The following is a 72089-nucleotide window of genomic DNA, read 5'->3' on the forward strand; positions in this document are numbered from 1 at the left end:
AATATATATATCGCAGGGAGCAGCAATTAGCCAGCCTGATGCCTAATATAGGGCTTACGCTGCTTTGTTTAAGAGTTTTTTTTCTCTTTCCTTCCTTTTTCTTAATTTCTCTGCAGGTGATTTATGTGGAAAGACAAAGGCATTGCTCTTCAAAAAAACCCCAAAAAACCAATAGTCCCCTCCAAACTATTTGACAGTGTCTGAGGGGTGGGTGTGGCTTAGCACAGTGCAGCATTTGTTTATATATTAATGTAAGCTTCTCTTTTAAATAGATGTTCCATAGTGCTGCTCTCTAAACTGTAGAAGCAAGCAAAAAACCTATACCAGGCATCCTCTAGACTTCACCTACAGTATTTTAGATCACTACTAACTGAAATGAAGGGTGCCAGATAATGTTCTCTTTCATGACTGTTAAAGTCAAAAGCAGTATTTTTGTCTCACAATCATTTCAGTGGAACAATTCATAACCAGCAGTAATCCAGGTATCTGCCTATGGACACTCACCATCACTTCCAATGTTCATATATTCAAACCAATAGTCAAGATATAGCTGCAAGCCACCAAAAAAGAAGCTTTAACCAGAAAATGGGTGACTGGCCTTGCCTTCTAATCACATTCTTATCACAACCCTTTCTGCAGAGAAGTTCCCATATGAAAGGGCAAAAGGTCAAAGCAGACACTAAGGTCACAAAGAAAATCAATGTATGAGACCAGAATACAGCAGGGGGCACTAAGTACTTGCAGCCCTTCAATCCTGGAAGGGAAATCCCAAATGAAAGACTCAAAAGTATAGAACTTTAGTGCTTTAGCGCCAGGTCTGAGCATGAGAGCTTGCAATTGTGGTACATACAGAGCAGGGTACTAATCCAAAACAAAAAAAATGTCCACTAAAACTAAGAAAACATTAGTTTTCATGTTCAAGGGCCATGTTTTCTTCTCCTGAGGGGCAAAAAAATTCCTGCAGAAAAAGAAAACAAGAAGAAAAGCAACCATCAAAATCAAAATCATCATACTAGGTTTGGTGTGATTAGGGTTTGGTGCAATCTCCCATCACTTCTGTGACACACATAATCACAAATACATCATGAAGTCAGAATATAAAAGTCCCAAAATCTGGAGGACATGAACATGGAAGATGATATTTTTGCCCATCTCTCTTTTTGTTCTGCATCCCGTGTACTAGGTCTCACTGAAAGGGTTTTCTTGAGGCACAGTCAAGGCTGCCACAATGCTTCTCATGCAGAGAGACTCACAAGGTCATATGGACAGCTGTGAGAAAATAATGCAGACATGGACACAGTTACACCTATCATGACTTTTCTGGAATCTAGCCTGCTCTGCTGGCTTATCCATTTTGTGCTGCTCCCTGTTTCCTGACAAGAGGAAAGTGTTTTACAAGGTGAAAACCAGCATTGCTTTACTGACAAAATGGTGAGATCTACACAGTTCAAAGTTACATTCAGTATGCAGATAGTATGATATTTTCTGGTTTTAGACTACAAAAGGGTCTCAATTGTACCTGTGGGACACTTAGCTGTAGTTTTCAGCTTTAGTCGTCATTGTCTCCTGATCTATTTGGGAATTTTAAGGAAAAAAACAAAGAGACTACATCATTTTTTCAACATTCTTATCAGAGACTCCTGGCACAAAGGGTATAATTGTTTGACCTATAACCTGTTCTCAAGAAAAAATATTCAATGCTGATTTTAAAACTTTGCTTGACAGAAAATGCATGACTGCCCTAAACAAGCTGCTTAATTATTCTCATCTCAAAATAAGCACTTCTCAGTACACTAAAATTCCTTCTAAAACAGTGCCACTCCCAAAGCAGTGCAATGTTAAATGGCCATTTTATCCGACCTGTTGAATAATTTGCCTGAAAGTGTCCTTTCTGCATTATGGCTCAGAGTTTGAGAAATATATCACAGCTATTTCACAAACATAGATTACATTAAATTATAACTCTTTTTTCTTAAAAAACTCTACAGCTTCAGCTTCACTCCAAGCTGTTAGATAATGATCTTATCTCGGACACAAACATGCTGGAATAAACTAGTCAGAGAAGAGTTTGTTTGAACTGCTCCTTCTTCCTCTAGGCTAAGATATATACACATAACATGGAAAGTTCTAGCAATTCTAATAGGGAGTCTTTCCCTTCCATCCCCACCTACAGGCTCACCAGGGAATTTACAAGTCATCCTAAAAGTATGTCTTCCTGGGTTAAAAGCATCCCAGCAGAGGCAAGTTAATAACTGAGACCTTGATCATTCTATTCAGAGGCCTACAATGGCATCAGGCAGGGTTCTGAACTGTGTTAGGGTTTTCTTGAATATAATTAATACACTTTTCACAAATTTTAAATATTGGTTTAGTTAGTCCCTTATTTTGCTTAGTTCTTCATTCACAGAAGCTACAGCTGTACTGCGACAAGAGGCTAAGCGCTCAGTGCTTTTGGCAGATCCCATTAATTAACTGTGGAGACTTTTTTTAATCCAGAATTCTCTCCCTGCCTCTGCTGCCATCCTGGTCTTGCTCTTGTGAAAGCATTGCCGACATTTAATTAAGTTGATACAGCAAAGACAGCTTCCATTGCTCTCCTAGGAAGCTCCAGCTCCCAGACAGAAGTTTGGTTACTTGGATGGAAAACCTAATTGGTTACCTCAGTTAGATAAGCAGTTGAGTATACATAAAGGTACCTTTTTTGTCTAAAAAATATAATTCTAATTTTAAAACAACAAACAAGCAAATAAACAGACTTTTTAGAAAGTTTGAGCTATTTCCATTTGAAAAAAAAAAACATCTAATGAAAACAAACCCACAGCCATAGTATCAGACTATTTTCTATTCAGTGATTATCAGATTTCAGGGTACAAGATGAAAGTTGATGCAAGTTGCATGCATTAACCAGATGTAACCAGAGATGCTGCTGTCACAGACTCACCACCACACCTCCTTTCTTGAAATGAGCAAATACTAATTCCCCACATTTACACAGTTAATTTAGGGTTTCACCTTTCCAAAAGCAGACTAGGAACAACCTGGGTTGGTCTTTTTTTGTTATTACTGTTTTGTTGTTGTTGCTGTTGTTTTTCATGTAGCTAACAGTTATTCGAACCTGCTGAGTGTGAATCAGCTTCAGTCCTGAGCTCTTTTTGTTCTCTATTGTCATTTGGAGGTACATAGAGAAGGCAGCTGGGATTGACTTTGGAAAAGATAATAAAATGTGTCATGACACTCCTCCACAGAAAAGTTTGTATTTTGCAGGAGCAAGGTCTCAGAGTATCATACCTGGGAGGACTGGGACAGGAATCTCTTCGTTTTTGGCAGATATTTTGTTTTGTGAGATATTCATGATAAGGGGGAGAGAGATAAACTCGTGAACTCCCTTTTCTCCCCCCCATTATTGGGGACACTTCTTTGTTGAAGTGCACATATGTATAGATAGGATGGATTGCAAAGTTACTGTCAAACAAAAGCTACAAGGTACACAAATAATCAGAATGCAGCCATTAAATCATAGATTTATAAAATCATTTAGTCTGGAAAAGCCTTCTCAGACCTCAAGTCCAACTGTTTATCCATGACTAAGCCATGTCCCTAAGCATCTCAGCTACTGGTCTTCTAAATAACTCCAGGCATGGTGACTCCACCACTTCCCTGGGAAGCCTGTTCCAGTGTTTGACATCTCTGGACAAATGAGGAAATTATTTCTAATATCCCGTCTAAACCTGTCCTGATGCAACTTGAGGAAGAAGGGGGAGAGCACGCCTTCCTTACAGATCCTTTTGCAAGTATTTCACTAAACCGGTGGTGCCAGGAAGAGGAGCAGCAACTGCCACTCTTGCGCATGGTGTTGTCACTGCATTGTTCAGTGTCACCTGAGGATGCTCCAGCAAATTAATGGTTCCCAAAATAAAGCTGCAGTGACCTAGTGCTGGCTCAGATCTTGGCCTGTTGTGGAAGGAAGAGCATTATCACCATCTCCATTTATTCACCACAGGCGAGTCACTCTGCCTGGCTTCTTCTTTCAACCATGGCTAGGAAGTGCAAAGCTGAACACCTGCCACCTCCACGCATGGCTGCATTTCACCATGTGCTGCTACACACCCAGGGGTGCAGGATGCCAGAAGGTCAGCTCTGAAAAATAGCCTGAAATAGTTTAAATAAGCTATGTCACCTTAAATCTTTTGTGAGTACTTACCTTAATTTCAATTGAAACACCCTCATTTTTACATCTCAAATGTCTTTTTTTCTATTTTTATGATTTTTCATCTTTGATCCTGGAATCTAACTCAGATGGAAGAATACTCATGAAAAGAGGTGAAAAGAACTGTACTTAAATTGTCAAACCACAAAAAAACCAAAAAAGTTATAATTTTTCATCTTTGGTCCTGGAATCTAACTCAGATGGAAGAAGACTCATGAAAAGAGGGGAAAAGAACTGTACTTAAATTGTCAAACCACACAAAAAACAAAAAAGTTACAGGAAACTAAATTTTCTTATACAAAGTTTGCAGCCTTACCCAAGTAGGAATGTTAGGGTAGTTCTGGAATAAGCTTCTGTATGCCTGAGACTTATCTGAACACAATGTGAATGCTAAACTACATGCAGTTTGCCCATCAGTAGATGAGAATGATCTAAAAGAGAATAATACAAAGCATAATTAAGAAACAAAAAGTTTTTGTTAATCAGTTTGCCTTCCCCTCACCCCAGGTTACATTTTCCCTAGCTGTTAATTAAGCTCTGCTGAAGTTACTAATCTTGATGAACTTTTGGTAGTATGGAAGCATAATGTTACTGCTTATGGGTTTTTATGTATACTCTCTGAATACACTCAGACAAGCTCATTCCTTCTGATCCTTTTCTGCTTCTTGTTTGGATGCACACACATCACTGGAAATTAATTATGCTGGAAGACAGCAAAGTATTGGGCTGAAGTACATTGGTTTGGAACCTTATATAGGATGTCAACAAATCAGATTTACACGCAGCAAAACATGCCTAGAGCAATATTTTAATATACTTCTTTTTTCTAAAGTTCACAAATGGTATGTTTTCCATTTTTTAATTAATAAATTATCAGGGATGCTCATGCAAGTCAGAGAGTAAATAGTATTGCCTAAAACTAGACAGAGAGTTGATTAGACAGAGCTCCTATTTCTCATGCAAGTCTGTCAGATGAGGTACCTGTTCCAAGGAGCCTGCCCCCATTAACACACTTAGAAATTGTGCTGGGGCACACACACAGCAGAGCTGAACTGCACAGATTACGCAACCCTGCAGTGTATTTTTAAAAGCTGGTGTGGAGCAGAAACTGGGGGGTTTTTGCTGGTTCAGTCCCTCTTCCTTAGGATACCAATTTGTGCCTGAGACTTCTGTGTGACACCAGAGAAAGATCAACAAAACAGGTGCCTTAAAAGCAATCAAAGTTGTATAATTTAAGCTGTGTTCTGACCCAGTTCTCGGAGATAAGGTGTTATTACACTAAACCCCGGTGCCAGCCTAATTTCAGAAAATTCCCATCTCCTCTATTTTTAGCTTACATGTATTTAGAAAGATGAAGTTATTTTAAATTAAATACATTTAAAATATATAAATAGAGCAAAAAAGGTGATGCACCCAGAATAGCTTTATTATACTTTCAAAGTTACATTTTCATTTTAATGAAAAAATAACATTAAATAGACAGTAACATTTGCCTATTGGTAGATGAGAACAATATAACCACAACATTCAGTGGTAGTAAAAGGAGATTTCATCCTTGGCTGTCTAATGTGATGTTTATTCTGACATCCTCAACAAATAAGAGAGACCACTGTAGAAGATCGTGAGATGTTTACAGATGCAGTAGTCTGGAAAGTCAAATCACTGTCACCTGTCCAGTACTAGACTTTTTTTCTTTTTGATGTGAAAGATCGTGAGGAGGACTCCGTATTATAAGTAGACAAGAAATAAAGCAGTCATGCAATTTTTTCATGTTCCCATGAAATCATGCTACAGAGACTAAAGAAATTCATCCATTGTGGTACTCAGCTCTCTAATCCAATCTAGTGAAATTATCTCTAAGTTATAAAATTATCAAAATTTGTATCAATTATACACCCATTTTTTTAATGACCTTAAGGGAACCTGATTTTCATGAAAGATTGAACAACTAATTTTGGAACAACTGAAACTAAATAGGTAGTTTGTCTTAGAAGCAGTTGATGGAATAGGTTTGAAGGCCAATAGGGGTGTTTTGGTTTCTAGCTGTTTTAGCAGAAGACCCAACAGTGGTATTCTCAGGTGACAGGAGGATCATTGTATGGAAAATAAACATCAAAGTCAGAAGCATATTCCATTAATTAGAAACATGGAAAAGATGCAAGCATTTTGAATGGAAGGGATCTGAAAATCTGGACCTACATGACATTTTTGCCTAACAAACGTAATTTAATTTTTGTACTAGTAATAGTATTAATTATGTATCTAACTATACTGAGAAAAATATAATTTTTATACAGTTTATAAATGTTGATTTATCTTAAAAATAAAAGAAATGGAAATTTTGATCAAGATGTTGAATGCATTAATTCAAGATGTCTCTTGTAACTGCTGATAATATTTTATGTACATACTCATGAAAATGTTATAGATACCTAAAAAATAAATATATTAAATACAAATAGAATTTATTATGGAAGGTAATTTTAAATATTTGATGATATAGTTAAGTATTGTTAATGTTCTTTATTTTCAGATTAAAAATTCATAGGGATTTCCATCCTTTTCATCTTTATTAGACAATGTCAAAGTCATAATTATTTGTTTCATATATTATAAACATTTCATGAATAAAACTATTTAAAATAATAATAAAAAACATTTTCCTTTAATTTTAATGACTGGAGTGTATTATATTATATTGTATGCAGTTACAATGCACATTCAGCTATTATTTCTCCTGCATTTTCTTTGCTTGAGAAAAACAGAGGCCTTGCATTTTTAAAAAGCTAAAATTTAGCAAAAAGCTAAATATTACTGAATTTTCTAAAAATGAAAAAGGAAAGGAGTTCATATCGAGTTCTTTGAGTTCATATCTGGAAAAATTCTGGTTTTCCCTGGGATAATTTTACTTTTTTAGTATCAAGGTACTTTGGGAAAGTGCTCCAAGAGCACTTTGAAAGCCTTACTTGAGGAAATAATCTGCTACTTAAGGAACATGGTGATTGAGAGGGCCCTCGCTGCCCAGATAAGCCTTTGCTGTTCAAGGCTTGAAGAGTTTTACACATAGTATCAATGCCATTTGCATCCTAAAATCTGTCAGGAGAGGAGTGGGAACAATTTGTTGAGGCTGAAGAAAAAGCATGTCAGAAATAAGGCAGTGTCCTGCCATGTCCAGACCGTCCCTTTCTGGAATTTCTGCCAGTGACATAAATTAATGCTAACCAGGGGCTGGGGGCAGGAGGTGACCTACCTGTGTCCTCCCTTCCCATTGAATTGCAGTTGAGAAATTTAAAATGCACTGTGAGGTACCCTCTATCCCTAATTTTCCTCATTCTTTACAAAAACATAAATGTTATACTGTATTTATTTATATTATATATAATTTATTTTTTCTATTTTGATTAAAAGCTACAACACACATATTCCCTAAGCTGAACACTGCCACTTTCTTCAGGTAAGAGCTGATATGCAAAAAAAACTGTTATTCATCAAAAACTTTAAAAGTTTTTCCTCCCTTCCCCAAATGGTGCATCAGCTTCTCCTGTTTCTCATTTGGCATCTATCTTAATTTTAATATCTTTTTTTATACCAAAGATTCCTTGGGAGCTCGGAAGGCAGTCCTGCCTTGCTTAGTCTGGTAGCTCTGGCAAATATTTAGGCAAACACAATTGAAAAGCTCTGCACCATCATGAAAATTAACTGCTAGGTATAAGCTTTCACAGCTTTTGACAGAAAAGTGAACATTTTCCTCCTTGGGTGACCCTAGAAGAAGCTGGATGTGGAGGACAATCACACTGCCACAAACAAGAGGAGATTGAATGAATCTTTATTTCAGTCCCATGTTAGTGTCTAGAAAAGGGAAGCAAAAGGGCTTCCTTCCAGAGACGTTGAAACAAGTTGCAAATTAATGGAAAGTTTGGAAGTAATTTTCAAGACAAGATCTAGTTGAGGTAAATATCTCCAAGGAAAGCAAAGCATGAATAAGAGTTAAAGCAAGGGGAGAAAACAAAACAGTGAAAAACAATATATGAGCTTCAATTTAAAAGTGACTTTTAAAAATATTTTTCTTGCTTTTATGGCTTTTTTTTTTCTTTGGGGTCGTTTTATTATTTTTTATTCATATATTCACTTTTGGACTAGGAAAGAAAGGTAAGGATAGGAAATTGGAAAAGACAAAAGTACATAAGAATAAGAAAAGAGGAAGGAGGAATAGAATATCGTTTTGTGTTTCAGAAAAGCAGAAAAATCAAAAATAATACTTCACAATTTCAAGTAAAATTATAATATTTTTTTTAAATCCTTTTCCTCTCAAAAGATTTTCAACGATTGTAAAAATTTATTTTTCCATGATTAAGAACAGAGTCCTTTTAGATTTTTCTTGTTATAGCAGAAAGGCCTTAACTATAAAAATATTTCTTCTAAATCATTCTGTCTTCCTTCTTTGCCAAAATCAGAGCTCAAGTTTTATATTCTCAGAACTTGGTTTCATTCAAACAGTGCACATGTATGCTTCACTGACTTTGGACAAGTCATTTTGGATAGGAGTCATCTTCTCTAGCTTAGATTTTGAAGTGTACAGCAAGGCATCTAGACTTTATTCCTTTCCACAAAAAAAGTCTTCATAGGATAACTAGTCTCATCCAAAAATCAGTGTATGAAAGATGCTGGCTGAATTCTTTCCTACAACTTTAAAGAGAGCCTAGGGTGATTTTCCAAAGCTTAAGTGGCTATAGTTTAGTTAGGCAAGATGATTCCCATCCATAATTTCTCTCACTTTCCCCCTCTGTTCAAAAAAGAGATACCTAGCTTTATTAAAGTTTGCAGAGCAGGTTGCATTTGCTGGACAAAGGTGTTATATAAATGCAAAGTATGACAGACAGACTGATTGAAAAAGATAATACTGAAACTCTTTGGCATGCTAAAGTAGTATGGATGTCAGATAATATGATCTGAAAAGTTCCAAATACAGAAGTCAAAGAGGTCCAGGCTGAGTTGAGCCACATGAAGAGTTCCCATCAAAGGGGCAGCAGGTTTAGTTATAGCATCATCGCAACTCAAAGGAATTCCAAACATTTGCTCATTTTTGTTATTACACTTAATTTTCTGGAGTTACAGAGGAAAACGTTATGAAAAAAATGAGTTTTACTGCTTATGCATTCCTGAACTCATCATTATCCAAAATTTTAGAAAATGCACAGAATTTCTTTCTGTGGACAAAGTATATAATTGTTCTTCTGATATTTTATCAGATTGGTTGTATGAAGGGAATGGCAATTTCAGCTGTGAAATGTAAATTTGACTTATGGTGCTGATGGTGCCTATAGGAAAATTAAATATACGTTGTACAATACCATATGTAATTCACAATTGTGTATATAAAATGATTGATGCAGTAAAAGGTCAGCAAACACAGACACATCATGCTATAAAAATACTATTAAAGTGATTAAAAAGAGAGTCAGTAGGAAAAAAAAAAGAAGAAATACCCAGGAAAACTAGTCAAACACAAGGCCTAAAAGTTTTGTGGGATGAATGTGTATTTCTGGAGACAACACTGCTCAAACAGAGCAAATTTCCATAAGGCAAAGGGACACACTGCAAGGAGACAAGCATTTATGCTGTTCCTTATAACTGTTTTATGCCAAAAATGAAATTATATCTGCATGTGCCACAACAAGACTTCTAAGTCTATTTTCTCTCCCATGTCCTGAACCACAAATTGTAGTTGGATCTACAGATTGGACAAAATCATCTGACTTTGCAATACATCTAGAGGCCAATATACAGCAATAGGGTGATTCTTCATACATACATTGGGCACAAAGAAATTAATAAATAATACACTTCAACTGAGGAAGCCTGCAAAAATGTTTAATTAAAGGTATACACTCATTTTCCAGCACTTTTAGTATTTGCCTTGATTTTTTTGGTGGTTAATTTTAATTTCTCTTGATATATTTGCACATGCTTTCAGAAAGCTTGAGGCTAAAACTTACACTAATTACTTCCTAGTGGCATCCACAAATGTACCTCTGTACCAGTTTTTTTCAGTGTTAAGCTAATGCAAATACCTCTCTGTAGTTACAATCACAGAGTGGATTGCACCCTCCACTAACATCTAGGAGGGATTTGCAAGTCATCCTCTTCACTAAATTCTGTGTTTGGGAACACATCAGGCTTCCAAATATTTTTTTTGTGGTCTCTGACTGGGGAAAATACCTTTTGGAAACAAAGAAAGGAGAATGATAAGCATTAAGTAGCTTGTGAAAAACAATGAATGACACACTTGCAGTCCATCTGCTTTTGAGCATGATGGAGGAATCTTGAGATCTGTAAAGTTTTTCTTGAATTAACTTTCTGTTGCCTGGATACTAATGTTAAATGTCTAGTATGAAACAGTAGATAAAGCAGAATCATTTCATGCATTTGCAAGTGTATACATAAGTTATTTTTAATTATTATTGCCTGCTCTGCTCTGTTACAAATCCCTTGTTATTTCCTGTATACTAAACAATGAAAACACCATACTGCTGTTAGGTTAAAGACGTGAAAGAAGATTTTTTTCATTTGGGCTGAAAAGTGAAAGGTTAGATCAGTCTCCAATGGTGAAAATCTAAATACATTGTAATGAAGGATAAAACGTCCTCTAGTTTCCATATGATGATATGACCCACCCTGACTGCACAAGGAGAGTCATGGAGGAGCACATTTAGAATAAACATAGGGACCAGTACAATAAAATGTTCATTTTCCTCTAAAGATATTATGAAAATTTCTTAGCCAGTCCATTCCAATCAGAGAAATAAGCACAGAATCACAGAATTATAGTATGGTTTTGGTTGGAAGGGACCTTAAAAATCATCTCCTTCCAAAATCACCTGCCATGGGCATGGGACACCTTTCACTGGACCTGGCTGCTCCAAGCCCCATCCAGCTTGTCTTGAACACTTTCAGTGATGGAACAACCACAACTTTTCTGGGCAGCCTGCTCCAGTGTTGCACCATCCTTACAGTAAAGAATTTCTTCCTTATAATTAATTCAAGTCTGTACTCTTTCAGTTTAAAGTCATTACTCCATGTCCTATCATTATATGTTCTTTTGAGAAGTTCCACTCCAGCTTTCCTGTAGGCCCCCTTTAGGCACTGAAAATGCTGCTGTATGATCTCTCCAGAGCCTTCTGTTCTCCAGAATGAACAACCCTATCTTCATGTTAGAGATGCTCCAGCCCTCTGATCATCTTGGCAATACCCCTCTAGACCTGCTGGAGCAGATCCACATTCTTCTGATGCTGGAAACCCCAGAGCTGGACACAGTGCTCCAGGTGGGGTCTCATGAGAGCAGAGAAGAGGGATGATATCACCTCCCTTGCCCTGCTGGCCATGGAGTTTTGGATGCAGCCCAGGACACAGTTGGCTCTGGACTGCATGCTGCTGGGCCTTGTCAAGCTTCTCATCAACCATCCCTCCCAAGTTTCTCCTCAAGGCTGCTCTCAACCCATTCTTCACCCAGCCTGTATTTTGTTTGGGATTGCCCCAACCCAGGTGCAAGACATAGCACTTGGCCTTTTTGAACTTCACAAGGTTCATAGAGGCCCACCCCATATCTGAATGGCATCCCTTCCCTCCAGCATGACAAACAGCACCACACAGCATGGTAACATTGGCCAGTTAGCAAACTGGTGCTAACTCAGTCCGGATGTCCATGTTGCTGACAAAGATGTTAAACAGTGTTGGTCCCAATAGTGACCCCTAAGGAATGTGATTCATCACTGATGTCCACTTGGACATCGAGCTGTTGACTGCAACTCTGAGTGTAACCATCCAATCAATTCTTTACTGGGGGGCTTGTGCATATTCCAAATGACTTCAGACATGTCAATAGTAAACAAAACGGCTCTCTACAATTTCAGCTGTTCATTATTATTACTCCTAGTCAATGATAAAAATAACCTTGCAGAAAAAGATGCGTACAGCTTCCACTTCACTCTGAAAAAGAATTTCCACTGTCTCACAAACTCTTAAAAAGTACATTAAAAAAAAAGGAAAATGGTGCTAGGAGGCAAGCACTTGATCAACTACAGAAGCAATGTCCATAGGTTTATACCACATTTATGCACATATACAAATCCTCCAAACATACAAGACAATATTTCTCTCTATTTTATAAAAGAACCCCAGCTCTTTACAAACCTGTATGGCTCACCACCACAGTGAAATATGTATATTTAATAGTAGCTGCACTGCATTAGTTTGGTCAGGAGATTTTACTAAGCTCCTGAGATCAAATTGAAGGACCTTATGCAGAGGATTATTGCAACTGACTGCAGCTACCATGATTTATGTCATCTGACTTTCTGTCCATGTTGTTCTCTAGGCTCAAATGTTTCTTACCCTGTATTAGCTTCAGACGTTTCTTTCATTCCTTCATTTTTAGGACACATTATTTTGACAATTTTCCATGCCATTGCAGATTACATTTGCCTGAAAAGATCACTACATTCTAGCACTGATTTTATATATGAGTTTTCAAATAACAGTCTTAGGAAAAGCATTCAATAAAAAGGACAGACTTTGGCTTTTTTTATGAATTACACGCATCACCTTTAACCTAAAAGAAATACTATCTGCTCGACAGAATTTTCAAGACCTTCAAAAAGGACTTTATGTTCATTTTGATACTACCTAGCACAGTGGCATTCAGTTTTAATTGGAGCTTCTGGTTGTAATCACACTAATAAAGTGATGATAAGAAGAGCTGTAGTACATAAATGGTCTAAAAACATTTTACAGTACAATATCTTGTGAAAAGCAGACATCTAAGTATAAGATAGTTTGCAACTATCCATACTCCATGGCCCTGTGACATTACGGACTACCGTCACTTCTAGGTGGAGAAATTTGTCATTTGTATGGTGAGCATTGTCAGTAAGCAGATTTTTCCACCCACCCATCTCCCTTGCTTTCTTTGTAGTGTTAGCCCCCATAAGCTGTTGGTGATGAATGAGACATGTTCTTGTAGAGTTCCCTGCAGCAACCATTGCCAAAGAGCAGCTGAGAGACTTATAATGATTCACTGGTGCACGATAGCTCTAATTTCCTCTTTCTGTTTTCAGTTTCTCAACATTTTCATTTTCTGATATTCCAGTGCCAGGACTGCTTTGTTCCTTTTTTCATAAGAAAACAGTCTTTGTTGTTTAATTGAGATAGGAGAACAGGACAAAATTTATTCAGTATGTTTCTTTAGACCATTGCATGTGTATTTATATGAATAGAAAAATGTGTGTACATGTGTGTGTATATGCATACATGCATATAAAGATATATATGTGTGTATCTAACTCTCTCTTTCACTCCATATAGTGTAGCAAATCCCAGCTTCTGCCACCCGCACTACTCTCCAAGAGAGACAAGCTTTAAAAACATCTCAGCTATCCAAATTTGCCTGAGGAGATTTTCTTACCTCTCTCCCATTCTCTCCTTCCCCCAAATAACCCAAATATATGCCTTCCTGCACTATCTTCAAGTGCAGTAGATCAGTGACAAAGTAAAACCTTTCTTTCCAAAGATTTCAGGTAAAGATTTTAGAAGTGTTTAACTCCATTAGGTATAATATACTTGAGAAAAGTAGAGATTTACCTTAGAAGTCTCTCATTCTCTGGTGCTGCCTTTTCTGATTATGTTTCCCCAAAGCACAGTTTAAGGTGTAGTTTAAGATTATTTGAAGTATAATGTATACTTTATACAGTACATAAAATTTTACTTACTTTTTCTTAAACTATATGTTCTGAGGGGTGTCAAGAGGGCAGAACTAAATCTCAAGACATTGTACAAGTGATTATCAACTGAGAGAGCCTCAAAAAGGTATTACTTCTTCCTATAATAAAAGATGTTGGATCTTTTTCCCTGGGTATAACAGCAAGTCCCTGCTTGCATCAAAAGAAACTTGTGTTGCTCTCTGCAAAATATCTTAACTCTAATACAATGATGATCTCTCTTGTTAATAATCCAACAAGCTTGCAGGCCAGACCTTTTACCCTTTAAGACAAGTAACACATGGTCACATGACCATATTTCAGAAATTGGTCTGATCTTCCAGCTCCCCTTTTAAAATAAAATTTACATCTCTGAAAAAGGCAGGCTTGTTCAAGCCCAGATCACGCAGGAAGTCTGTAACAAGCTGATCCCAGTTTAGTACACACTCAGGCAGACCATCCTGGCTATACAAGATACCACTCCTGCTTTTTCACAGACTTTGGAGGATGAGAGGGTGTCATTTCCATCCAAAATGCATGAAAATATCTACAAGAAAGTGAAAGAAGGAGAAACTAGTGAAATTTATCTCAAACACATTACAAGTAACTCACATAGGCATAGCCTCTATGAAATAAAAAATTAAATCCATATCATGCCACACTATATTTCATCCAATAATTTTGTGTTCTAATTATCAAACAAATCACAGATTTTGTGCTGGTCACACTTAATTTATGAACTGTATAGTACAACAGTTAATGGACTCAGTACTTAATTCCCCCTTGTATCTTCTCCAGTGATATTCAAGTATTTCAGCTGAGATTTTAATTGATTTTCACAGTAGCCACTCGTTAATAGGATAATTTGTCAATACAATAATAAAACAATTGTTCCTTCAGTTTATTAGATAAGAAAGTTAAGGCTTGTTTCATTAATTGCAGGCAGCTGTAGGGTTTTCAGGATGAAAGATATAAATCTCAATGGCACTGTGGAAAACTAGGTCAGAGGGCAGGGGAAAATTAGTTAAGCATGATGGACCAACAGTGACCTGTACAGGTGTTTGAGCTCACTTTCTAGTCATCACTTCCTCTGTTCTTATTTGGCTCTGGCAAAGCCCATAGGTCAACACATGTACTCTTATGCCTGGTTTGAATTAGAAGCCAGTCTAGAGCTGCTCACTCCCCATCTCCAGATAATGTTACCTATTAGAAGTAAAACATTTCACAGTGTCTTTATGTTGTCATGTATTTCCCAAGGAACATTGTTTACATCTGTAAGTGCCGCTTGATTCTTAAAATAGGAAACTTAAAATAGAATTCAAATTATCTACAAAAGTGGAAAAAGAGCATTACAAAGGAATAAGTGTTATTCATGAAGTCTAGAAGATTTCAGTGAAATAAAATATCTATTGAAAATCAGTCCAGTTGATACAAATGTGTTCATCAATCACATTGAGCATCCTCCCTTCCAACACTAACAATATAAGCATTTTTCCCTCTATCAAACTTTGAAAGTAGTATTTCCCATGTCCCTTGTTTTCAGCCTTGGATTTTTTTTTCTTTTTTTAAGAAAAACCTTTTGTCTTCATGTTAATTTTTATTAAAGTTAAAACTTAAAAGAGCACAAAGAGCTAGCTAAAAAAACTGTTACTTTTTATTGTAACAAATTAGCTTCAAGTTTCCTGAAAAGAGAAAAAACTCTGGTTTGACACCATGCATTCTGTATTATGTGAGCTTACTGTATTAATATGTCAGACTGAAAATGCTACAAAACTGTTGTCTGATCTTGATTGAAATCTTTCAGCTATACGAGACATAGCTCCAACAAGTAACTCAGCCTCCTACATAAGTAAAATAAAATAGTCACACTGCAGCAAGTAGGACAAGGGCAGTCTTAGTAAAATAGGGGTTTCTAAAGCATAAGTAGTAGAGGGTTTACTTACAGAAATGGTGCAGAAAGGGTAAGAAATAGCATCACTCATCTTCAGTGCTTCCTGGATAGAGTGTTAGGAGATCAGTCATCATAGTTATGTTCTGAGGTGTACTTTGCTGCCCTTTGATGCACCTCAAATACCAAATACCTGTGATCTTTACAAGCGTAAGCAAGTGTGTATATTCACCTATGCAGGCCTCCTGATCTGCAGGTACAGGTGAGCCTGACCATGGCTTTGCCTGCTAAATGTAGATTACTGACTGATGGATGTCTTTGTGCCTACATTTGCAGAGGCTTGGGAGCAGCCATTTTTGAAATATGATTTTTCTGGCTTATCATGGTATCCTTCCCTGTCTCCCTCCCACAGCTGACTTTGAGGCTTTACAGTCTGATTTTTATATATCTCATTTTGGGGCTTTCAAGTAGTGGGTGACACTGTTTGTTGGCTGTATTTCTAATTTTCTCCTTATCAAGTTGGGAATTTCAGAGTCAAATCTCTCATTTCATCAAAGACCATGAAAACCTGAAATAATTTTAGCACAATTTCACAAAATTTCTTTGTTTCAAATTCTCAGAATAAGGGCACAAGAACTGCAGAGGACAAACAAATAATTTAAAAAAAAAACCACAAAACAATTTATGTCATGCTTAAGAGTTCACATTTTAAGCAAGCAGGTTCATCTTAAAGAAAGCTTTCTTTGTCCAAGAAAAACAAGGTAGTTTAAAACCTAAATTCTGCTTCACATTTTTAAGAGAGGTTTGGTTACCTTGCTGCTTCATGACAATGAAGTTAAGTGCTCAGTTATTTGCTGGTGGGAGTTTCATTTTAACTTCCTCGGTTACAACATTGCTCATTCTTAACCTACCATAGAGAGCGGTTCATTCCAAACTCCACTGAACAATATTCCTATAAAGTTAATTTCTCAATTCAATCTCATTACTCTTCTAACATAAAAGACATTGGGGAAAATACAGTAATGTTCTTTGCTTGCTTGTTTGTAAATCAAAGTGCCATAGATACTTATTAACTCCTCCTTCCAAGGAAAAATCTTTTTCAACTGGGCACTGGTGATACATTTTTCTCACCACAGAAATGAACATGCTATTTTGCCATCAAACACTTACACCAGTATCACTAAATTAAATCTTTCCTTGGTCTTCTGTAAAGGAGGGATAGAGTAAGAAAATAAATAGAAAGGATATCCCTTTCATAATATGTTATAATTTAATGAAGATGTGCTCATGTCACACAATGCGCAAAGAAAATCTTATTTGCTAAAATTTTAAAATCAAATTTTAGTCACTTTTGCACACTAAATACAATAATAATTCAATGTAATAATAATTTAAAATGTGTGTATATATGGAAAAAGATGTGTCAAATATTGAGTCAGAACCCCCAACTGCCTTAAACCAACACAGGCATTTTTTCACTAGAACTAGATTAATTTATGTCAAATGAAGAGCTGAACATTGAGAACAGATATATTGATAATAGGAAATAACTTTTAGCTTCTGTTTCACTAAGAACAAAAAATTTCTGACAGCAAAATTAAATAAGTGTTTTCATGTGTCTTTAAATCTGTCTACAAATGTGGAAAAATATTTATGATGGTTGAAATAAATATTTTCTGAAGTCTTAGAAATCAGGTAATTTGCTTAATTTCTGAGTAAATCACATGTATTAAGGGTAAAATACAAATGCTGCTTATATCTTTTATAATTAAAATTATAATTGATTCTGGCATTTCTACAAATGTGGTTCTGTGAAATTGTATTAACACTGTGTTAGAAAACCTCCTGAAAAGCTTTTTTCTGTCACCCAGGAAAAAATGAAACAAAATTTCCAAGTATTTCTTGTAGAATTGCATGGTCTAAAAGTTTGTGCCTAGACTGTATAAAGGAGAAAAAAAAAGTATATATTCAGAGAGACAGTACACAGAAGTGAAAGCAGCTGAACTTCTTGCAAACCACCCTCAGTTGTGAAAAGAGAGAGAACAGCGGCTACCATGTGGCACAAAACCTAAATATATATTATTTTGTTCCTTTTCGTTAAGACTGCATAGGGCATAAGTTGTTTTCAAGCATGCCTCGGACTCCTACAGCTCCAGCTGTCATGTGTAATTAAACATTTGGCCTCCACAATTACTCTACAGTGTACATATGCCAGTATTTCAAGCCTGGAATATGCATTTCAAAGAAGAATAATTCCCTGGAAATCCTAAATTGACAGGAGCAAAGACAGCCTGAAGGAAAGTAGTCAGAGAAAACTGTAAGGTCGGGATCTAATGATTAAAAAAGAAACTTCAAGAAGAACTTCAACCCTTAACTAAACCAATGGGAAAAAGAACGACAGTTGGCAAGCAGATTTCTGCATAGGGATCCTGATTAGGGAGCCTCTTGGGTTAATTTAATATTATCAGTGTTGTTCACCTTGCTGTAGTATGCCTTACCATTAATACCATTTAAACAGATTTCTTTTTTCTTAAAGCATATTTGGCATCATTTATTTTCAATGAATACTGATCATGGCAATATTAAATTTGATGATTCATATTGAATCTGAGGTTGATTTATAGCAAAGGGAGTTGGTTTTTTGGTTGGTTTGCTTTTTTCTTTTTTTTCTTTTTTTTTCTTCCCCTGGTTCACAGGCTTGCATTTACTGCTGGTGCTGTTGTCCTAGGTAATGCTGAGTTTGCATTTCAGTTAGGAACCTGTTTTTTTAGAATTTTTTATGAGGATCATTTGAAAAGAAATAGCTACATACCCTATTTCTAATGTATTTCTAACGTAAAGAACAATGGATTTAGAGAAAACAAGATGCTTTCATACAGGGAAAAAAAAAAGAAGTTGGGATGCAATAAAAATTAAGTGAATAAATTTCTTGTGTACAAAATCATTTTCCTTTAGAATGTGCCTGGGGTCTAAGGATCTTTTTTTCCACCCTAGATCATCTGCTTAGTAACAGTTAAATATAAAGTAATATGAATCCAAGAGTGAGAGGGATGGAGAAAAAAATGGTGGAAAATGAGCATTCTTCTATTAAGACACGTGAAAATGCACTCATCTACTTAGCTTTCCAAAAGTTAGACATTTAAGCCTGAATTGGTTCAACATAGGTTCCCTTTTATACTGAACAGAGAAAAATAAGCATTTCCAGCGTGCAATACACTCAATTCATTCTACACTAAAATTATTATGCATCTTTGTAATTATAATGCATTATTCTTCAATAGTTATTCAGAAAGACATTATAAAAGACAGATGCATATGACTAGAGCAGACCTAGATATCTAAATTTGAAACATCTGCATTAATCTGGGTTGAATTCCTGCTTTATAATGAACATTTTTTTTTCTTGATTCTTAATATCCTTAATACCACTTGGCTTTAGATAAAGTAACAGGAGGGCAAGAGCACTTCCACCAGTTAAACTGTATCAGTGACAATGGAGAATTACCGCAAAAGGCTGCTATCAACCCTGCTAACCTGTTAGTACTGCAGGCATGCCAGCCTTTATTTCATTGCTGACTAAACTAAGGCATTTATCTTTAACTGTCTGTAACTTACTATCTTAATAAAAAATTAAAGTTCACATCATTGTAAGGTGCCATGGCATGACAGCAAGTTACAATGCCTGTCACTGTGAATGATGGAATGACAATAAATTCATGTGAACGTTCATGCACAAACACACATACAGGGAAACAATTTTTAAATGCAGCTTGGTATTAGGCTCTAGCCTGTCAGTGTTTTATACTGAAAAAGCATCTTTGGGAAAGGAGTAAGAGGACCACAATATGAGTGAATCATCAACTTATTTTCAGCCCTATTCAGGTTAAAGTACAAGTAAAGTCACACTAAACTATGTGTCACTTTTCTCATGATTTTTGGTTTCACTTCAAAATCCAGCTCTGCCAAGTCTGAAACTGTTGATAAGGAGTTGACTACAGCTTTTCCTCGTTAGAGTTGATCACCGAGGCACCAACTTGGTAAGTAGGAGCTATCGACTTCATTGACTTTAACTGCTAATTTCCATATTTCTTTTAATAGCTGCTAGTGTTGCAGACTATTCAGGAGAGGAGGCAGCTTACCTGCTAATTCTGGCAGTGGAAGTAGCTTTGGAGCACTGGCATGAGACTGGTCCTTCTGGTTAAAAACACAGATGAGGAACTCGGAGATAACTGATCTGTGTTGTGCTTCCCACTGCTCTTCCAAATTCCGCACCAGTCAAGCCTGGAAAGGTTCTTGCTCCTGCACTTCAGCTTTGTCCTCTGCATTTAAAATAAGCAAGCTAAATCCACAACTTGAGAGAAATTCGTAGTATTCAACTATTGGAAAAATTAATCACAATAGAACTTTAAAACACCAGTACAAAATTACTCCTTCTTAGAAGTCCCTGCCTGACTTTTCATTCCTTCATCCTGGGACAGAAGAATTCTGCTGTTTCAAAGGAATCTTTTGTTCATTTAAGTTGATCTAGATGTCTCAGAGGATATGGGCTTCAAAATCAAAGCCCAAACATTCATTTATTGACCACATGCTGCACATTAAGGGTGTGGTGTTAAAGCAGGAAAATAATTACCTCAGCTACCTGCCCCCCCTCAACCCCCCTTCCCTTTCCCTGGTTTTTCTTTTGTTTTCAAAAGCTATCTACCTTTTCCTTTCATTCTGAGAAGATGACTGTTGGAAGTTGGAAGGATGTTGAGAGGGAGAAAACAGAGAGAAAGAATGGGAAAAGAGAGGGTTTCACAGGGTTTAGGAAACTGTCAGCATAACAGAAAGGCAGTGACCATTATAACTCCAGTAAAGTTCCTGTAATTGAATAAACCTTGTGCTGCCTCAAGGCTGTGGATCAGGAAGTAAAATCTTATCTCTCATCAAGTCAATTGAAAAAATGTCATTGACTTTGGTGCACTCAGGATATCTAATGAAACTTAAGAGGGTTCTTTAATAGTTAAACATGCTGAATTCTGAAAAATAAAGGCATGTCTGGAAATTGACCCCCATATTCAGACCTGAGTGATTTTCTTTAATGAAAGTGGATGGTCTAGAATATTGTCTTTCCCATTACTACCTCATATTGTTGTTCTTTTTGCCTACTATATTATGATGCTCATTGCCTCTGTTATCAGCCAATGCTCTTATCCTCCAGTTGCCTGTCCAGACAAGCTCTGGAAGACCGTGCTGCTATTTTGATCAATATCCAAAAAAATGAAAAACAGTATGAAATGGAAGACACCATTTTTATCTCTCAATGGATGGTCCACTGCAATTCTTTAAACTTCTTGTTCCTAAGTTGGTCAAATGATCCATTCTGTCTCACCTTTTCTTTCCAGAAGTAATTATAAGTCTGAAAGTAACAGCATGCTGGAAAATTTTACATGACGAAAACCAGGTTGTAGTAAGTAGAATTTGTCTTTTGATCTTTAGTACCTTCTTCTTTTTACTGAAAAGTGAAGAACTTTTTTTCTTAATGAAAACTTGCAAATTTTGCACCCTGTGGGGATGTTTGCCCACTCATTTCTGAAATCAGTTGAAGTCTGGAGATTTGGAAGCACTTTTTTCTTTTTAATCTAAAATTTTATGTGCACTTTTTAAGTGAGGAATGACTGCCCATGTAGAAGTAGGACAGGAATGAGGGGCTCATAATGAGTTGAAAAATAAATGTAAATTGATAGCACAGTTTTCTTACCCCCAAGTATTCTTATTTTGTGGGGGATTAGCAGGGTTGTACACATAAAATACAGAATACCATTCTGTCCAGCCTACCCTAGTGAGGATGGAGTTCTGTGTCCCCTTTTGAACATCACACTTTAAGAAAGATAAATGGGAGAAACCCAGAGGAGAGCATGAAAAATGAGATAAGGTTTAGAAGACATGACCTGTGAGAAAAGGTTGAGGGAATTAATTTAGTCTAGGGAAAAAAAAAAAGAGACTGAGGCAGAACATGACAGCCATACTCTACCACATAAAAGATGGTTATAAAGATACTTTATCCCTTATTGTGGGAAAAAAGTAGAGCAAAAAGTCTTAATTTAAAAAAAAATCAGTCTAGATATTAGGAAAAAGCTTGTTATTGTGACAAAGTCCTAGAGAAAGCTGCCTGTGAAGTTACATTAATCCCTTCCTTTAGAAGTTTTTAAGTCAAGCTAGAAAAACACAAATTAGGAACATCCAAGGAAAACTTCACCCACTTTAAGGTGAACAAGATAACCCCTTGAACTTCTTTCCATCTCTAAATTTCACTGATTCAACACCTTCTTCAGACTTACCTAGACAATCATAAAATGGGAGCACAGTGCTAGCTGTTGACAAGGCTCTCTCTTGCTAGTCACACTTAGACCTTTGAAGCCCTTGTGTATGATGCGTTGGCTGGGTCATAATACTGTCAAAGATGTTGTCATCTTTGAGAAAGAGGCACAGCCTCTCTGCTTTGGGTGGAGGAGGTTTTGAACTTGATGAGCTTTAAGATCACTTCCAGACCAGACCTTTCTCTGATTCTATGATTTTGAAGACAAAATTGAGTCAGATGTTATTGATGCAATGTTATCTTCGTGGTCTGGAGAATTCTGAATCCGTTGTTCTGAAAGATGTGAATATTCTTACCTTTTATGCATCTCTCTGGACTCCATTGCTGCTCATGATGGAGTAGGGTGTGATTTATCTTGCCTGGCTGAAATCATTTAATGTCAAGGATGAGATTCAGTTAAGTGTAATGCTGGACAAATCCTCTGTACTGGGAATGAGCAATTTCAAATGCCTAAATTCAGCAAATTAAAGTCAGATTATAGTTATCTTCAGCCTAGTTAATTCATCCTGGAGAGTTTCTGGAGCAATTTGGCTGTCCAGATTACATGCCTACTTGAAGGTGAGCTGGCTGGCTCCCCATAATGTTCTGAATGGATTGACTTAGGTTTCAGTGGACCCTAAAAGTATCCTGGGCAATTAATTCATGCACAGGCATGTGTGTGGGGTACCTGAGGCACAGTGTATCTGTCTCATTTTGGAATTTTACTGTAGGATGAATTGAATTGGGCTAATTCAGATATCTAGCATGTTATTCATGCTCCATGTGGTGTGTACAGAAGGATGCAGGTATCAGTATTTATATCAGTCTGGCAACAGACACCTATGTTCAGGCAACTGAACTGGACCTGCAATTTCCTAAAAGTACCCGATTCCATCCATTGATTGTAATTGAAATTTTCTGTGTAGAAAATTCCAGTTCTCTAGACCAGGAAGCTAGCATTGCCTCAATAACATTTGATTCAATAAAGGAATTTATCTTCAAAATCATAGAAAAAGTAGAACTCTTATAAATTTCTTTACACCAACATATGTGAAGTTGGACAAAATTAACCCTCTCTACTATGTTTACACTGACAATATAAACAAGGCTTTCATGGTTAGGTAAGTGATTAGGAAGTACGAGAAGATGAACATTTTTTGAGAAATGACAAAGAAATTAAAGGGAGGCATACAAGTCAAAAAAAGAAGTAGAGAATTTGGAAAATGGAAAATGAGGGAAGAAAATAAAAAGGCCAGAAATGTGGTTGTCATCCAGAGGAACTCTTCTCCTTGTTGCTTTTTACTAAGATTAATAACACTGTACTAAAAAAAATATGTTGAAAATAACTTAATCGTAGCCACAAATAAAATATTTTTCCTAACTTCAACATCAATACAAATAGCATATAAAGCATATCTGTTTCAAAGCCCAGGTGCCTAATATAAAAATGGAATTAACCTCCCTCTCTCTCAAAGGAGTTTGACATCTCAAATGAGGTTTAAGAGGAATAGTGTGGGTTTGAAGGTAGAGTTCTCAAAAGGCATGATGCAGAGCATTAGTCAATAAAGACATCTTTCTCTGTATCACTCACAGGTGCATCCAATCTGCTTGAGCATCATGAGGTAGTGTGTGCTATTTTTTCCAATTTGCTTCAAAGCTGAAGAGTTTGGGATTTTCTTTCTTTGATTTCTAGGACTACTTTAACTCTTCACCCTTTGCCACCATCAGCTTCCTTCTTTCCAGAATGAGTCTGTAATTGAATCACACATATGTAATAAAAGTCCCATTTTAAAACTTAAAAACTTACTGCAGCGATGAAAACACTTTATTTATATAAGAATCTGTAGGACTAAATGTTTTCACTTATATAGTGTATGAACATTAACTAATAATTATGTTCAGCAGAAAATTGTCAGTCTTTCACAATAATAGTACAAATAATACAAGAGCTATGAAAGAATAGCAAGCAAAGTAATGATTTTGAAATTACAGCATAAAGTTGTAAGTTAAAATATGTGTCATTACAATCTTTGTATACTAAGGTATGACTGAAAATTAGTCATTTTGCATGTTGAAAAGAAAGAGTTGCAGCAGAGATTAGATGGGAATAAAATATTAGAATACTCATTAATTTGGCAGGTATAGAAGGTATATCAAAGGATGGCTATGAGGACAGTATAAAACTCAGTCAATGGTCAGTTCAGAAGTGAGCTTATGAAATATGTCAGGTCACCAGAATTTACTAGATGCCCATTTCAGCAGCCCAGCATTTCCTCAGCACTGACCAGGAGGATTAAGCATCTTTTGATTAAAACTAAGTAAATAAAAATAAAGCCAACATATTGAATTTAACTTCCCTCTTCCATCTCTCTGAAGTGACTGCCAAGAAGTAGCATGGTATCAACAGAGCAACACTACTGGTAGTTCCAGTAATGTAACTTTTTACATTCGGAACCAATTTGGAGCTGCCAAAATTGTTTTACATACTATAACAGCTGTAGTATGGCAGAGTAATAACAATGGCTTTCAGCCAATGAACTCACCTTTGTTTCAGCTGTTTGTGTGTAGATTAAAGTCTCTAAATTCAGCCACCACTTAAAATGTTCTATGTGCTAAGGTATACTCATCTGCTTGGCAGCTGTTTCCTCACCTAGGAAACAATTCCCTCCCACCATGGGCTCCTACTACGCATACATCTTCTACTCTGTTTGGAGCAGACAGTGTTCACAGATCATACCTCAGTTTTTAGAGTGAACTGTGTTCTCCAGTTCTAGAAGATCTTAATGAAAATCCTATCAGAAGAAATTTTCTTCCACAATAGATTTTTTATTGAAATGGCAAAAAGCCAGCTCAGCATACCAGTGAATCTATTCAGTATTTTTTAGTTTGTGATTAGGTGGGTATCTGTCTTCAAATGAAGAAACTACCTGGAATCTTTTGTAGGAAGGATTGAAAAAAAGTTCGCAAAACATTTTCCTGTAAGAGTCTGCTTTCTGAGGAAAATAAGTAAGTCGGTAAAATTTAAAATTTGTCATGATATTAGCTGGTTTCATTATTTGGAGAGAGATTGTTATCATCTATGACATCAATTTGATGTCAGACTGCCCTGTTGTTCCAGGCATGTTAAAGATAATTGCTTTGCATTACATCTTGCAATGACCTAAACATGAAAAATACATAGAAATGTAGTAGTTTCTAAAGGACTTTTGTAAGACCTTTACTTATTTATGTCTTTAATTCCAGAAGAGAGACCCAAAGTCCAATGTGCACCTATACATTTTAAATATTTAAATTTATAAATAATAAGATTTGACAGAGTCACAGCAAAAGTGGCCCAGATGCAGGTATATTTAGGTGGCAGATTCACCAAGAGACTTAGAGCCACTGACTGGCAGATCTAGTTTGGGCTGCAATATTTTCCACATTTGAAAAGAGCAGAATCTGTGTGCCACCTTTACTCCCTTCATTTAAACTGTTTATCACTTGTTTACAACATCTTAAGTTCACAATTCATGTACATTATTCTATATCTCAAAGTGTAGAAGCAAGGTTACTGACAACACAGGGCTGATCCACAGAAAACCTTAGAGCCTTGATAAGCTTTTCAAGACACTTTGTTGTGGCAGTTGAATAAACTGAACTGAAAAGTCTTCTGTTTTTTTAAAGTTTTTTCCTTCTTTCCAACTACACAGCAGACAAGATCACAAAAATATAATGTCAAAATAAACACATATCTACACAGGTGACAGCCTCTGAAAGAGTCTGTGACCGATGTAACATGGAAGTATAATTATACTTTTGTTTTTGTAGAGGGTGGTCTTTTGGCAGGTCAGGGCTGAGGTCCCTGGCTGTGGGGGGGAAGTAAATTATACTTAGGTAGCCACTTTATCTTGACCTGGGAATGTCGGAAAATGTAATCTCAGACAAAAATTATTTATTCTATTTTATTTTTACTTGTTTTTCATCCTTCAAGAGAAATAGAGGAAGATTGGTAGAAGAGGGATGTAAATGCACATTTTCTGAATGTTTATCCCAGCTCCACCTGTACATCCCCATACAGGAATGTCAGATTACACCTTGGAAGAACAGATAACAGAGAAGGCTGTATTCAAGCGTCAGCCATGGGTGTGGCTGACTGTCAAGTCAATCAAGCTTCTTCAAGAAAGAAAACACAAAGGATCCTGACAAGGAGAACTTCCCACAGTTTCTTCTCTTTGGCCATTATGCTGTCTGGTTGGTTTTCCTTCATCAGTCTCCTTTGGGGGACTCACATTACAGGTAGCATCAGCTAAAAGCCACACACACTGTGAAGGAAGAGGATCATAACTGTGGGTCGGGTAATTTTGTCGGAGCCCAAGGGCCTCCCTGTCCCTGTCCTGACCCTGTCCTCATAGTGCCATCTACAAGCACTCTGACATGAACCATGTAATGGTACTTGTTAGCCACTGTGCCCTTGCACCATACAATGGCAGTAGAGAATTGTAAGCCACAAAGGCTTATTACTAAGACTGAGTCAAAATAGAGTCAAAATCCTGTCTGACAGGAAAGGCTTACCACTTTGAAAGATGTAAGTACAGTCCTACTGTTGTCAGCCCTTGTAAGACCCAAATGTAGCACAGAGCTGTGCTGAGTGGGTGCATTGCTTTGGAGCTACAGCGCTGTGTCTACAACATTAAGAAGGTACCTTCTTCATCTCCACTCACTGTCCACCTCAGGATAAATAGAATATATTGCTATGTTTGCCAAAATTTCTTCTGAGCTTTTTGGTGGTGTTGGTAAATTGCGATAACACAAGGATTAAGAGGTGGTCTGGGGCTGGAGTCAAATTGCCTCTGCCATGAGAAGGAACGTGGAAGAGGGAAAAGAGTGATATGAATGGAAGGGGAAGAGAGGGACTGGTGAGACATGAAAATTTAGGTCTGCTGCTTCTACTGCTTATGCTGGTCAGACCCAGACTTCCCTCCACAGTGACTGCAGCCTGTTCTGCTATCTGCAGTGGCCATGGGACCATTCCATAGCCATGATAATATCCAGCACCTTGACTGAAATCAAATATATCCAGATGCAGAATCCAGGAAAGAGAAAGAGCAAAATATTTCCGTCTGTTCCTGAAATGAGGTGGAAATGTAAAAAAACCTACACAACCAAAACCAAACAGAAAACAAGGGTTCCTCTTCTTTTTAGCGTAATCTGTATTTACTAAGCAACAGTGTGCTCCCTAACATTTAAGGGAGTTTAATCATAGAATATTCTAGCTGGGAAGGGAATCACAAGGATAATTGAGTCCAGCCCTTGGCCCTGCACAGACTCATCCTCAAGAGTCACACAATATGCCTTAAACCATTGTCCAAATACATCTTGAACTCTGTTAGGCTTGGTGCTGTGACCACTTCCCTGGGGAGCCTGTTGCAGTGCCTAAACACCCTCTGGTGAAGAATATTTTAATATCCAACCAAAACCTCCCCTGACATAACTTCATGCCATTCCCTTGAGTCCTGTCACTGGTCAGCAGAGAGAAGGGATCAGTGTCTGCCCCACCTCTTCCCCTCATGAGGATGTTGTAGACTGCAAGGAGGTCTCCCCTCAGTTTCCTCCAGGCTAAACAGACCAAGTGACCTCAAACATTCTTCATAAGGCTTCCCTTCTAGACTCTTCACCATCTTTGTGTCTTCTTTTGGACACTCTCTAATAGCTTTATGCCTTTTTTTTATGTTGTGGCACCCAAAACTGCCCCAGTACTTGAGGTGAGACCGCCCCCACGCAGAACAGAGCAGGACAATCCCCCCTTTTGCCCAGCTGGCCATGATGTGCCTGATGCCCAGGGTTGGTCTTCATGGCTGCCAGGGCACTGCTGGCTCACATTCAACTTTCCAGCAAAACTATGTACAGATAAACCTGTCACGGGTATTTGTGAGCTACAGGTAAAAATAAACATGTGAGGTGATTAAGCTTGTTTATTGAAAAATATACACTTATCAAAATACTGTTTATTTGAGTATACCAGCAAATAATGGTGTACTGAAGACAGCAGAAACCATAATACTTAGGAACAAAAGCAATGATGAGATGAAAAAGAGGGATAGAATACATATTTGATACATCAAAAATCTCTACTGGTTTAAAAGTATAAAGCAATTTATTCAACTTATTAAAGTAAGAGTTTATAAAATACCCTTGGACTCTGGTTTGTATACTTATCAAATTCAAAACTTCACATATAAAAATGACTAGAACTTGATTTCTCATCTCATATAAAAATGGTGATTTATATTTGAACTAACAATAAGTCTCAAGACCCACAACTATCTCTTAGTGAGGTAGTTTTTCCTCCCTGGGGGAAGAGAAAAGCTATTGGAGCACACATAAAATTTAGGTGCTTTAAGAATTTCTCCAGGACTTCTATTAGATTTGCTATCAGAAGAGACAATAAAATGGGAATTTATGTTTTTTCCTTAACAAATCTTATGTTTTCTGATGTGATATTTTGTCACTGCAATTAGGGATGTTCCTTGAAGTAGCAAACGGAAAAGTGGTGCCATGGTGTTTATTTTAGGTTTGAACATTTAAAGAATATGAGGAGTGTTTGGAAAATAAAGTTCATATATGTTATTCACATATTTTTTTCTGACAGATTGCCTCTTCACAGATGAAGGGTATGGCTTGATCATGACTTACAGAAAGAGATAGTGATTTAAGCTGCTTTCCTCAGTAAAGATTGAAGGCATGTAGAAAATAAATTTATGGTTGCAGTAAGAGAAGGCAGAAGAGGCTGTACCTCTTCTAGGTAAGAACATCTTCCTAATATGTGCTGAAAAGAACTGGCAACAGAGGAGTAGAACAATTATGATGTGTCATAATTTCTACTGCCATTGCTGGGTCACTTTTACAGTATGACAGTGTTATGTAAAGCATCTTTAAATAGTTTGTATAGGGTTTATCTCATCCAGGCACTTCTTTCATAAAGCCTGCTGTGATGTTAGGGATACTCATAGGACTTATCTGGATTCACTTAATGTGCTTTCATATATGACAGCTGGCAAATCAGGGCTGGATACAGAAAACATGCTGGGGTACCTATGGCAAATGTGGCAAACCCTGAAACACAGACTGCTGGCCTCAGCTGGAGCACAAGTGCAGAGGAGCCTCTTTTGGTAGTCCTTAAGCTCAAAGAGAAATAGTTATGGATACTGGACTCCTTCTACTTTCATCCAATTACTTTCTATATTAGAAAATGGAATATATTAGTACTTCTAAGACAAAGAACAGAACCTCAAAAAAAAGTCTCTTAGCTGTGGATACTCACTATTAAGCTAGAAAATAAATTTCATGTTATTTTCTCATTCTCTGGCCCTATGATACTTTACATTTAGGGCAATGCAGAAACACTTTATTACTCTTGTGTGTCTTGGTTAGTTGGGCTGTCTCCCAGGGAGCAAGAAATAGGTCTGAACAAAGTTTAGTCTTCCCCTAGATCCCAACAGAAGTCTCATACAGTGCTTTTCATCTCTAACATATTTTATAACATGAATCCAACTCATGACCTGTGATTTTCTAGATGCACGAAGTCAACAGTCACATAAGAGCTCTGCACATCATTCCAGATAGACACAAGTCAGGAGTTAAACTCTAGACAGAAATCCCATCCTGCCAATTTTTTTTTCAAGTGAGCATGAAAGAAATAATGGCCACTGACATTTGATTTCTCATACATGGTTACTTGAATTGTAAATAGTAGTTTCTGTCATCCTGCTCCAGAACCAAGTATCTTCAAGCTCAGGGTTTGGAGATAACATTGCCTCCTCACCCCACTACATTGCTATTTCGATAAAACCCCATGAAGTCTAAGTCTCACATAAGCAACTTGGATATTGTATTTGGAAGGTTTTGCAAACAATTTATTCTGAGTTTCTTCTTTCCCCCGCTTCTACAGCACCATCTAGAAAACGTCTGTTATTTAACGTGGAGACAATGAAGCAAGGGAAGAGGCTTGTGATCAATTAACCTTGAATAGAAACTAAGTGCTCATCAAGACAATCTATCACTCCCCTCCTCAACAGGACAAGGGGAGGAAATGCTACACAAAGCACATAGGTCAAGATAAGGACAGGGAGTTTGCTTGTCAATTATTACCTTCTTCCCAGGCTCAACTTCACTCCCACCTCTTCTACCACCTCACTCCTCTAAGTGGTGCAGAAGGGTGGAGAAGAAAAGATGCAAACAATTAATAATAGTTTGTGTTTGCTGCTATTTCTTCCTCATGCTCTTCTCCTGCTCCAGCATGAGATCCCTGTCATGGGAGACAGTCCTTCACTGACTTCTCCAACACGGGTCATTCCTGCGGGCTGCAGTTCCTGAGGAACTGCTACAGTGTGAGACCTTTCCACAAGCTGCAGTCCTTCAGGAACAGACTGCTGCAATGCAGGATGCTCTAGAGGGTAACAGGTCCTGTCAGAAAAACTGCTCCTGCATGAGCTTCTCTCCTTAGCCTGCATCTTCCCTCGGGTCACATTCATCTGATCTGGCATGGGGCCCTCCGTAGCCTGCAGGATATCTGCTCTACAGGCTGCAAGAGAACCTCTTCTCCAGCACATGAAGGAGTCCTTCCTGTCCTTCTTTGCTGACCTTGGTGTCTGAGTTTTTTCTCTCACACTCAGTCCTCTCTCCCAGTTGCTGGGCAGCAGTTTTTACCCTGTTGTATATATGTTACCACAGAGCTGCTACCAGTGTTGCTGACAGGCCCAGCTTTGGCCAGTGGCAGGATTTTTAATTTAGCATGGTACAGTAGGATCCTTTCAGGCGAAACAGAAAACATAATTTAAAGATATGATATTATTAGCAATTGAAGAGACTGTCTTGTAACTCTGGGAGTTGTTTAAGCTGCAAATTTTTGGAGGTTGGGAGAAAATTATTGGGAAAACAAAATATGTGATTTCTCTGATCTTGTATTTCACATATTACATCCATATTGACAGTCATGAGATGTGTTAGGTCTGTAAGTCAGAAAGTATGCCGAGAAGGCCACCTACATTATGACCAGCACACAGGTAACACAGTTAAAGAACAGACCAAGCAACTAAAAAAACTTGTCTTGGAATCAGCTGTCTACATGCTCATCTCACATAGTGATCACCTTATTATATTGTTACTAGATAATGGTGTAAGGTTTTCACATTTATTTTTAGAAATGGTTGAGAATGGGGGAACACTTTTGTGATAGCTCTGTCACACCAAAAATCAATCTTTTCAACACTGGTGATGCAGCTTTTGTTTCAGGAAAATGAGGAATGAAATACAGAATAGTCTTACAAAATTCTGGGGAAATTAATTAATTCTTTAACATGTCTGCAGTGCTTTAAAAAGAAAAAATATTTATATTTGATATTAGGTAAACTTATGAACCTAATAAGACATGTCTTACATATCACCACTTGAAGCCATTGCTCTATTCCACAGAGTTGATTACAAAACATGCTCCAAAAATCCAGATTAATTTTTAGGACATCAGTCAAGAACTTTTCACTTCTTATGAACAAACCAAACTCTTCAGATTTCTTTGATTTCTTACAGTCAATTCAGTATGAAAACATGTGCAGTAAAGCTGTAATAAACTATCTCTTAAAGGAAAACAATCACAAATCTGGTTTATGTGCCCTAGTGGTCCAAATGTAAATAAGTACTCAGAAGGGGAAATTAGCATAATAAGCATGAATTAACTGACTGAGATAAACGAAAAAGTATTTCAGCTTCAAAATGGATCAAAATAATTCTGCATAAATAGAAAAATATTTTAAATTTGTGTATGTCTCTTTAACTTCTTAACTTAATATTAACTGAAAATGCCACAATGCTTCATGAAGGGTTATTTCTCTCATATATATCCCTTTGGCTGTAATCTGGGAAAACCAATAAGTTAATATAAAGAGTCTGCTCTGAAAGCAATACTGTACATTAACTAACACATGGCAGTACAGAAAAGCTAAATGAATTATTTTTCTTTTGAGGCCATTAAAGAAGTAGGGATATGCTGCCAACACAATATGCAACGGATGGGGGTCTTTTTCTCCCTACAGATATACATTTGACAAGTTTGTCTCTGGACTCATTATGTGTTTTGTTTGGTTGTTTTTTATTTTTCAAATTTTGCCTCTCCAAACATTTCTGAACAGACTTAGCATTCAGGATTGTATATAACACTTGAAAACATTCAGTGGTGATTCTAAATAATAGGAACCTATTGAATAATTCTGAAGTCCCCAATATTTGTGTCAAACACTAGACTTTCAAAACTGATCACTTATAATCTTTCACAAAAATCACGCATGACATACAGTTTGAAGTTTTTCAGAATCACATGCATCAAAGATTTTGTCTGCTCTCCATGGACTTGCAAAATTCAGTTCACATTTTTGCCTTTAGAAACAAAAGAAAAGTGTAGGTAAACAAAGATTTGTTGGAGTGTGTAAGAATTGCATAAATAACAATGCCAGGTATTGTAGATTAAAATAAATGGTATATGAAGACAACTTTGCATCTTTGCCCTATTAAGAATATGTCTGGAATATTTTTAATTGCAGCAAACCAGTTTTGATCTTTGCATCTATCTCAGAAGGTTTTGAATAGTTTAACCAAACATGCTTTCAGCATTGATTTGTCATTTTTTTCCTAAATGAATCTGAAATTTTATGTAAATTAATGACACAGTGATTCTTTGAAAATTTTGTGTCCACAAATCTTTTTTTTTGAATCTTTTATTCCATTTTTCCAGCTGATCAAAGAGATTTCCTTAGACAGGAGAATTTTATAAATAAAACAAGCAAGTATACTGCAAATTTTAAGCAGTTTGGTAGATATGTAGGTAGAATCTAAATTAGCACATTGTCTACACTTTTAGCTTTAAAGCAGAGCTGTGAGAGAGTAATAATGTACTATAACTGCTTTCTCTACATCACACTTCACAGATATCATTTAAAATGTATTTGTTTAGTATTATCAGAGGACACGATGCAAAGTATCAGTATTGTAAAAGCCAGGTATAAGGTTAGAAATAACAATACCGTAAAGTCTAAAGCCCCAAAGCAGCTCAGTATTTTCAAAGTTTCAAGATAGGTATTTTGAGTCTCATGCAAAAAAAAAGTGGCTTTCTTTGGAGCAAGAATTAGCAATTGGAAATCTGTTTGCATGTACCTCTTGGGCACTACAATTCCCTAGGCATTTTCTTTAAGAAGGAGGGCTTGGCTAATAATTTTGAATCTGAGTCTTACTGTTCTCCCTTTGCTAACCTAAATACCCAGCTTTTCTTCTGTGTTTATTCAGAGCATATGATCATCTGCCTAAATATCACTCACATGGGGAAAGAGGGCTTATTGATTTTTTTACCAAACCTGCCTCAGGAGACTCAGAATCAATTGTATTTTAGAATCAATTGTATTTTTCTCTAGACAAAAGATTAACATACTTGGAAAAAAACACAGTTTCTCATCTGAAAATCTTCTAGGATAATCAGAAAGTGATAAAGTTGGAAACATCAGTGAGATTTAAGGAGACGTGGGATTTGGGGATTTTTTTTTTTTTTTATGCCTTTGATGGAAAAAAAGGAGGGGAAAACCAACCAACCAAACATGTTGGGCGTAATTTATACATGCCAGACTGTGCAACAGAAACACATCTTCGGAAGGCAGTAAAGTGCAAAAACAGGCATCACCTGCAAACACGAAAAGAGGGTGTCTCATAAAAAGTGCTGCCACCAAAATGCCATAGTAACTAAATTCTGCTTTAGTTTGTCTTTGTTTGGTCAAAAGGTTACAAAAGAGTGAACAGAAAGACATTCATATTTTTTCCTGATAACTTTCGCAATCTTGAAAACCTTTATATTTCTGCATGCTGTATTCATTCTTTTCTCAATTAGGACAAGAGAAATCATTTCCCAAACTGTATCTTCACATTCTTCTACTGCTGGTAGCTGTCATTCAAAGTCCAGCCAGTTTGATGTCTCAGTTTCTTTGTTTCTTTAATAATTCCTTTATTGGTAACAAAGGATATACAGGAAATAATAAGTAAACTTCTGAATAGGTTAATGTTTTTAACATCAGCAGTTATGCTGATGTTATCTGAAAACGAGTTAAAATTAAGAGTTCAGGCACATAGTGTACTTGTATTTTAATGAGGTGATTTGTGTAGACCTGTCATTGAGTGTTAACATTTACAAATGCAATTAATTCAGTCATATAAAACAAATATTAGATAGTTATATTTTAATGAATTTAAACCTATGTATAAATGCCAGCAGAAAGTTCCAATCATACTTAGTCAGGAATATGCATTAATCTTCCTTAGTTTTGCTCTATATAGTGCACTAGACAAGATCTTCTGGCAAAATTAAAAATAAATGCCTACATTTGACCTCTGACACATGCAGTGTGGAAACATACAATATTTAGGTTTTAATTGTGCTATTTTTCAGCTGCACCAAATCGGACCATCTGTCCAAAGTCTAAACTATAGATTTGTTTTTCTACATATATTGAAATGCATTTTTTAAAATTAGGTTTTATTATTATTTCTCTGTAAAAAGTTCAGAAATATTTGCATATTTCCAAACAGGAACAGCCCAACATCCAATTAACAATAAAATATGCATTGAATAAGAAAAATAAATATTGATCTGCAAAATACCATGCCAATTTGTTCTTACAGTTACCATCCTTTCTCTCCAGTCAACTGATTTTCTTTGACAAAGGGAATGGGAAGAGGAAAGTGCTTAAACGAAATATAAGTGAATGTTGTTTATAAAGAAGAAATATATATACTGATGGCAAATACTTCGGGCCAGATTTCCCTACAACTTTCAGTTTTTGTGCTTCACTCAAAACAAAAAATAAAACAGATCCTAAAAATCACATTTGAAAAAACTATCACAGATGGTGATGCTTATTTGTATACTTGCTAGATAATGCTCACAGTATCATATATTTGCATTTTATTTTCACTCAGAAGTTGCCTCACCATAATTTCCATTCCAATAGAGAGGTCTCTTCTACAGCAAGGAGGGAGAGGGTGGCAAGAGGACTTTAGCAGTGTTAAGATGTGACCAGAGGCACAGAATGCTATTATCACAGCAGATCCTCTGGAAAGATGTTTGCAGAGCAGACAGGCTTGCAAGAACCTGAAGGCTGATATTTTGTGACTTAAGGCTGGTTTTTCAGGAGACCAGTGAAGAGCGGACTCTTTGGATATCTGCGCCAATTCACACAAAGGGTGGCCTGTTACCTTGAGGAGTTTGGCCTCGCCAGGAAGAGCGAGGTTCCTGTATCTCTGCTTGATTATTCTCATCTTGCACTCAAAATGGCAAACTCCAGTCAAGCAGCAGTGCATTTGCACTGCCACATGCAAGTGTAACAGACGGTCTTCCCATCCATAAGAACAAATGTCAGCATTTCAGAAAACACTTGAAATTACTTTAGCCAAATAAATGCCCCCAAAAAATTTGAGCCGTGCCACTGTTCAGATTGTTCTGCTGTTTTTCTTCCTTATGTCAGCACCACTTCACACTCCAGACATGCTAATCCCAAAATATCTACACAGGAGCTTTAGAATTTCTTATATCTCCACAAGACACGGGGATGAAATGTAGATGTTTTCAAATCCGACATCCGTATCTGAGTTAATCACCTTAGCCTTTACAATCAGTAAGTGGGTAGGATAGGAATTTTTTGGGCATGGTTCATCTCCTCCCAAAGTAGAATTTTGTCAAGTGATTGATGATCGAAATGTACTTATTAGTCTCCAGAAGACCATGGCGTGACTATATGACTAGAAGTTAGGTGAGATGAATCCCACCCACAGTGATGTATTAGGTAAACAAATGGTATGAAAATTTCCCAAAATATATTAAGTTGATGACTGTTGTAGTTTAATATCAAACACCTCCCCTGAAGTGCCCTTTTCTTTATCTGTTTTTGTCAAAATGAAGTCATGAAGACCAATAATGAACAGCTGGAAAAGCGCATGTTACGTAAAGGTGAAGAACATCTGGAGTGTTCTACAGAGGATTTGATGGAGGTTTGATAGAGATGAATGTAATTCAGTGAGCTAGAATTCCTAAGAGCAAAATAGAAAAAGCAGAAAAATGTAAAGAGGGAAAGTAAAAGAAAGCTGCCAGATTCCAGACTATTATTTCTGTAGTTAAGAAACCCTGAAAACTTAGCTATTTTTGTTAAAGTTCCAATAATATCTGATATTTCTGTGACAATAGACTTGATTATTAGCAATATTGAAGACCCAATTCCTGAAATACTGATAAAACTTTTTAATTTGAATATGCACTTAAAATAACATGCTGAAAAGAATATATGACCAAAAATATTTTTTCAAAACATTAAAGAGTTTCAGAACAACCATCTGCAGGGATAGAATCAATGTCATACAGATTTTCAGTTTTGCTGAAGGATATCTTTCTAACAGAAAAATTGTAAAAATATTTAGTCATCATGAGCAACACTGAAGTTATGTGAGTAAGCAATACCTGTTTGCTGTAGTTTTGTCTATGACTTAGAAACAAGTACTGAACTGCAGTTAAAATTCTTAATGTACAATATCTGGGGTTCAAAGTCACACTTTTTTAGAAAATGCCTGCTGTAAGATCTGTATTTATTAATAGTGTTCCTATCATTTTATTACTTTAGGATGAGCCAGTAGAGGTATTATGGTATTGTAAAATTTTAATACTAATAAATGTGCCTATGGAAATAAAATACCTGTAAGTTAGTGCTTTTATGAGTTTGAAGTTGATTTATGTTATGCTGTAACCACTTTCTGAGGAGGATGTCTTGCTGTACCTTAGAAATACATATATTGAAGACTACTGTATTTCTTGTCACCTTTCTAAACATAATAAACAGTTGAATGGTTATGTAGAACTCTTAGGAAAACTTGAACTTAAATAGACTGGCATACCAAATGATAGATGTATTTACCTTTTAATAGATTAGTTGTTCACTTTTAATTTATCAACCACCACTTATTTCAAAGATTTTCAGATTATTGACAGTCTATCAGAATTTTCTACTGCATAGTACAGATAGAAAGAAAAATACACCTGAAACCATTTCTCTCTAGGATATTTTCCCCCAGTGTCTGTTTACTATAGCACACACTCATTATTTGTAACTAGTGTGTATCCAGCACGAGACCTCAGAGACCATATATAGATTGCTGAATTAGAAATACTTTTTTTAATTATTTCAAGTATTGTTATTTAATTAGTTTTAAATTATGTGTACTCCTTTCATTATTTTATGCTGGTGTCTGTTGCGCAGTCTTCTACAGCAAACCATTGGAAGTCTTGTTTTTTTCTAGACTGTTTTTGTTCTTAGGGGTTTTTTTGTGCAGTACCTTTAATGATAACTTATAATTCTTTAAGTACAAAAATTGGTGAAGGCTCCTCAGCAGTACTAGAAACAGACTCAGTTGGCTCCAAACCGCTTTCCTCTTCAATTTCTTGAACATTGTATACAAACAATACCTGTGAGACTGGAAAATCAAATCATGAAGCTTATACACATTTTTCCAGAACAAATTTTTCCCAACTAAGATAAGTACAGGCACCTACTATCTGAGTATTTGTTGTGTGCAGCAACTTTGCCATCCTTGTTGGTCTAAACCAAGAGAACTTAGTCTAAACCAAGAACCATGTGTCATTTTATGTGTCATTCTGTATCATCACACTGTATGTGTCATATGTGTCATTATACACCATAAGTATCATTGAACTTATTTATTGAACTTCAGATCCTCCAGACCAGAATAACCTACAGCTATGTAGGCAATTTGCTTTTCTAGAGTGAACTCTTAATACAATACATGTTTAAACAGCACTGCCATTGAATTAAGTGTCACAGACCTGACCAGCTTTTCCCATATTCCTTATGCTTCTTCCTTAATGGAGTTAGGCAAATAAGTGGGGTCATCCCTTCTGCTCAGCTTATTGCCTTGTTTCAGGTCAGGGGGATGAGTAAAGCCAAGGTGTGCAAGGCAAACTCCCAACACCACACTCTGAAGTTGATACCTTACAACCAGACAAAATCCTAGCAGTAAATCCTAGCAATATGCAGGTACAGTGAACAAAACAAAACATCACAGCAACAATTAGGCAGTGTAAACTCTTTAATCTCTGGGTCAGAGCATTTGCTTTCCCTATTTTAAGGGTTTCGTAGGTTCCTGCTTTGATTTATTTACTACCTTTCTAGAAGTGGGTCAATAAAAGTGGCTTTATAAACATTCAACACCTACTCTCAGCAGTCTTAGTTGTCAGTATCAGTTGTCTACACCATGTACAATCAAACATTTTTGCCTAGGGAACTTCAAAACTGTGTGGTTTTCAGTCAGTGCGTTTTTCACTGTGGCTTTGTAAATAACTGTAACATGGATACCTCTTCTCTAGGTGTTTTATCTTTTTTTTTTTTTCCCTAGAAAATCAGTATTTATAGTCCAGGTCTGTGAAAATCCCCCCCAGATATCAGGTGTAAGTATTGGTTCAGATTTAAGTCATGAACTTTCTTTTTTTAAGATCAGTTAGATATATTATCCAACAAGGACTTCAGCTGTAATTCTACAGTCACAGTACAAATATTTCTCAGAGGGATATATTGGTTATACCTTGAAAGAAAGTCACTACCACCTTCCCACATGCTCATCATCTATTCATGTGCTGTTATGATTGCAACAAATGAGATATACAAGTTTTCAAATAGTAGTAAAAGAGACAAAAGTAATTGGGTGCTTTTGAACAAAGTGTTGAATCTTACTACATAAATGAACAGAATCATTTACATACACAGCACTGCTTGTGCTGTATACTTCACTATACACCAATAACATAGACCTATCCATCACCATGAAAAATAGAGAAATTTTAAGGGCTATTGAACTTTTGTATGCTATCACATTTACATCCTGCATAGGTGCTTCTCTAATTACCACACACTGATAACATTCTCAGTATTTAGTGATCACCATCCAAATTTCTAGTCCAGTTGTGATGATGATGCACTATTTATACAAGGTTAGCAACAGGAAAACAAGCCAGGTCAGAGCCTCATTTCTCATATACTCTTAGTTACTTTACATTTTCCCTCCCATTCAGCTAGCTACATTGTCTGGTTTTGTGTATGTATCATCTCTGTTCTCTCTCCCACTCTTCAGATATCTCTCCTGAGCCAGATGGGTGTACCCTCCATGGGTGTACTTTATATTCATTAATACATTGTTGTGTGGTGTGGTTAATTTGATCCAAACCTTAAGGTTTTTTATTTAATCAGACTGAAGAATTTGGATCAAGCAAGTATTGAAACACACCCACTTACCTTACTGAGCATCCCAGTGAGCATCTGTATCCTGCTGAGAGAAGTCCTGGTACTTCCTGCTTTTAGCTTTCCTGAGTGGTTTGCACGATGACCCACGTGGGCCTCGGCAGGAGAGGGGAGCAGAGTCTAACTCTTTTAACACTCTAAAAGTTGTTGCTCCCTTAATTTATGATGATCCTCTGGAATTCAGTAAGACACCAGTCAGTTTGAATACAGACATTGGAATCCCATACTGTGCTACTAGTGAGCTTGCTTTCAAGGTGCTGTAAAGCAGAACATGGCAAGTAATTACACTATTAAATAGAGTAACTTGCTTTAACTATAGTTGAATTACTAGAACTTTTTTTTAATGTATTGTTTTAAAAACTTTCACTCATACATCCATTTCTCCTTTCCTTCTTGTCTCAAAAAGGACTTATGCAGACTTTCCAAGTTTAAAATTTTATTTGCCCTCTGTAAAAGCTCAGATAATTTTCAATGATAACTGTCACAGGTTTATTGCTCAAGTAATCTCTGAAGTCATTTTTGCTGTCCCAGTGCAAGGGATAGCAAATGAACTAAGGGACACCTACCACCTGATACCATGACTCAGACTAGCTTTTAGAGTAAATTCTGTGTATAGTCCTCAGATGGCAGAATGCCTGATGAAGTCCCACTTATTTGCCCATCTATATGCCCACAGGCACCGTATACATGTATTTCAGAGACCTTTCAGCAAGCCTACTCAATAAAATTTCAGTCCATTCCAAGTTTATAAGGGTTCAATCAGGCAGATGTTAATCAGTGAACTATGCATAAAAAAAGGAGCAGCCATTTCCACCGTCTCCAAGATACTTGCCATAGAATCTATTATTCCAGTACCACAATTGAAAAAGGGCTTAGGTTTCAATTGAATCTCTTTTGCAGTCTCAAAGAAATTAGGGCTCCTCTAGGCTGATACTTACTCTAATGAGCCTGAATACTGTGAAACTCTCCCTTTCCATCCCCAAAAAGGCTTCTCTGACCATAAACAAGACTGTATCTCTGGAGGATTTCCTATGCTCTATTGATCTAAAGGTATGCTTTATAGTCTCTCAAGAATGGTTATTTGTCTTTATATCAAGTTCAGAACCAGTAAAATTGCCCCAGACAATTTTATTAAGCTGATAAAGAACTGCTCATTTTAGGAAGAGAGAAGGACTTTTGCTTTGTTGGCCAGTTAATCAGAAGCTTTTTATTTATTACCTGTGAAAATTCTTCTTTTTCAGAAATCAGAAAGAATTTCAGAAATCAGAAAGAATTTCAGACAATCTGAAAGTTACTTTGCTTTCTGGAATGTCTAAAACAAAAGAATTCAAAGAGTCCTTTCCATATAGGCTTTTATATTTTATTTTTTAAAAATCCATTGTGTTTGATAATGTGGATTCCACTCACATAAATGTCAGTGGAAAACGTGTTATTAACTTTATTAGAACTCAAGAAAGCCACAATTCTGGTGAGGGTTTTGAAAGGACTTTGATTTCTGAACACTTCCATAGTTCAATTCTTTGGAAGCAGACAGGTATATTCTGGAGTTACATGCCACCTGTATGTACATACATAGAAATCCAAGCTGACTGGAGTTTATCTATGCTAGATAGTACCCATAAAATGAAGGGAGTGATGCTTCAACAAGTATGCAATCTAAATTAGTCAGGTAAAGGAAAAGAATAGAGAGAGAAGGAGTAGGACATGAAGATTACACAAGGACAATAGAAGCCAGGGAAACACAATTCTCTTGCAAGTGTAACTAAAGATTATCTCTCACTTCCTCACTGGAGGTGATAGAGGTACTGACAGGTATTACTAAGACATTCAAAACAAGTGGCATGCAACTGTAAGTGAAGACTTAGTTTGCCTAAAGTTTCATGTAGTTTTCTTACTTGCTGCAATGTTGAAAGTGCACTCAAGATGTTTTTCCACTGAAAAAGGTAATATATGGAGCAGAACTCCAAAAACACCATGAAAAGATTCATGTCTGTCAGTGTATCTAAAATGCATGTATGTGAAATCTACTAAGTTGATAGGTTTGATAGATATTGTCACTATTTGCATGATAGAACAAATATTCTATTAAGGATGAACTGATGTAATCCTGGTAGGATCTAAGTTACTGAAGAATAGAGGTAAACATATTAATATATAAGAGATGGAAAGAAAGAAAAATTCGTTGGGAATAGGGGCAATTGAAAAAAGAAAGTAGTAGAATAGTCCAAATTGCATCTGTATATGCCAGCATATTGTTATGCCCATCATAAAAATTAAGGAAAAAAGAAAGTTCATTACAACAGAGAAATTGTCCTTAATTTCTTCACCATCCTCTCCTTGTGGCTGACAGGACTTCCTTTAGGGATGAAGAAGAATAGATGGTGTTAAATTCATGAGTCCCAACTTATGATAATTCTAGTTCATTCAAAATATTATTTTTTTCTGGCATGTCTAAACAGAGATGCTTCTTTCTTATAGGTTTTTAGGAATTTTGGTGCTTTAAAAAAAAAATTAAAAGCTTATCAAAATCATATGGTTAATTAAAAAAATTTGGAAAATGCTTGAATATGATTTTGATTTCTGTGTTAACTTTTCTTTTGAATAAAGCTGCTTTTAAATAATGTTCCAAGTATGACTAGTGTTTGTTTTTTGGTATCAAAGTGATTTCCTTTGTTTACTGGTTTACAAATACTTCAGTTCTCTTAGTTATTTTCACAGTCCCTTTCAGCAGCCAGTCTTTCAAGGAAAAGCTGAGGATCCAACCAGTGGGACACCAGCATCACTGCATACCAGTGCCAGAAAACATTCAGAGACTCGGTGGAGAAATGGAATTGCTTACTGCAGGTGGTTTGATCATGCGGTATTAAGAGTTTAAATCACTAAAGGGCAAAACACAATTTATACAACCTTTCTCTGTGTGTCTGTGAAGGCAACAGGACTGCCAAATGCTGAGAAAAGTGAGCAGCTCTATATTTTAATGACCATCTGAGGTCTCCAGTTAATTCCCCAAGTTTTTAGAGAACCATGAGATCTTTGGCACTCCACTGAAAAAAAAAATATTGCCTTTGAATTATTTTATAAGACTTTCCTTGATCATGGGCTAGAAAATGCAGTTTTTCTTTGTTATCTAGGTTTCATTTTTCCCTTGTTTTCATTATCTCCACAAGTTGATGAGTTTTGCTGGTGACATTCCTTTTTTCTCTTGTGAGAAAAGGACCTGTAAACTGGTTTTGTTTGCTTTGATTCAAGAAACACTGTTGTCTTTCTCTTGACGTGATATAGCATTGCCATCTATTTGACCCAACTAAATTAAAAAACCCATTAATCTACAAAGGAAATTTAGCAGGGTTTCAGGACACTTGGCACAGAAGAAGATTAAGCTGCACTTTAAATTTGGAGTTTTACAGATATACTATTCAAAACACAATAAAAAACATGACGTAAACTCAGGAGGGATAAAATACTGGTCTCAGCTCTAGGTTTCTCAAGCCAGAGTACCAGGGTGGTGGTGGCTGACAATTTCTATAAGAGTTAAAGGATTCCATCACTCTCATTGTATCTTACCAGACAGAAACAAGGAAAGCTTTATACCACAAGAGTTTTAGGACTTCTGCTTAAAGAGTACAAATAGAAACACTACAAATTAGGTAGCAAAGCTTGACTAAAGATGACTTCTGGTTGAAGGATGCTGCAGGCCATGATTGGTTAGCTTTGTTCTTGGGCCACGTTTGATGTTACTTGTCAAGTCTCAGACACAGAGAACTAGGGAGGAGAAGAAGACAGAGAGAGAGCTGCAATTAAAAATAGGCATTTTCTAAACTGCAGACTTGAATTTTTATAGCAGGTATATTCCTCAGTTCAGACCTTTCCCAGGGTGAAAGGAATTGGTTATCTCTCATACAATTTAGCCTATGTCAGGAGGGCTATTTTAACTGCAAAGAGAAATATGTGAAACTGTCAGCCACAGACCTTTAATTCCCAGGCTTATTTTTGTAAACAATGATGCCATATTTTTACGGCACACTCCCTTTCACAGAGATATAAAGATCAAACATGAATGTTTCATTTTCCGTAACTCTTCCACACAAACATAGCTCTTCTAGAAAAATAATAATAAAAACCCCAAAGAGGTAAACAACATTCACAGAGGGAATATAGTTTAAGTAATTCACACAGTATACAAACATGTAATGGTACAAAACCTGCAACATGAGTTTTTTGTTACATTTTAACAGTGTTTCCTCAAATCTTCAAAGCTTGCTTGATGGTTTGCTGAAGTAATTGAACCACTCTTGAGTTGCTTTATATAGGACATCTTATCTTTCTTTCATTACCCAGTCCGTGGCTTCTTTTCTATTCCCATGAAATCCATGTACACACTTTAGAAGCCCTCCTGAACAAGCTTGCTTCTAACTTTCACAGAGCCCTTAGCACAATTTGAATACGAAAGAGATACTGAATAAAAAGCTTTAATCTCTTGTCTGCTATTCTTCTTTCTTGCCTCTTCATCTCCCCCCAACCTCCTCTGCCCTCCTCCCCCTTCTTCCAAGAGCTTTTCTGTGTTAGTAAAGTGAACACTTTCTGTTTTAAGTGTAATGCTGCAGAAGATGCATTGGGAGAGTGAAACCAAAAGCCTGGCCTGTGAAGCCTCTTTGCCACAATTTAGCAATAATTGTGCTGCATTTACTTGCTCTTGAGCTTTTTGCAGGTAAAAGATTAGTAAAGAGCTCTCCTAAACAAAATCACTCAATCAGTAGCAAGCATAGGTAGTATCAAATGTGCCCTCTACCTCAAATACTGTGGGGCTCTTTCTTCTGATACCTCTTCCCTCAGTTAACTGGAACTGCTTTGAAAGGGCTTTCTGTTCTCTGCTCTCTTGTCAATTTGAATGCCAGGAAATGAGCCCCCTTTGTGAGATTAATTAATAGCAGGAGCTGATCGGCCCAAGCCCAATTGCCACGCAACAGAGCTGTAATTGCTACTTTGTGGAAAGGAAAGAAAAAGTTTTGGTTGCAGTTTAAGAAGAGGGTTTAAGGAAAGTTCTTTGAACTAGAGGTCTCAGTGCACTGGATTAAGGCAAGAAGCAAGGAGGCCTTTGAAGTTTGTTAAGAGGTTTTGGAGGAGAAAAAAGTTGGGTGGCAAATGGGAGCTGGCAACATCAAAAGCATTTAACACCATTCCTCACCTGCTTGTATTCAGAGCAGGGACCACAGGCTGGAAGCATCATTTGCTTGCAGTTTAAATGGTCACTTTGGGGCTCTATTTGTTTTGATCGGAAACTGTACCATGTATACATCACTATATGTATACGGCTTGTTACACCTGGATGTACAAAAGCTTCATGTACCCTGTTACATGAACATGCATATGCATTACATGTAGATGTATCCACAATCATGGAGTTCAGGGTAATAATTGACATCTGTCAGTTTTCTTCCTACCACATCTCTAATTGCTACTTTGTTTATTATTTGTGCATTGACATACTAGTAGTCACGGATTACTGATATTGCTGGTCACTCGTTTGATTAAAAGACTTAGTAGATGCAGGTTTTTCTAAATTATTCCAAGCATTACAAACACATATATTAGGCAATATTTCAAAAGTTAAGGTCATCTTCGGACAAAATTTGACCAACGGAGAGTGGACAAAAGTACCTTGCAAATGCCAAGGCCAAAAGCAGGCATGGCAGAAATCTCTTCATGAGCTGGAAATACAAACTCTGTGACAAATTAACATCCCTTAATCTTTTTAACATGTAATGGCAAGGGTGAGACTTCATAAGCAGAACACAGCTCTGAGTCCAGCAGGGCAAAGATCCTGGAAAACTGCCCTTATGGAGGCTGGAGGATTACCTTAGAGCCAGGGGATCCTTAAGTGCAGCAGAGCCAAGAATCTGGTTTGACTCCACCACACTGCAGACTCCATGACCAGAGCCCATAATATGCTGGTAACACTCTCAGTGGCCCAAAACTACCTTGGAGGATGCTACATGCCATTGGAGCTTAGAGCAGCCTTGAGGTGTTATGAATCACACAGATGAGCCACTGTCAGCCCTGAAATGCAGACAGGGCAAAGGTGGGGAAAATCTGCTTTTCTGCATTTCCTCTGCATTTGCCATTTAGATCACCACAATCCACAGGTCAAATTCACATCTTGTGTCATCTGAATATAGCCAGGGCCTTCTGGAGGATGAATTTGGCCCTGTATCTATATTCTCTTAGTAATAGGACAGGGCTGCAAATTAGGCCACACAGGTCTTATCACAAGCTTGGTGAAGTTCTTTAAACCATTTCTTTTTAGAGGATGGTAACAGTTTTTTTGGTTTTTTTTTTTTTTTTTTTTTTTTTATTTTTTGCTTTCTATTTCTACAGAAGCCAGTAGAAAGGACTTCTACCACTGAAATGGTGTTTCTAGTCTATGCAATCCTCTCAACAAGTAGGTCTTTATACTGTTAATTTGGGTGGTGGAATGAAATTTCAGAGTGGTATCAGTTTGAAAATCATTCAGGTCTCATCTACCTTCCTTACAGTTTAGGAATAATAAGGAAAAAGGGGTTCATTGCGTTCAAAAAATTCCCAGGGTCTGCAGTTCTGTATATTTTTCCCTTTTCAAACTTGCATATAATAATAAAACAGAAAACTAAATGTGCCTTCAATTAAATGTCAGTAGGTATTTGAACTCTGTCTACACCTCTCAGTCCAACCATTTGAGATGGTATTTGATCAGCAATTTTTCTTCTCGCACCTTCCAGTTCACTGCAGTACTTTAAAAGGTACAGTTAAAAGATAATGTGAAATAAAGGCTTGCTGAAACAAAAATCCAGAGAGAAAAACATTTTAATTATGAGGGCTTTAGTAAGATTACAAATGAAATCTTGAAAAAACAAAAACAAAACAACAACAACAATAACAACAAAAAAACCAAATCAAAAAACCGAAACTAAACAACAACTGTAAGAAAAAGCCCCAAATCAGCAACAAAAAAGACAAGCCATTTTAGGCAGGATTCTTCTCTCCTAAGCCTTTGCCTTCTCCAGTCTCAACTGGACTCCTTCTGCCTCTGAAGCACAAATCTGCCCCTCTAAGACAGGTGGGACGATTTGCATGGCTGTCTCATTCCAGCGTCTATAGAGGCAGCCTGTCCACCTGACTTAAGGGAGCACGTCTTGAAGCAGTTAGGCTGGACAGTGGAAAGCCTTCACATCATGGTTAAGACAGAGTTTTCCAAATACTGACTGATGCACTGGAAAGAGGCATTCTGTGATTTGTGTTCATTATTGGCCAATACATTTTAGTTTATTTTTTTAACTGTTTAGAAGAACACCCTAGAATCAGATGCAGCATAAACAGTATCACCAGACAGAGCACAGTAGACCATGTCCTTCATGTTGTGGTTAATTTCCAATGGATCCAGGCATCAGTCTGTCTGTCTGTCTGTCTATCTATCTATCTATCATTTTTTACATCAAAGTACTTCACAAATTAGGGAAGCCCTCTTGAGCAGCAATGATAATCATCCTATCTTAAGCTCATGGTAATTGTCCCATTTTAAACTCCAAAATATTTATGGCAGGTAGTTGAGTGATTCTACATCATCTCTTCTCCACTTGCATTTTCCTATTTTATCATTGCACTTCCCACTGTCCTGCCATCCTCTCCCCAGAGTTATTAGAATCTTCATCTTCTCTATAAGTTTATCTCCTTATACATCACATCAGAAGACAGTTTCTTTCTCATATAATAACCAAGAAGGAAACAAATATAAAAATTAAAGGAAAAACACTAATTCTGAGGCTGACTGGATGAGCTGTATTAAGCATATATAATATTTTGGAGAATATTATACCATTGACTTGTAAATTTATTTGTTGAACTCATTTTAAGCCATCTTTCATCTCATATTTCATCATCTCATCTACTAGAGGGTGACTTACTTGGAAGCCAAGAGTTGAAAACAATTTGCAATTCTGACTATTCTAGGAGATCATAGGGAGGCCAGAAACAAATGCAAGTTTTCAAGAGGCACCAGTTTTTACCTTATGACACATAAAATTCTCAAAATTCACTATCCCATGGTCATATTGCACATCATAGCAAATTTTACTTACCTTAGGCAAAGCAGTGATGTAGATCTTTATTTAAACACACAAATTAATCCACAAAATGTGAAAGTGAAAAGATGCCCCATCCCTGATTCACAAAATATCTACAAGATACCCAAGCCCATCCATATATCATTGTTTTTCAGTAAGGTTTTCTATAATTACATCTGTTAACAAATGTAGCAAATTCAATTAAAATTTAACTGACAGTGCATGGAAGCAAAACAGGTTCACTTCTATTATGTCAAACACCTTATTTTATGCCATGCATGTTAAGGTTTACCACTCCTTAAGGCTTGCAACTGCAACATTTTAACTGATATCTGGAGGCTTGTAATTGTATGTGTGCACATCAATTATGGATTGGATTCAGCATTTTCAGATAACTTCACCAATCACAAAGAGAGCTCAGAGGTCTCCTGGCATTTTCAGAGCAGTTTGATTACAGGTGTAATACATACAGCCTTGTTAGCTCTCAGTGATGAGGGATTCCCTTCCCTTCTGGGTTCTAGCTGAGGCACTGACCATTGCTTTTCACTAACAATTTCTTTCTGCTCCCAAGAGATGTTTTAATGAGCCCCTCCGACATGGCCAAAGGCAAGAAATGTTCTCTGGGCCAGTGAGGTGAAGAGCCAAAGCTTAGCCTACTAGGCAAGCAATAATTAATAAGGCTTTTTTGATTCATCTCAATTCATTAACAAAGTTAGTTTTTAAAATTATTATTATTACTGCTAAGCAACACGACGTTAAGTCTGTCACATTACTCACAAGTATTGAATGAAAAACTCGTGCCAAGGTACGCAAAAAAATTTAATTTATGACAAAAATAAATGAATTTGGAATACTAATTGGGAGAAAGCAACTGACAAAGTGAAAGATTGATTTTAGGGGAAATGGAGAAATCTGTTTTCTGTTTATTTTAAGGACAGGGAAAGAATTCTGATTAGAAATGTATAGCCAGCTAGGTTAGTAGAGGTTTTTAGATTTGTCTGAAATTTTCCTAAAATTCAAGGCTATATGTTAATCAGGCAGAGTGACTGTGGGGCTGTGGTCTGTTTGGATTAATGGCAATAGCTCACTGAGCCCTCAGACTCTGTTGCCCCAAGACAAACGGTTTGTCAGGTTATAAGCATTTCTTCTTTCCAGTTAATATCTTTCCTTGCTTCTTTCCAGCTTAATATCAAGGATAACTGATTTACAAAGGACCAAACTTCTGCTGGAATAATCTAAACAAACTGCTAAGAGCTGTTTAAGGGATCCTTCAAATTTTTGTTTTCATAAGTCAGGATCTTGAGAGAGACAACCAGCTTTGATAAGTTGTTTGGCATTTTGCTTCCTTCCTCCTTTCCCTACATTGAAAAAAAAAAAAAAAACCAAAAAAAAAAAATTGCCAGGAAGAAGAGTAATAAGAAATATTAGTTAAAAACAGGGTGCATCAAAACTGGAGCTCTTTAGAGATATGGAGGGGGCATCAATCACTTCTGTGGGCCCATTAAGCTGTTACATATTATAGCCATCTCAGTTTAAGTGGTGTAAGGCTCATCTCATTTGCATTTGTTGTGTTACAATCTTGCTTCAGGCCTGTCTCCACAGTGAATAAGGTGGCTGTGCAAGGCAGCTTGTGGCTGGCATAAAGGATATGTCAGAGTCAAGCTGCTTCACTAATCAGCTTTGCTGGGGCAGATACATGATAGTCTATGTGAAGAAATTTAGATAATAGTATACAGCATCCACTGGAACTGTATATAGGGTTTTAGACTAACTTCTAATCCTTCATGGAAAATTTGTAAATACTGCAGTGATGTTCTAGTGACCTCTAAAGGCAGCTGGTTCTCGCTGTGTAGCACTTTTTGTTAAACCTCCCGCTTTGTAAGGCACATAATGCTAATGTTCCTAAAGGCTCTACGCGGAGAATTTCCCCAGAAATATGATTTCTCCATTAAAACTTCCACGTTTCATTGCCACCTTCCCACTCCTCCCCATTGTCCTCAGGAGCTGCGGGTGAATCCCGCACCGCAGTCCTCCGGCCTGCCTGGATCCCCTCCTCCCCTCAGCCCCTCGCCCTCCTGCCTTGCTCTCCCCCCGTTTCGGTCACGCTGCCGCCGGAGCGGGGCCAGCCCGGGCTGTGGAGACCGGCCGGGGCTGTGGAGACCGGCCGGGGCTGTGGAGACCGGTCGGGGCTGTGAGGACCGGCCGGGGCTGTGGGCCCCGCTAGGGCTGTGAGGACCGGCCGGGGCTGTGGAGACCGGCCGGGGCTGTGAGGACCGGCCGGGGCTGTGAGGACCGGCCGGGGCTGTGGAGACCGGCCGGGGCTGTGGAGACCGGCCGGGGCTGTGGGCCCCGCCAGGGCTGTGAGGACCGGCCGGGGCTGTGGAGACCGGCCGGGGCTGTGGGCCCCGCCAGGGCTGTGAGGACCGGCCGGGGCTGTGGGCCCCGCCAGGGCTGTGGCGCCCGGCCCGGGCTGCGGGCCCCAGCCCACAGCAGCCACCGCCAGCGTGACCCTCCGCGGGGCTCGCCAGTGCTAGCCGTCATCTCGTGCTGTGGTCTCGCCTTCCGTTCCTCCTCTAAACAACTTGGCATCATCATCAACTTTCCTGCATCCAGCAGGTCAGGCCAGGGGCTTTATTAACATAGAATAGCAGTACCTCGCCACAGACCAGCCAGCATGGGTGCTGCTCCGAGTCGAGTGTGACTGCACTGTTAAGCTGGCTAAAAAAAAAATGTAAGTTTTTATAGACGTTACTCTTCTGTTTCATATTTTCTATTCCTTTTTTTTCCCCTTTGGTGATTTTAAAATTACATTTATAAGAGAAAATTTTAAAAGTAAATAAATAAAAGGAACAAGAGAAGGCTAGAGTTGAGATTCAATTGCTGCCCTCCCTCAACTCTTTCCGGCACAGCGTTTCCAACTCTCTGTAGCACTGCATTCTTCCCACTGTCATTCCCCTTGGAGCTCAGCTAGCAGGTCTAGCGGCCCATTTTCTTCAGTGTCAGTTTGCAAAGACGGCCAGATCACACAGATCAACCTCGCCTTGTCTGGGCAGGTCTCTCCTGCCATGCACCTCTCCTGCGTGTTCAACCCCTCCACTCAGCAGCTCTGATGGTGAGCGTAAGACGCCGTGCTTTGTTTGCTTTAGTCATGATGAAACAATTAAGCTGGACATTTGCGTCCATTTGCACAATGGTGCGCACACACACAACATGTTTAACAGTAGATGATAAATAAAAAGCTATAAAGTGTTTTAAATGCAGGTGAATTCTCTGAAATAATAGGTCTGTAATGTCTTTTCTTGCTCCCTTTTTTAAAACAACCTCCTCCTCTTCCTCACAACCACCAAGACTCCCCACCATACACACACACACACACACACACACACACACGGAGACACACACACTCACGGAGACACACACACACACACACACACACACACACGATGAAAGACCTATAAAGTTGAATAGTTCGGAGATTATAACTCTAATGGTAAAGGTCCCAGCGTACGTATACCACCCTGCCTCTGGCAGTAATCCTGGCTTTGGGGATCTGAAATTTCCTAAAGATGTATTAGTGTCTTATACACATGTGCTCTTGTGCACTCATAATCCTTTTCACTAGCTTCTTAGCTGCATGCTTTGTATTTAAATTTTCCTTCTGACCAAGTAAATCCCTTTGGATGAAGTGACAGGAGCTTTTCAGCACCCATAGCTGGGTGACAGCTGGTGTAGAGGCTCTGAAAGACTGCAAAGTGTTCCTTACTAGCTTTCTTCAGGACCAGTGTCAGCCACCAGCTGAGCGATTTGTTAGCTCCCCTTTGGGCATCAGTCAGCTGAAGAGGCTCACATTAAAGGCTAAAGTAATACAATAGATATTAATATAAAAAAAAAAAAACACCAATATCTGGTTTTACTGTGCTTTTAATTAGGTGCTTATTCATTATATGTGAATACAGCACATTTTCATTAATTCAGGAAACCCTTTATTAATACTGTATGATGTATGCCTGCCTCAGAAATACGCTGTTAAAACTTTGTCTTAAAAGACATAATTGTCAGAAGCTTTTCTAGGAGCAGCACAGCAGTTGAAGCAGTTTACTTACAGATCACAGAACAGGATGTTTGTATTTATTTTCCCTCAAGTAAAGTTTCCCTGAAAATGTCCGATGTGTAATATATTCTGTTATTTAATTCTAGATTTGAAGGTTTGCTTCTCAGGGGTTCTGGCAAGTTTTTGCTATTGGAATTAGTAATGAGGGGCTCTGGAACTGTGGAAGTAAATCGTGCAGCGTAATCAGGTTGTTAAAGGAAAAGCAATCCAAAAATGGGACTGTTTCAGAGCCAAACTTGGGCTGGATATAGCAATGCAGGATGCTGCCTGCACAGAATTTTCTAAGGGGATGCAGGTATAAAGGCAGGGGAGAAATTCTCTATCATTTCTCCAAGTAAAGCAAAGATTAATTTAAAAGAAGTCAATTTTTAAACACAGTGGCTTGTTAGATAAAATTTTTAATTATTTATTGATCTCTAAGGAGATTGAAGTACTGAGCTAGGTAAAACTCCCACAGCATTCAAGTTGTTTTGCTTGACTAAGGACTGTTGGCTTAGACCAAAGACTTATGAGAATTGCTTTACAAAAATAGTAATTAATATTCAAAACTTTGTTACTATGTCACCCACACACATATTTGTGAAAAGAATCTCAACTTTAAATAATAATCCAGACCTGTGGTAATCAAACATGTAGAAGTATTTTAATTGTATTATTTTATATCATTTATGTTGTAATAATAAAATTCTCATTTACAAACTGAGATATAGGAAATTGTGAAGTTTCTTTCTCTGGGCTGGTATGTTTTAATAAAGCTGGGATGTGTGTAAGAGTGCTTCTTTTTTTTATTTTTTTCCTTGTTCTAGAAATGATTGGGGGTCCTAAATGAATAAATAAAAATTCCAAAAAGAAATGAATTCCCTCAAAGCTTGGAAACATTATTATTACTAAAACAAATAGCTAAATTAAAACTACTGATATCTGAAGCAGTTCCCAATTCATATTTTGTTCCTGAATACTAAAATTAAACCAACTTTGGCTCTTTGATTCATGCTCAGTAAAAAACTTTGAAAGTAATTTCTGTAAGAATGCTCATTTTCAAAGAAATATAACAGTTTTCAATATCATGCATTTCACTCAAAGTTTCCATTTTAATCAGATCGGAAGTTTTATTGTCTGTTTTTTTTCTGTGACAGTTGCTAATTGAATAAGATCTATTTTGTAGAAATAATAAAATTTGCAAGGTGCTTCTTATCTGTGAGTGATAGATCACAGAAATGAGGAAGATTATTCAAATGAATTAAAATAAAACATTGTTTTCTGGCTCTTCTTTTTACTTTGGAAGCTTAACAAAACCAATTTACAAAGAAAAAGTGAAGGTTTTTTATTTTAAAACCTTTTAGATTTCTCTGCAGAGGCAGTTACATACATACCACAAGAATATACAATGCAGTTTCAGTAAAGAGCACTACCTTTCGTAGACCACATCACAGATGTATTTACAGTTCTCACTCCTCCTGTACCCTTTGAATGTATTCTTGCTATTCATTCTTACATCTGGATTTTGACCCTTCTTTGCATACATTTTTCGCACTTCCAAAATATACTGCTGTTGAGCCAGAAAATAAACACTAAAATCTCAAATTAAGCTTCCCCCTGGAGGAATTGTTGAGGGACCTGATCCTGCACTCGCTGAAGTCTGTGGAAGTTTTAATCACAAATCACACAAGCAAATGAGACAAGGGGCCTTATAGTCATAATACCTGGTCAGCCTTCTGAGCTGCAGAACTGAAAGCTTTCTTGTAAGTGTTGTAATTCTAGAAATCTGCTAATAATAAAAATGGAATTTGGGAAATTTTTAGTTTGAACTCAGGCATTTCACTTAGGTCATGATCCCAAGCACTTCTTCAGCATGTTTTTCCCTTATGAATTATTAATACGAGGCTTGTAATGGGCTCACAAGTCACTCCAGAGTCCTTATTAGTAAATCATGGTCACAATATCAAACTGAAAAATTCACAGGATAGTAAATATAATATTTAATGATATTTGACAGAGAAAAAATATACAATAGCAAAATATAAGAGAGTGTCTATTTCCTGTAAATATTAATTGTTGTTTTCCCTAATTGGGTTAATCAAAGTTCCTTAATATTTCAAGCTTCTTTGGTTTGTGGTTTTTGTTTTATTAGGTTTTTTTTTAATTCTTGGTTTAAGAAAATTTTTTTCTGATTATTTTATAGCAGCTTGTTTTACAGTTTACTAATTCACTCTCTATATAAAACACCATTGGTGCTGTTTTATTTTTATTTTAAATATACAGCAACTTTAAAAAAAATATAGGGCATACCTTAATGTTTGGTGTCTGTTTACATTTTCTGTAATGTAGTCATTAAGCATACAACGTAGACTTAAAGGATGTCAAAACTGACAACCACACTATGATTGATGATGCTGTGCTAGACTAATTCTTACCAGGTGTGGTGTGATGTGAATTCAAATGCAGCTCAGGGTTCTTATTTGTATTAGTAAAGTTGTGCTTTGTCAAAGTTCTGTGACTTCTTAACCCACTAAATCCATCTTCTAATCCAAGTTTTTCTTCGCCTTTTTGCTGTATACAATATTTTTCTTCCCCTTTCTCAGCAAAGCAATCCTTACGACTTCGTCTGCAGCCAGGGTTTCTTAAGACATCCAGTTTGTGCAAATTCCAGAAAATACCAAGTCTGATGAGGTTATGTTAATTAAGTGTAAAATCTACATAAAGGCTTCCTAAGTGACTTGAGCTAAGGTAGGCGAAATTATGAAGGATGAAATTCACTCCATCAGCATAAAGCATAAATAGGAAGCCTTATGTGGAGAAGCAATAAAATACAAGATCTTCAACCAGAAAAAGGGCTACAGCACGGACTTCTTTGGTCCCTACATAAATTGTCTTCATTGTCATCCCTTGTCACTTGCAGAACATGATGAGGGCAGCTTCAAGTCATTACATCTTGTTAAATGTCAGTGGTAAACATTGGGTGCTTGCACCTTTGAACAACAAATAAACATTTATGAGGTAGCAGACAGTGTTGGACCTAAACTTTTAGGCTTTTTTTTGCCTCTCTCTCCTTTCTCCCCCCTCACCCTCCTTACATTTTTGATTCAGACCTTACTGGCACATTCTAATCAGCTGGATCATTCACTGTCAAGCCAAATGTCCAGCACCTTTGGTAACACAGAACTGTGTTGACCTGGGGTGGGCAATTGAATTGTATCTTTTTGTTTTCTGGCTGAGTGATCTAGTCTGCTTAATTGTGTTTATCTTGATTTTATTTATATTTTATTAACAAATGATATTGATCTTGCAAGCAGAGCCTCAAGAAAGTAGAAAACATATAACAAAATTCTTAAGAGTCCAATTTACCTCAACAGGCAAATAATCTAAAAACTTACATAATCTGATTGAACAAATCATAACAAACCATATCAAATGCATCAAATGTTATGCTGCACGAAATGAAAGCACCTATTACCCCCCACCACTACCTCCCCCTTTCCCTCACCAAGCCCTATTTCACTCAGGTCTAATTTTAAGTGATCGCTTTCTCATGCAAATATCCATTGATTTGAATGAGATTTTGCAAGGGTAAGGGCTGAGCAAAGACTTTGGGATGTGATCTTCAGAGAAAAACCCAGCCCCTTCTTTTTATGGATACAGAGAGTCACTGTACAGGAAAGTTATTGTACTATTACTGCACAAAAGTAGTGGAAGGAGGGCCAGCATGTGGGAAGGTGACATATGCAATCAGTCTGCAAGGGTCTGACAGGCACTGCTTGCACAAGCACCAGAGTGGGGGGGGAAGGCAGAGGCTTTGAGCATCCCCTAGATTACTCAGATGCTTCTCTTCAGGATTACTTTGAAATACAATGAAGACCTCTTTATTGAAATCCACAGGCAAAGTATGGGGTAAGTGGAGAGGGCCAAATTTTAAGTTTGCTGGTAAATCATGTAGTTGCCCGTACACCAAAATATCAGAGAAAGAGCATTACTTTAATTTGTCAAAGTCCTGATAACAAGCTCTGAGGATGGGATAATAATTTTATAATTTAAACAAAAAACAAACAAAAAAAAAACCAAAAAACAAAACAAAGAAAGCTGTTTTCTTATATTTAGATAATTTTGTGTTGGTTTTTGGCTCTTTTTGATTTCAGTTGTAGTAGAGGCCTGAGGAAGTCACAGTGACCCCTGCAGGCAATAGAGTATCCTCAAGAAAGAACTCAGGAAATTAGCATTATAATTACATACATAAAACAATTTTTATACATAAGATTACCTTTTGTTGTTGTTGTTGTTGCTGCTGCTGTTGCTAAATCCCTTTTTCAGTTTCCTTTGCATTTCCAGTGTTTGGAAACACACAGGTGAACTTCAGCAAGCTGGAGTAAGGATTTTGATGTATAGGGGGACAGGATAAAGTGGGATAAAAATTCACTGGAATTAAGCTTAACATCTTTATTTGCTAATACAGTCTGTGCTTACAAAATAGATCTAAGTTTTTGACAGCAGAGCAAGAGATGTGAGGAGTGATCCCTACATTTGGAGCCCTGACAACCAGTCTTTCTTCCCCATGAACAAGAGAAGTCTTGCTTTTCTAAATACTTATTTTAAAGTCAACACAGGTAAATGCATTTCTTTCTGAATGATTACACTTATGAATTTAAATTCTAATTCTGTGTCCACTTTGAAATCTCTGTGATAAACACTAAAAAGATTACTATGCCACCCACTTTATAGCAAAGGAATTAAAGTATGCCAAGGGCTACTTAATTGACATTCATGGCTAGCTTTATTTACTATTTTTAAACTACTCCTGTATAGAAATAGTTGTCCAAAGAAGTCCTAATGTCTCTATAAAGATTATTGTCACTTACTAGAGAGGAGTAGGCATCCTGTGCCAAAGAGCATGCGGACTTGATCACCTGGCACATGGCAGTCACAGGAAGGAATGGAGATATACTTCTTCTTTAATATGAGCAACATCACATCTGGGTGGAGCTCAAGAAATTCTTGGAGGTCTTACTAGTTTTTACAGATCAGTCATTGCTGTTTTCTTTGCTTCACTCATACTTCATCTCAGTTTACTTATAGGCATCAAGTTTGTTTCTTGCTGCTAGAGTCCTCTATTTGCATTGCATTCTGGCTAGTTCATTTTTAATGGGCTGGAAAAGACTTTCTCCACATTATCAGTTGGTGTTAGTGAGGAAAATCTGATAAAAGCAGATTTTCCAGGAGGCCTTGATAGGTAGGGTTATGTACTAATATTGATAATTATTTGTTGCATCTGTATTTCAGACTTAACAATATTAGGCACTTCTCTGCATTACTACCATTGTTTTGGCAGCTGTAAAGAGTGTGTCCTGACAGATTTGTGAAGGGATGAACTACTTAGTTATTGCTTTCCCTAGTTCTGTTGTTACAGCTATTAAAAATGCAGCCTTCGCTTTAACAGATCATCTATCTTACTGCTTTTTTTTTTTTTCTGAACCAGTAAAATATCTGTGATGGCTTAGCAGAACAGAAAATCAAAGCAGAAGAAATATATTTGGGAGATGTGAGCTAATATATTCCCACTTGCAAGCCATATGAGGTGCTCTCAAAATGTTCCTCACACCATTCCCATTTACATGTATCAGACTTGTGGTCATTTACTGTTTCTTTACCAACCCTCAGCTGAACCATGGTAATAGCATCTTTTAAATCTAAGGAGAATGTGAAATAGTGAAACTTAAGGTAAGGCTTTTTCACTTGGGCCTGCTCTAACACACCTTTTCTCACCTTTGTTGAAGGCTGAGAGAGCTCACAAAGCTACTGTGGTTGAACTGCCACATTAACACTTTTTGTCATGCAGTACCTTTGATCAAATGTCCAAGTCCTTAATTGTACTTTTGTAATATATATTTCTCTTTAATTTGTAGCATGATTTAATCTTTCTTGGTAAATAAATATTACATGTTTTTGTCTATTTTCATTTCCATAGGGAGAATAAAAGGAAGAGGCAGGCAGTTCCAGATCCTTTCATCCCCACAGGAGTTACAGAGGTGGAAGAAAAACTGCATGGAACAGAAAAGACATAAGTGGGTTTAAGCAGAGGGCTCTGAAGAGGAATTACCTCTGAATGTTATGTGCTGGCCAACAAAGTACAACTGATAACTTCCAAGGCCATTGTGGACCTAAAATGCTAGCAATGGTCAAAGCAAATTAAGACTTTTATTAGGGGCCCCTATGTATCATTTTCTGCTGCAGGATTACACTGCCAGCCCTGCAGAGGGAGATTTAGCTGGGTAATTCTCATTAAGGGGCAAATCTCTCTGACTTCTCCAGGTGCTTTGCCTGATTAAGTGCTGAAGAACCAGGCCCTATGGTTGGCCCAGCTGAGCTCTAACCTGTCTGCCTTTATGCAAGCAAAAGCTTCATATATCAGCTCCAGTTCATGCTGAGGAGTCTTAGTAGGCATTCTAATCCTAAGGGGAAACATTTCATTGCAATGCACAGCAATTTGCATTCTTTCTTAAAACGCTGCTATTACATTATCCATTTTTATCTTGATTAAAAGAGATCAAGAAGTGCATGCTCACACACTGCACATGCAGTTTTTCCATACAGGAGGCCTGGAACCCACACTGAAATTCTGACTCAAGGAGATCTGGCAACTTCCAATTCTTGATGGATTTATGCTGTTTTAATAATAGTCACAATTTACTGATAATTAGCAAGGAGGGAAGTTACCGGGTTTTTTGTTGTTGTTGAGTTTCTAAGATATTCAAGTGTTTTCAGAAGTATCCAATGCCAAAGACTTCTTAAACACTGCAAGAGCTCTGAGTCTGTGGGGATGATTTTAATGGTACTACAGAAGGTCAACCTATGGTACTTTTTACTGCCACACACAAACAGGGAACTGAAGATACATGGGCACAAGGGAAATTCCAGAAGGTAGGCATGAAATTGTCCAAGTATCCATGCCTCTAGTTTATAGTCTGTATTTTATAATTCATTTCCAACACCTTCCCTCTGGGACTGCCCTGGAAAAGTAACTACAAAAAACCCATTTTTTGGTATATAAGTAGCAAAATGTTCCTTCTGTTCTGTGCAAAACCATGGACAGTCTTTGAGACCCTCCATCCTTAACTTTGCCCTTTCATGAACACTAAAAAGATTAGGGCACATGGAGCAAGAACCAATCCCTGCTACACCACTGACATTTTTCGGGAATTGGTGTTTCCCTGTGTTTAGTGACCCACAAATAAAATGGGAAAAATTATTCTTTGGCTCAAAGGAAACAGGAAGACAAGCGCATTGTAGAGTAAATGGTAGTGAGGTACTGCAAGGGCCTACATAAGGTGCCTAGAACAGGGTGATGGCATAGTATAAAATTGATCTGAGTATGCAAATTAGAAAGCATTTTTGTAAGAAGTTGAATGTCTCAACTAATAGCAAGGTAAACAAAATACCTGATATTGGCAACGTTGCCTGTTTTCTAGAATAGATTACTCAAAAAAATTGATTTTGACTAAAAGTCACGTTTCCTCAGAGATAAGTCTGTCTTCCTCTCCAAACATTTCTATTCTAGCTCTGGCCTGGATGTTTTGGGTGGAGATTTTTATACATAGGCTCATGGAGCAAGAGATCCAGGCCAGAAAAAAAGATGGAGATGTGAAAATCTCAAATTAATTTTACATCTCTTGTTCTACATTTTTCAATGAGTGAGAAGTAACAGTTTTGAGGCACTTACTCTAATGAGGTACTCAAATCAACGATACCCATCCACACAAGAATTAGTAAATGAATATATCTGGAGAGAATCTGGTTTCACAACAGCAGCTTGACCCGCTCAAATGAACTACTAAAGAAAGAGCCTTTGTGCTTTTGTTATATGGATTTTCTGCTTGCTATTGCCACTTCAGAAAAACTAGCAAACCTTTTTGGTCCAAAACTAGCTGTGTGTCCAAATACACAGATAGTAGTTATCTGTGTGTGGTATTTTTTTTCAGGACATCCAAGAAGGAATAAAATAAATTTTCCTAAGTGGAGGAATGGGAATCTATCCCTGCCTGATTGGATATTTCAGTAAAATGGTTCCAAAGATCATTGCTTCAGTCAGCCTTTTAATTTATTACTAGAAAATAAGTAATAGTGCAAGGTATATAAGCACAACTAGAAAAAGGTAAAAGGATTTAGACCAGAACAGGAACAAATTTTTTCAAGAAACTGAGACATCAAAAGAAGCCTCAGGCATTCTAGCTCTTTGCAACTGAGGAAAATTTGCTGTTTGTTGTATCTTGCTTCCCTTATGTCTGTATAATAAAAAATGTGCCATTAGTTCACCCATTGAAATATATATTCATTGGACTTAGCGCTATCAGTTGCAGAGTCCTCACTCTACAGCCTCCTGGAGCATATGGAATTTTCTTTGTAACATTATGCTTTCAAAAATTACAGAAGTAGAAGATTTATACAATTATAAAGCCCAGGTAATTGCTTCCCATGCCCACCATACTGTAGAGCTTTATGTGCTGCACAACTGATGGTCACAATGGAAACTACTGATTCCAGCTGTGCTCTGTTTTTTATCTGCAGGTCAACTGGCTTGAATCATGGCAAATTTGCTACCTTAAAATCATTTACAAAGTTTAGTATAAACCACATCAACACATAGCATAAACAAGAAATGAAATGATAAACAGTTTGTGATATTTCAATGAACAAAAATATTAAGAAATAAATATTTTCTTGGAATGTACGTAGATTGCATGATCTATGTTTTCAATCCTAATTTCAGCTTCTGATGAGATGAATGAAATATTCACATCCCAGCTGCTTCTGAATGTTCTAAGTGGAATTTCTTGGAGCAGTGTGAGCAGGTGGTGTTCCCACACAGCTCCAAATAAAGTTTATACATGCTAGGGAGGCTGGATGCCTTACAAACATGGATTCCGAAAACTAGGTTTCTTCTAATGCACATGCTTGGTCATTTTGTCATATGGCTGAGAGATCTTCCCATGGACAAAGGCACAGGTATGGAAATGTTGCCTGGAGCCTTTCCTTCCTCCAAGCCTTAGGCCATAGTTTTCTGTACCTGAGTCATACTTTTCTTAAGCTGCATGCATTTTAGGAAGTAGACGGTTTCAAGCCTATTCACAATTTTTTGTATTGTACTCTTTTGTACTTTTTTGTACTGTTGTGCCAAGAGTGTGTTATACAGAGGAGGACATGAAGTTATGGAGGATACCTGTGACTACCAGGCTTGTTGGGGCACTCCAGAAAAGTAGGTTTTGTAGGGTTGGGTTGGGGGGGTTGGGGGCTGGGTGTGATGCAGTCAGGTAAGCCAATTTAATCACAGCTCAAATCTGGTTTCAGTATAAAGACAAAATGATGATGTGCTATAGCCCATACCCCAGTCCCACATGTCCCCAACAGGAAATAATTTTGTCTGCTCTGAATTGGAGCCTAAATTAAAATTAATTTTCATGTAGCACACAGGGTAGGGATTTGACACCTAGGAGACACATTGAATGTAAGTGCTCACAAAAATGTATCCTTTAGCAAGTTAGCCCAATCTTTGACTTTCTTAAGGTACTCCTTGAGATCACAATCTCCTGTAAAGAGAGATTCATAGCTGCTCAAACACCTGATCTGAACTGCACCTTAGAGGTCTCTTCTGGCTACAGAGGGAATGTAGGAAACTCAGCTTCACAAGATTAGAGTCAACTTTTGTGACTTTTCATTGCTCTGTGGTCCATTTTGACTTGGATTTTTTTTTTAACTAGCTCAGCAATAAAGCCTGTATTTGCCACGCTGTGTTGCAGGCACTTTTGGATTTCTCTAGTCTGTTATTTCAAGACTGTTTAAGACTCTGCTAGCTGGCTACCATCCTATGCTCATGGAATCATGCAAGGGAGTACAAAAGGGCAGAAGAAAGTTACGTTTTGTCCTTAAAACGTAACTTTCTATGTCTTACCAAAATCATAGTATTCTTCTAAGTAAAGGACACAGAATGAAGCAATAGGACAAAAACTTCACTTTGGACTAGATAGGAAGTCTCAGTCTGGAGAAATTTTGCTGTGGTGGTTTGTACCGCTGTCCATTCCTTCTGTTTTATAAAAGTGATGTGAAAAACTTTTTAACTGATTCAAATATTTGCCTTTTAATCCCCAGTGTGAAAACTCCATCTAACATAAATTTTAACCTTGCAAGTTGCTTCACCAGCCATGTGGATGCAATGCCATTTTCAGTGTCAGCACCTGATGCTTTGACAACAATGGTGTTGGACTTCCAGAGCCCAGAGCAGGAGTTTCTTCTTGAGAAGTCTCACTTTGTCCTTTCATTATAACTTTTGCTATGCTGCTATTTGGCAGTGGGGGTTAGGAGATTCATCACCTAAAGAAATAGAGCCAAATATTTGCTTTGAATTATTATAGCTAAGATGTCCTTCCACAGCTGTGTGCCTAGATTATTGTGTATTCCTTGCTTATGAACACTGAACATATTTCATGAATAGAAAATATACTGTCCTGGTATTCTAAAGAAATAATGTACGTTCACAAATTAGCTTTTACGCTGTATTTCTCTGATATAAATGGTAAAACACTCCTTTCTACCTTTTTTTTTTTTTTTACTGCCGTAGCCCTTAGAAGTCTTTAAGCTATCTCTTACTGTGCTAAACTTTCTTAGATAGCATCTGTTAAGAGATCTCTCACATTGTAAATAAGCAAGTTATGACTATCTTTCTTACCTTTGTACGTTTAACTGTATTTTCTAGAACTATGTAATTAGAAGGAGGGTATGAGACTTTAATATTCAAAGTCCAAACCAGAAAAACACGTCGTCAGACAAGACATCTGGACAACTTAACAGAAAGATGAGAGACCTCTCTACGGATTTGATCCTGGACTACATTATAGATCTCTTAACATTTTCCTAGTGCTTCCAGAAGAACAGAGAATAAAAAATATTCTGTTGTGTTTCAAAAAGAGGTAATTAAAAAGAATGGTATCTAAATATATACTTTTATACAAAAAATTTCATCTGTAGATATGGTATCCATCTATTCACATATCTCACCCACAGGATTCTCACAAACACAAATATATTGTAATATATTGCTTCCTTAAAATAATTATTTTCTTAAAAGTGAAATTTAATGGAACCTGAGCAAAAACATGCCATTTTCTCCAGTGAGAAGTAGCAGCTTTCAGTAAAGGATTAAAACAGATGCTAGATTCTTCCTGACTTTGAATCATTTGAGGTGAGTTTTATATCTCCTGATCCACAAGCTACAGCTATGGTTTTAGTTATTTCACATCATTTGATTATTGCCATTTGGGGATACCACCAAAATGAGCTTCATGCACAGAAATTTCTAACCCCTATATTTTAATGTGACATCTGTTCTAATACCTGATTAAATTCAATAAGAATAACCCCTCAGAAGTAACCAACCACAAGAAAAAGAGTATCTATTGCAGGCTTTTTGAATTTTTTTTTAATTTTCCAAGACTGGAGGCACTTGAAGTTTTTTGTTTTGTTCAGTGGAAACTGGTAATAAAATGTGATGTTAAAATACATGTCTTTAACCACTCTGACCAAAGGAATTCAAAAGTTATTGGGCTGAATCTCAAGATTAGGTGGAGCAGATACATCAGGGCAAACACACCAATCCACATAAAAAGACATGTAAGCATGATTGAGATATAGGACAAAAGACCTATTCAAGACATCCAAGACATACAGAAGTGCTACTGTAATAAAATTCTTATCTGATTATCATAGAAGAAATATATGTTAATTTAAAAAAGATTGATTTTTACCAAGGATACAAGAAGATGCTAGATTTAGCATCCAGCATGTTTTTCTGGAAACAGAGCAATTAAACATGACCAAAAAGGTCTACTGTCTTCTCTTTTTTTCTTTTGAAACTAGAAATATTTTCTTTCACTGGTGTCTAGAAGATCCAAAACACCTCTCTGCAGTCAGTATTCAGGAGACACACAACATATGGTTGCTGAAAACTGGCAAGAGAACAGTTTCTCATTCTCCAGTCAGGCATTTATTGAAGATGCTCAGAGGACTATCAACACAGCAAATACTCCTTCTTGCTGATGCACTTTTTTGCTGTAGTGACCTAGATAATCTTCTGATAAAAAAGGCGGTTTAATCACAAAGCTCATTTTTTTCAAAGCCAAGTGTTCAATATGCTTTGTTTAAATTACTGTATATAACAAAAAAAAAAAAAAAAAAGAAAAATAGTCTTATAGGCATGAACCTTGTTTTTCTGTTTGGGATTTTTTTCAGTCATTTCTTTATATTTTTACACATGGTGCATTTTTGCATCTTTAAACTCACACTGTCTAGTAGCTGAGGTCTTTCTGGAAGCTCATGTGACATTATGATCTGCAGAAAAAAAAGCCAAATATAGTGTTTCTAACTCTACAAATTGAATATATATAGAATTTATAGGAAAATATTGCAAAACAAAAATCAGAGCATTAGCCACATGTTTTACTCTCTGAATCTACCAGTCTTTGCCTGCCTTTTTCTGAATCCAAATAAATTAAGGCTTTTTACTGCCATCAGAATTCCTTTTGTTTTAAGTATTTACATAATTTCACGCTATGGCCCTGTCTTCTTGTACTAGAGTCCATACAGTACCTTTTTCATATCTGAATTCAAATAAAAAGGCACTAGTACATCCTAAAAACAATTGGTAATTACAGAAATTCTTAAAATGCCCTAATTGCCACTGTTGTAGGTGTCGTGGTTTGACATGGAGGTGAATTCTTTCAGGAAGTTGGGTCATATCAATCAGTGGTCAAGTTTGGATATTGGCACCTAAAGTGACCAGTGAAGGTGTGGATACGCCTCTGAGAACACAGGGGGTTAAAAGCAAGAACTCCCAAGAGCTCGCTCTCTTTGGTTCCGGTCAGGGTGCTGTGCAGATCTCCCCAGCCCAGCCACGGGCTGGGTCAGGGAGGGGAAGCCATGCGGCCTGGTCGAGGTGAGCCGAGGGGGCTGAAGGACTGGAACTGAGCCAGCTCCTGTGGACGGAAGGGTGGAGAGAAGCAGAGATGTCTTTGTTGTCCCCCCCAAGAGGGATGAGGCAGAGAGTCCGGACGGCACCTGTAACTTTGCCGGTGGAGGAGAAGGAGTAGGGGGAAGGCGCCCAGCCTTGGCCTTGGGAATCGGCTGCTGGGCAGAGATTTCAGCCGTCCAGGGAGTCTGAACTTTTAACCCTTTCCTGGGAAATGAAGGCTTTATAAAATATTACTCCCCTTCGATTTGAAGTTGAAGAGAGACAATCTAGGATCCGAGATGATGGAAGAAGAAATTTTTGAGTTGGAAGGAGATGATGGAGTAGCTTTTGGCTGGACTTTCTTGTTAGCCATAGACTGAACCAAATTCTCCTGACAGAGGCTACACTTTGGGGGGTGCGTTGGTGAGCCAAGAGACCTGTTTCAGTGATTACCAACAGAGGAGTGGAGAGAACAGAGGAGGGTTGAAGAAGGTGTGGAGAGGCCCTCTGTCTTCGAGGAAGAAGAAGAGGAGAAGAAGACCTCTGTTCTTGGACCCTCGGCCCCAGGGGAAAATGGGGGGGACTGTAGTCCCGAAATGAGAAACTGTACTGTTGTCTCTTTTGGTCCATGGCAAAGCATCCTTAAAGGAGCCCTATGAGCAGTCTGTCCATGCACGGTGGTGAGAGCACTGTGACATGGAAAGGAGAGTGTCACACTGGCAGATTTTCTTCGGGTGGTTGCCATGTGTGACATGGAAACACAAGGGTGGCAATTGTGTTTCCTGGGGGGTCTGTGGCACAGGAGAGACTCCTGTCTCCCTTGAAGGACTGAGTATTTGATTATCTGAAGGGTGGCAACTTGATCAGGATCCCAGGTGGCGTCTCACTGTTGGGTTTGTTTGGAAATTAGGTGGGAGGAGGAGGGGTGTTTTGGAAGGTCTTCATCCAGGATTTAGTGTTTGTAGTTTTATAGTAGTAGTAGATTAATAAAGTTCTTTTCTTTGTTATTAAGCTTGGGCCTGCTCTACTCTGTTCCTGATCACATCTCACGGCAATTATTTGGAAAGGTGCATTTTCATGGGGTCGCTGGCATTGCGCCAGTGTCAAACCATGACAGTAGGCTTAAGGGTGAATAGTGACGTAGACAAGAACATGACCATTGGAAAATTAGACTACACTTACACTGAAATACAGGGCGGGAAAATTACTGAGATTCTATCATCCTGGAAGTATTTACAGCTTTTTAAGAAATGGCTTGTAACACACATCTTTCCTTGAACAAGACCAAAAAAAAAAGAAAAAATTAGCAGGAAAAATATTTAGTTTCCCTAGACCTGATATCTTCAAAGACAAGGCTGTCCTCAGCCCTTTAGCAGGCACACAAAGGAGTGAGCCAGGACACAGCCCATTCCATGTATATCATCAGGGAAGAGCCATTGGTGACCCACTAACTGACATTCAGTTGGCAGATCCATGAAGAACTCACTGGGAAAGTGTCTGCAAACATACCCAAGGAGCTTATGGATTCTCTCAGACTGGACATATCCAGAAGCCATCTGGAGAGGGCCCTGGGCAGCAGCTCTAGATAGCTCTGCTTCAGCAGGAGGTTGGACCAGATGATCTCCAGAAATTCTTGCCAATCTCTGCCATCCTGTTTTTGTGTGATTCAGTAACTGTTAAAGCCCTGAAATATCTTACATCCACAAAGAATATAATGTAGTATAGGAGGTTTGATAGGCTCCTGTCAATAGCCTGAGCTTTATGGCTAAAAAGAGAGGGTGAAGAACTAGAATGAGTAGAGCTAATTATCAGGTCATTATTGTGAGATAGCAATTATGGCTGAGATCTCAAGGAATAGCTTTCCTAGGTCCCTCATATGTTATAAATGGCAGTAGGAGTATCTGCTCAAAGGCAACCTAGTGGAGTGCACTTGCTAGAGTATGTGCTCAGATGGGAAGGAAATGTTCACGCAGGATGATAAAAGAGGTAAGTGGCAAATTCTTCAACCACCTCTCAAACAAAACACAACGCCTAACTTCAACAGTGCAGACAGATTTCAAGTTTGTAACAAATTAAATATGAACAGTAATCTGATGTGTTAGCAAACATGGCTTCTACAATCCTGGGATCATCATTTATTTTACTTAAGACTGCCTGGTGCTATAGATGTGCTTTCTAGCAATCTTGCCCCCTTTAAACCAGAGGAATATTGTTCCCATGGAATATCTGACAGATGTTTTTTCTTTCAGTTCCTAAAATGAGCCACCTTACAGCATTTCAGAAATAGAAGGCTGAGCTTCTTTGTTGACTCTACAGAAAGATCAGACTTCAGAAAGACACCTTTATGTAAGACTTTGTGTAATGATTTTCCTTCCCACTTCTCTGCTCTGGAAAATAACAGCTTTTCTGTGAAGGGTTTTGTGTAGTTCTGTGAGTAAACTTATGCCTACACTGTAGAAAGATCACAATACCTGTGTACAATCATAAGCATTCCCTTGTGAACTCATGTCATGGTTTGACATGGAAGTGAATTTTCTCAGGAAGTTGGTAGTCAAACCAATCAGTGGTTGATGTTAGCTATTGGCATTTGGATTGACCACTGAAGGCATGGACATGCCTCTGAGAACACAGGGGGTTAAAAGCAAGAACTCCCAGGAGAAATGGCTCTTTTAGTTCCAGTTGTTGGAGAGTGCAGGCTCTCCCCGGCCCAGCCACAGGCTGGGTGGGGGAGGAGAAGCCATGTGGCCTGGTAGAGGTAGGCCAGGGGAGAAGGATCTGGAACCAAGCCAGCTCCTGTGGACGGAAGGGTGGAGAGAAATGAAGATGCCTTTGATCCCCCCCGGCCCAGAGAGAAAGAAACAGAGAGCCTGACGGCACCTGGAAATTTGCCGGCAGAGGAGAAGGAGAAAGCGGGGGAGATGCCCAGCCTTGGGAATTGAAGTTCTGGGCAGAGAGTTACGCCGTCCGGGGAGTCTGAACTTTTAACCCTTTCCTGAGAAATGAAGGTTTTGTAAAATATTACTCCCCTTCGATTTGAAGTTGAAGAGAGACAGTCCAGGACCTGAGATGTTAGAAGAAGAAATTTTTATGTGGGAGAAGATGATAGAGTGGCTTTTGGCTGGACTTTTCTTGTTAGCCATCGACTGAACCAAATTCTCCTGCAATAGAAACTGCATTTTTAGGGGGATGAAATAGTGAACCAAGAGACCTGCTTCAGCAACTACCAACACAGGAATGGAGAGAACAGAGAAAAGCTGAGGAGGGTGTGGTGATGCCCTCCGTCTTCAGGAAGAAGATGATCTCTGTTCTTGAGACCCTTGGCCCCAAGGGAGGAAGAAAATGGGGGGTACTGTGGTCCCAAGATGAGAAGCTGAACTGTTCTTTTGGTCCTTGGCAAAGCATCCTTAAAGGAGCCCTATGAGCAGTCTGTCCATGCACGGTGGTGAGAGCATTGTGACATGGAAAGGAGAGTGTCACACTGGCAGATTTTCCATGTGTGACATGGAAATACAGGAGGTGGCAACTGTGTTTTCTGGGGTGTCTATGGTGCAAGAGAGACTCCTCTCTCCTTTAAGGGACTGAGTATTGATTATCTAAAGGGTGGCAACTTGATCAGGAATCCCGGGTGGTGTCTCACTGTGGTTTTTTCTTTTTGAAATTGGGTGGGGGGAGGAGGAGTGTTTTGGAGGGTCTTAATCCTGGATTTAGTGTGTCTTTTATAGTAGTAGTAGTTTAATAAAGTTTTTTTTTTTTTTCCCTTTGCTATTAAGCTTGGGCCTCTTCTGCTCTGTTCCTGATCACATCTCACAGTATTTATTTTGGGAAGGTGTATTTTCTTGGGGGTGCTGGCATTGCACCAGCGTCAAACCGTGACAACTCACAGAGCAGGAAAAAATATCAATGAAAGAAAAACAGAGGAAAAAAAAAGAAAATAAGATAAGTCTACTGTATGTTTCCAGACCTCTCACAGGTGTGCATTAAATTTCTTTGGAAACCAAGGTAAAAAGTAATTATTTAGGACAAGGCAAACTATCAGAAAATAATATTCAAATCACAGGAAATAGGAAATTTTCAGCTCAGGGATTTCAGAGACTTTAATATTTTTATAAATTTCTTCTTGTTTCTTGTAAACTGAAGATAAAAAAATGGCATGTTACAGGATAAGTGGATGCTAATGTAAGCGGTCACTTACATTAGCATGCTGAGCAGCAAGTCCATTTGAATGACATAAATGGTAACTTAACAAAGTCTGGCACAAGCCCAGTCTTTCAGAAACAAGGTGCCTACTCCACACGTGGAGTGAGGACTTCCAGATGAATCATCAGTGGGAACTGGAGATTCTGAGAAGGGTTTGTGCCCAGACCTTTCACCTTCATTAAAAAAAAGGTTGCTGTTAAATTGACAAAGATTGAAAAAAGAAATTATCTGAGGCCTGGAAAACCTACCTTATAGTAAACGGGTAAATCTGTTTCCTTTACATAAAAAGGTTAAGAAATGACATGACAAAAGTCTAAAATTACCTGCATTATTTCTTGTAATGGAGTCTTTAATCTAGTAGATAAAGGCATAATAAGAAGGAACTGAAGCTACATAAATACCAACTGAAAATAATCTCTGATTTTTAAGAGTAAATGAAAATTACCTATTGAAACAGATGTGCTGGTTTCTCTGGAACCTTTTAAAATCAAAATAGGTATTGTGATTTTTATCTCTAAATCCTGGCACATATATAAATTCATAGGGTACATAAATAGTAGAATAATTAAATAATATATATATATGTAAATAAATATATTGTATATTAGAAATAGTTGATATGGACTACATCAAAAAGTCACTGAGAATTGCCACTTTTTAATTTAGGTGATACAAAATTCTACATTAATATCAGTGTTAGTACTATCTGGTCAAACTGGAGTTCATTTTTATTGCTATTCAGAGTTGAACAATGAGACTGTCTTCTGTGGTACAGACAGAGCTCTTTCAATCACCAGGGACTATGTGTTAATCAAGACACCCCTGTTTTGACATGATGCAGCTCTATTGATCATTTATTTACATAGATGTGTATGGTAGCACTTCCTCAGTCCAGATTTTCCTTCTCTCTCAGCAGTTACACTAGATCAATAACCAAGTAGCTGGGAGGAAATTAAAATGCTCCATACATTTTTATCCATATGTGAAGGTGTGGTGTCTGGCCCTTGCAGGTGCCTGAGATGCCACAGGATTGTTCAGTCTATGGAGTAGTTATGTTCCATTGGTGCCCTAAAATGCTCCTTCCTTAGCTTGGACTGGAAGCACAAATGAGGCCACCCAGTCAGATCCTGACAGCTGAGCCTCCAGACTGCAGTCCTTGCTGATTTAATCTGTCAGTTTGTCTCCTCACAGCCACCTTCAACATAGACATTACTCAATTTTCAGTAGACCAAGCTGCAACCTGAGCTCAACCAAACACTCTGGAAATCAAAATTATTTGATCAAACCTGGATGTTTGGCAAGTCTGAAATAAACAGACTGTTATATTGGTAGTAGAGAAGAAGAAAATATAGACTAAAAAAGATGAGACAGAACAACTCTCAGGAGTTGTAGTACTGGCTTTTAAGCATTTGCCACATACAAAAGAATGTAAAAAGTCAGCCCAAATCCCATTAAAAATACTGCTTCATCTGATTCATTTGAAGTGCTGAGACAGTGAATAGATCTGACTGCTTATTTAGAAGTATTACAGGCGTTGTATTGGAACAACTGATATAAAAACACGCTATCCCATGCTCCCACTTTTCCCGCTATTTGCCAATTCGTAATTACAGTATGTAAATACACAGCAGAATGGGTCTTTGGTTAATCAAATTGATTTAATTGCTGAATCCCCACAGATGAATGTGAACAGAGTCTTCTCTTTTCTCATTTTTTGTTGGCAAAACATAGCCACACAAATGATAAAAATTCCACCAGAAATGGGAATGGGATTTGAATAACTCTCTTACTGGAGCACTGCTAGAACACCTGTAGTCGGATTCAAAAGACTTTAACAAGACAATTCCTCATAATTTTAGACCTGTAAATTATAACATACCCTAGAGAATTAATTAGGCCTTTGTAGATTATCAATGTCTATATGTCTACTTTTTATGGAAATCTGTCATTGTTTTTCATTTTAAGAATTACATAATTAAAAATGCAGTAACACAAAAAAAGTATTGCAAAGGGCTCACCAGATATTCTCAGTTGTCCATAGTCTGGGTATAAAGCTGTCGTCATAGTTACGAGTATTATTGTAAATATCATGTTTAGTACATGGCACATTTAGCCACAACATTATCCTGACTGCTTTTGGCAGGTAACTGATTCATATAATCTGAAGAAAGAAAGCCTGGAGATGTCCTTGACAAAATAATGGGTCATTAAAATCTGATGACTTCATGCGCCAGTGGAAAGACATGTAAATTTCAGAGTTTTGGACCTGCATTGGATCTATTCATGCTACAGACTCAAGAATTTGAAATTTCCCCAAGATGGGTTAAAAGCTTTCCCAGGTTCAAGCTCTATAAAAAAAGCTGGATACATTCCTGTGTAAGCATTGGTAAACCTTTCTTTGTATGTTAAGAAGATATGAGTACACAGTCCTGTAAGGGTGGTAGCCTGCAGGATTTGGCTACCAAAATCCCAGACTTATTCCCTGCTATAAAGCAGAAGTGAAGCCTCAAACCTGGTATTTGTGATAAGATAAACTAACCCCACTTTATACAGAAGCTTTGTCTCAATCCCCTTTGTCTCATAACCTGGATAAACGTTGTGACCATTCTTGTACATTATACAGAGGGAAAGACGAGGAAGAGGAGTAGTAGTAGTAGTAGTAGTAGTAGTAGTAGTAGTGGCAGTAGTAGCAGCACATATTTGTCTTCAACTGTTCTTTGAACAAAGGCAGCTGTCACTGTATACTGGGTCCCATTCCACAGGCATCTGAGTGGGCCTGTGAGAATTTGCTCATCAGAGAATTCTGAAAGAATATTGTGCCCTGATAAGGTTTGGCACACGTAGGGTTTAGACTTTTCTGTCCTGATAATTTACTGTTTCTAAGAAAACATAAATTTTATATATCTTCAAGGTCTGGTTCAGTTCCACATCCAGAGACCTGCATTTAGATGTCTAAAAGTATCTGTCTGCATGTGAGATGGAAGACTGGCTTCCCACCAAATTAATTCAAAGCCTAGTCAACATGGTCAGGTGAGTCTAGAGTGCTCTTTGGTTTACCAAATAAGATGTTTCCTTTACACTGAGTTAACTGAGCCTTGCTGACTAACAGCTCAATTTATTTATCTAGACAGATGCATTTGAGGTGCCCTG

At 37.6% G+C, this 72089-nt stretch overlaps 3 long non-coding RNA genes across 4 annotated transcripts; 1 reads left to right on the forward strand and 2 right to left on the reverse strand.

Annotated features, from left to right (window-relative positions):
• Positions 1 to 12864: 12864 nt before the first annotated feature.
• LOC137468526 (uncharacterized) lies at positions 12865 to 24042 on the reverse strand. Its single transcript, XR_010996021.1, has 3 exons — positions 23776 to 24042; positions 19987 to 20186; positions 12865 to 14506 (listed from the first exon to the last, which is right to left on the reverse strand). It is a non-coding gene; the product is annotated as an uncharacterized lncRNA (long non-coding RNA).
• LOC137468525 (uncharacterized) lies at positions 19833 to 36528 on the forward strand. The gene is made up of 3 exons (XR_010996020.1): positions 19833 to 19884; positions 28816 to 28968; positions 35175 to 36528. It is a non-coding gene; the product is annotated as an uncharacterized lncRNA (long non-coding RNA).
• Positions 36529 to 39490: 2962 nt separating this feature from the next.
• Positions 39491 to 50705, reverse strand: LOC137468527 (uncharacterized). Of its 2 annotated transcripts, XR_010996023.1 has the most exons (4): positions 45529 to 49726; positions 44736 to 44898; positions 43115 to 43312; positions 39491 to 39723 (listed from the first exon to the last, which is right to left on the reverse strand). It is a non-coding gene; the product is annotated as an uncharacterized lncRNA (long non-coding RNA). The 2 variants fall into 2 exon arrangements; XR_010996022.1 differs by lacking the exons at positions 44736 to 44898; positions 45529 to 49726 and adding an exon at positions 50301 to 50705 and having other exon boundaries at positions 39494 to 39723.
• Between the last annotated feature and the right edge of the window lie 21384 nt (positions 50706 to 72089).

The sequence above is a fragment of the Anomalospiza imberbis genome, chromosome 2 (genome assembly GCF_031753505.1).
Source record: "Anomalospiza imberbis isolate Cuckoo-Finch-1a 21T00152 chromosome 2, ASM3175350v1, whole genome shotgun sequence".
NCBI lineage: Eukaryota > Metazoa > Chordata > Aves > Passeriformes > Viduidae > Anomalospiza > Anomalospiza imberbis.